General features: G+C 32.2%; 2 long non-coding RNA genes across 2 annotated transcripts in view; one reads left to right on the top strand and one right to left on the bottom strand.

The window, feature by feature from the left end:
• Positions 1 to 50,639: 50,639 nt before the first annotated feature.
• Positions 50,640 to 59,550, top strand: LOC138361305 (uncharacterized). Its single transcript, XR_011226906.1, has 3 exons — positions 50,640 to 50,748; positions 54,130 to 54,246; positions 59,245 to 59,550. It is a non-coding gene; the product is annotated as an uncharacterized lncRNA (long non-coding RNA).
• Positions 59,551 to 66,224: 6,674 nt separating this feature from the next.
• LOC138361306 (uncharacterized) overlaps positions 66,225 to 72,089 on the bottom strand; it is a 14,806-nt gene continuing 8,941 nt past the window's right edge. Inside the window, exons 2-3 of the long non-coding RNA XR_011226907.1 lie at positions 70,540 to 70,656; positions 66,225 to 66,531 (exon numbers count right to left, since the gene is read on the bottom strand). This is a non-coding gene — a long non-coding RNA (uncharacterized lncRNA). The remainder of the gene's footprint in view (positions 66,532 to 70,539; positions 70,657 to 72,089) is intronic.

The raw sequence follows: 72,089 nt of genomic DNA, 5'->3' as shown, positions 1-72,089 counted from the left end.
AATATCATCGAATTAGGCAATATTTTGCCGTTTTCTACGTTTTTGTGAATTTACAGTCTATGCGTTTTTTATTCATATATATACGATAAAAATGATGGAAACACATAATTGATTATATAATAACTTAAATACTTCATTTTCAATCATCTATTTGTTTCTCGTTAAAATACTGAGTAAGATATTGAAAAGGGAAGAAGTTCGGTTTTTATTGCATATAACGACGTTTCAGCCGGATTAGAGCGGTTTTACGTGTACATCTTCCCTCGGTAATATAAACGGAAAATCAGGAACATTTTAGTTAATTCTAATGAAAACACATTGATTTTTATAATTTGTATTGGAAACAACATTGTCATATGTCTTTTCTTGGATCTAAATAATACGAAACCTCGCTCTATGATTTGAAGTTAAAATTCTCAAATATGGTTAAATAGTGACTTTTTTCACGTTTTTCATGTAGTTTGATACTACGTAAATATATTCATTTTTACCAATATTTCGATTTTATTTCATGTAAAATCACGATATGTGATTTAGCCTTCAAATCTCAGAATTTTGCATAATATTGCATTTTAAGCAAGTTTTCTTGCATTTTGTTTCGTACGAAAAATCATCGAATTTAGCAATATTTTGACGTTTATCATCCCCTTTTCCTTTATTTGATTTAAACAAAATATCATCAAATTAGGCAATATTTTGCCGTTTTCCACGTTTTTGTGAATTTTCAGTCTATGGGTATTAATTCATTATATATACAATAAAAATGACGCAAACACATAATTGATTAGATAATAACCTTAAATACTTCATTTTCAATCAACTATTTGTTTCTCGTTAAAATACTGAGTAAGATATTGAAAAGGGGAGAAGTTCTGTTTTTAAAGCATATATCGACGTTTCAGCCGGAATAGAGCGATTTTCGTGTACATCTTCCATCGGTAATATAAACGGAAAATCAGGAACATTTTAGTTAATACTAATGAAATACATTGATTTTTATCATTTGTATTGGAAACAACATTGTCATATGTCTTTTCTTGGATCTAAATAATACGAAACCTCGCTCTATGATTTGAAGTTAAAATCCTCAAATATGGTTAAATATTGACTTTTTCATGTTTTTCATGTAGTTTGATATTTCGTAAATATATTCAATTTACCAATATTTCGATTCTATTTCATGTAGTATCACGATATGTGATTTGGCCTTCAAATTTCAGAATTTCGCATAATATTGCATTTTAAAGGAAGTTTTCTTGCATTTTGTTTCGTACGAAAAATCATCGAATTTAGCAATATTTTGACGTTTATCATCCCCTTTTCCTTTATGTGACTTAAACAAAATATCATCGAATTAGGCAATATTTTGCCGTTTTCTACGTTTTTGTGAATTTACAGTCTATGGGTATTAATTCATATATATACGATAAAAATGATGCAAACACATAATTGATTAGATAATAACTTAAATACTTCATTTTCAATCATCTATTTGTTTCTCGTTAAAATACTGAGTAAGATATTGAAAAGGGGAGAAGTTCGGTTTTTATTGCATATATCGACGTTTCAGCCGGATTAGAGCGGTTTTACGTGTACATCTTCCCTCGGTAATATAAACGGAAAATCAGGAACATTTTAGTTAATTCTAATGAAAACACATTGATTTTTATCATTTGTATTGGAAACAACATTGTCATATGTCTTTTCTTGGATCTAAATAATACGAAACCTCGCTTTATGATTTGAAGTTAAAATCCTCAAATATGGTTAAATATTGACTTTTTCACGTTTTTCATGTAGTTTGATATTACGTATATATATTCATTTTTACCAATATTTCGATTCTATTTCATGTAGTATCACGATATGTGATTTGGCCTTCAAATCTCAGAATTTCGCATAATATTGCATTTTAAGCAAGTTTTCTTGCATTTTGTTTCGTACGAAAAATCATCGAATTTAGCAATATTTTGACGTTTATCATCCCCTTTTCCTTTATGTGACTTAAACAAAATATCATCGAATTAGGCAATATTTTGCCGTTTTCTACGTTTTTGTGAATTTACAGTCTATGCGTTTTTTATTCATATATATACGATAAAAATGATGGAAACACATAATTGATTATATAATAACTTAAATACTTCATTTTCAATCATCTATTTGTTTCTCGTTAAAATACTGAGTAAGATATTGAAAAGGGGAGAAGTTCAGTTTTTATTGCATATATCGACGTATCAGCCGGATTAGAGCGGTTTTACGTGTACATCTTCCCTCGGTTATATAAACGTAAAATCAAGAACATTTTAGTTAATTCTAATGAAAACACATTGATTTTTATCATTTGTATTGGAAACAACATTGTCATATCTCTTTTCTTGGATCTAAATAATACGAAACCTCGCTCTATGATTTGAAGTTAAAATCCTCAAATATGGTTAAATAGTGACTTTTTTCACGTTTTTCATGTAGTTTGATACTACTTAAATATGTTCATTTTTTACCAATATTTCGATTCTATTTCATATAGTATCACGATATGTGATTTGGCCTTCAAATCTCAGAAATTCGCATAATATTGCATTTTAAGCAAGTTTTCTTGCCTTTTGTTTCGTACGAAAAATCATCGAATTTAGCAATATTTTGACATTTATCATCCCCTTTTCCTTTATGTGACTTAAACAAAATATCATCGAATTAGGCAATATTTTGCCGTTTTCTACGTTTTTGTGAATTTACAGTCTATGGGTATTAATTCATATATATACGATAAAAATGATGCAAACACATAATTGATTAGATAATAACTTAAATACTTCATTTTCAATTATCTATTTGTTTCTCGTTAAAATACTGAGTAAGATATTGAAAAGGGAAGAAGTTCGGTTTTTATTGCATATATCGACGTTTCAGCCGGATTAGAGCGGTTTTACGTGTACATCTTCCCTCGGTAATATAAACGGAAAATCAGGAACATTTTAGTTAATTCTAATGAAAACACATTGATTTTTATAATTTGTATTGGAAACAACATTGTCATATGTCTTTTCTTGGATCTAAATAATACGAAACCTCGCTCTATGATTTGAAGTTAAAATTCTCAAATATGGTTAAATAGTGACTTTTTTCACGTTTTTCATGTAGTTTGATACTACGTAAATATATTCATTTTTACCAATATTTCGATTTTATTTCATGTAAAATCACGATATGTGATTTGGCCTTCAAATCTCAGAATTTCGCATAATATTGCATTTTAAGCAAGTTTTCTTGCATTTTGTTTCGTACGAAAAATCATCGAATTTAGCAATATTTTGACGTTTATCATCCCCTTTTCCTTTATTTGGTTTAAACAAAATATCATCAAATTAGGCAATATTTTGCCGTTTTCCACGTTTTTGTGAATTTTCAGTCTATGGGTATTAATTCATTATATATACAATAAAAATGACGCAAACACATAATTGATTAGATAATAACCTTAAATACTTCATTTTCAATCAACTATTTGTTTCTCGTTAAAATACTGAGTAAGATATTGAAAAGGGGAGAAGTTCTGTTTTTAAAGCATATATCGACGTTTCAGCCGGAATAGAGCGATTTTCGTGTACATCTTCCATCGGTAATATAAACGGAAAATCAGGAACATTTTAGTTAATACTAATGAAATACATTGATTTTTATCATTTGTATTGGAAACAACATTGTCATATGTCTTTTCTTGGATCTAAATAATACGAAACCTCGCTCTATGATTTGAAGTTAAAATCCTCAAATATGGTTAAATATTGACTTTTTCATGTTTTTCATGTAGTTTGATATTTCGTAAATATATTCAATTTACCAATATTTCGATTCTATTTCATGTAGTATCACGATATGTGATTTGGCCTTCAAATTTCAGAATTTCGCATAATATTGCATTTTAAAGGAAGTTTTCTTGCATTTTGTTTCGTACGAAAAATCATCGAATTTAGCAATATTTTGACGTTTATCATCCCCTTTTCCTTTATGTGACTTAAACAAAATATCATCGAATTAGGCAATATTTTGCCGTTTTCTACGTTTTTGTGAATTTACAGTCTATGGGTAATAATTCATATATATACGATAAAAATGATGCAAACACATAATTGATTAGATAATAACTTAAATACTTCATTTTCAATCATCTATTTGTTTCTCGTTAAAATACTGAGTAAGATATTGAAAAGGGGAGAAGTTCGGTTTTTATTGCATATATCGACGTTTCAGCCGGATTAGAGCGGTTTTACGTGTACATCTTCCCTCGGTAATATAAACGGAAAATCAGGAACATTTTAGTTAATTCTAATGAAAACACATTGATTTTTATCATTTGTATTGGAAACAACATTGTCATATGTCTATTCTTGGATCTAAATAATACGAAACCTCGCTCTATGATTTGAAGTTAAAATCCTCAAATATGGTTAAATATTGACTTTTTTCACTTTTTTCATGTAGTTTGATATTACGTAAATATATTCATTTTTACCAATATTTCGATACTCTTTCATGTCGTATCACGATATGTGTTTTGTCCTTCAAATCTCAGAATTTCGCATAATATTGCATTTTAAGCAAGTTTTCTTGCATTTTGTTTCGTACGAAAAATCATCGAATTTAGCAATATTTGGCGTGTACCATCCCCTTTTCCTTTATTTGATTTAAACAAAATATCATCGAATTAAGCAATATTTTGCCGTTTTTCCACGTTTTTGTGAATTTTCAGTCTATGGGTATTCATTCATTATATATACGATAAAAATGACGCAAACACATAATACATTAGATAATAACCTTAAATACTTCATTTTCAATCAACTATTTGTTTCTCGTTAAAATACTGAGTAAGATATTGAAAAGGGGAGAAGTTCTGTTTTTATTGCATATATCGACGTTTCAGCCGGAATAGAGCGATTTTCGTGTTCATCTTCCATCGTTAATATAAACGGAAAATCAGGAACATTTTAGTTAATACTAATGAAAATACATTGATTTTTATCATTTGTATTGGAAACAACATTGTCATATGTCTTTTCTTGGATCTAAATAATACGAAACCTCGCTCTATGATTTGAAGTTAAAATCCTCAATTATGGTTAAATAGTGACTTTTTTTCAAGTTTTTCATGTAGTTTGATACTACGTAAATACATTCATTTTTACCAATATTTCGATTCTATTTCATGTAGTATCACAATATGTGATTTGGCCTTCAAATCTCAGAATTTCGCATAATATTGCATTTTAAGCAAGTTTTCTTGCCTTTTGTTTCGTACGAAAAATCATCGAATTTAGCAATATTTTGACGTTTATCATCCCCTTTTCCTTTATGTGACTTAAACAAAATATCATCGAATTAGGCAATATTTTGCCGTTTTCTACGTTTTTGTGAATTTACAGTCTATGGGTATTAATTCATATATATACGATAAAAATGATGCAAACACATAATTGATTAGATAATAACTTAAATACTTCATTTTCAATCATCTATTTGTTTCTCGTTAAAATACTGAGTAAGATATTGAAAAGGGGAGAAGTTCGGTTTTTATTGCATATATCGACGTTTCAGCCGGATTAGAGCGGTTTTACGTGTACATCTTCCCTCGGTAATATAAACGGAAAATCAGGAACATTTTAGTTAATTCTAATGAAAATACATTGATTTTTATCATTTGTATTGGAAACAACATTGTCATATGTCTATTCTTGGATCTAAATAATACGAAACCTCGCTCTATGATTTGAAGTTAAAATCCTCAAATATAATTAAATATTGACTTTTTTCACTTTTTTCATGTAGTTTGATATTACGTAAATATATTCATTTTTACCAATATTTCGATACTATTTCATGTCGTATCACGATATGTGATTTGGCCTTCAAATCTCAGAATTTCGCATAATATTGCATTTTAAGCAAGTTTTCTTGCATTTTGTTTCGTACGAAAAATCATCGAATTTAGCAATATTTGGCGTTTATCATCCCCTTTTCCTTTATTTGATTTAAACAAAATATCATCGAATTAGGCAATATTTTGCCGTTTTTCCACGTTTTTGTGAATTTTCAGTCTATGGGTATTAATTCATTATATATACGATAAAAATGACGCAAACACATAATACATTAGATAATAACCTTTAATACTTCATTTTCAATCAACTATTTGTTTCTCATTAAAATACTGAGTAAGATATTGAAAAGGGGAGAAGTTCTGTTTTTATTGCATATATCGACGTTTCAGCCGAATAGAGCGATTTTCGTGTACATCTTCAATCGGTAATATAAACGGAAAATCAGGAACATTTTAGTTAATACTGATGAAAATACATTGATTTTTATCATTTGTATTGGAAATAACATTGTCATATGTCTTTTCTTGGATCTAAATAATACGAAACCTCGCTCTATGATTTGAAGTTAAAATCCTCAAATATGGTTAAATATTGACTTTTTCACGTTTTTCATGTAGTTTGATATTACGTAAATATATTCATTTTTACCAATATTTCGATTCTATTTCATGTAGTATCACGATATGTGATTTGGCCTTCAAATCTCAGAATTTCGCATAATATTGCATTTTAAGCAAGTTTTCTTGCATTTTGTTTCGTACGAAAAATCATCGAATTTAGCAATATTTTGACGTTTATCATCCCCCTTTTCCTTTATGTGACTTAAACAAAATATCATCGAATTAGGCAATATTTTGCCGTTTTCTACGTTTTTGTGAATTTACAGTCTATGGGTATTAATTCATATATATACGATAAAAATGATGGAAACACATAATTGATTTGATAATAACTTAAATACTTCATTTTCAATCATCTATTTGTTTCTCGTTAAAATACTGAGTAAGATAATGAAAAGGGGAGAAGTTCGGTTTTTATTGCATATATCGACGTTTCAGCCGGATTAGAGCGGTTTTACGTGTACATCTTCCCTCGGTAATATAAACGGAAAATCAGGAACATTTTAGTTAATTCTAATGAAAACACATTGATTTTTATCATTTGTATTGGAAACAACATTGTCATATGTCTATTCTTGGATCTAAATAATACGAAACCTCGCTCTATGATTTGAAGTTAAAATCCTCAAATATGGTTAAATATTGACTTTTTTCACTTTTTTCATGTAGTTTGATATTACGTAAATATATTCATTTTTACCAATATTTATATACTCTTTCATGTCGTATCACGATATGTGATTTGTCCTTCAAATCTCAGAATTTCGCATAATATTGCATTTTAAGCAAGTTTTCTTGCATTTTGTTTCGTACGAAAAATCATCGAATTTAGCAATATTTGGCGTTTATCATCCCCTTTTCCTTTATTTGATTTAAACAAAATATCATCGAATTAGGCAATATTTTGCCGTTTTTCCACGTTTTTGTGAATTTTCAGTCTATGGGTATTCATTCATTATATATACGATAAAAATGACGCAAACACATAATACATTAGATAATAACCTTAAATACTTCATTTTCAATCAACTATTTGTTTCTCGTTAAAATACTGAGTAAGATATTGAAAAGGGGAGAAGTTCTGTTTTTATTGCATATATCGACGTTTCAGCCGGAATAGAGCGATTTTCGTGTACATCTTCCATCGTTAATATAAACGGAAAATCAGGAACATTTTAGTTAATACTAATGAAAATACATTGATTTTTATTATTTGTATTGGAAACAACATTGTCATATGTCTTTTCTTGGATCTAAATAATACGAAACCTCGCTCTATGATTTGAAGTTAAAATCCTCAAATATGGTTAAATAGTGACTTTTTTTCAAGTTTTTCATGTAGTTTGATACTACGTAAATACATTCATTTTTACCAATATTTCGATTCTATTTCATGTAGTATCACAATATGTGATTTGGCCTTCAAATCTCAGAATTTCGCATAATATTGCATTTTAAGCAAGTTTTCTTGCCTTTTGTTTCGTACGAAAAATCATCGAATTTAGCAATATTTTGACGTTTATCATCCCCTTTTCCTTTATGTGACTTAAACAAAATATCATCGAATTAGGCAATATTTGGCCGTTTTCCACGTTTTTGTGAATTTTCAGTCTATGGGTATTAATTCATATATATACGATAAAAATGATGCAAACACATAATTGATTAGATAATAACGTTAAATACTTCATTTTCAATCATCTATTTGTTTCTCGTTAAAATACTGAGTAAGATAATGAAAAGGGGAGAAGTTCGGTTTTTATTGCATATATCGACGTTCCAGCCGGATTAGAGCGGTTTTACGTGTACATCTTCCCTCGGTAATATAAACGGAAAATCAGGAACATTTTAGTTAATTCTAATGAAAACACATTGATTTTTATAATTTGTATTGGAAACAACATTGTCATATGTCTTTTCTTGGATCGAAATAATACAAAACCTCGCTCTATGATTTGAAGTTAAAATCCTCAAATATGGTTAAATAGTGACTTTTTTCACTTTTTTCATGTAGTTTGATACTACTTAAATATATTCATTTTTACCAATATTTCGATTCTATTTCATGTAGTATCACGATATGTGATTTGGGCTTCAAATCTCAGAAATTCGCATAATATTGCATTTTAAGCAAGTTTTCTTGCCTTTTGTTTCGTACGAAAAATCATCGAATTTAGCAATATTTTGACGTTTATCATCCCCTTTTCCTTTATGTGACTTAAACAAAATATCATCGAATTAGGCAATATTTTGCCGTTTTCTACGTTTTTGTGAATTTACAGTCTATGGGTATTAATTCATATATATACGATAAAAATGATGCAAACACATAATTGATTAGATAATAACTTAAATACTTCATTTCAATCATCTATTTGTTTCTCGTTAAAATACTGAGTAATATATTAAAAAGGGGAGAAGTTCGGTTTTTATTGCATATATCGACGTTTCAGCCGGATTAGAGCGGTTTTACGTGTACATCTTCCCTCGGTAATATAAACGGAAAATCAGGAACATTTTAGTTAATTCTAATGAAAACACATTGATTTTTATAATTTGTATTGGAAACAACATTGTCATATGTCTTTTCTTGGATCTAAATAATACGAAACCTCGCTCTATGATTTGAAGTTAAAATCCTCAAATATGGTTAAATAGTGACTTTTTTTCAAGTTTTTCATGTAGTTTGATACTACGTAAATACATTCATTTTTACCAATATTTCGATTCTATTTCATGTAGTATCACAATATGTGATTTGGCCTTCAAATCTCAGAATTTCGCATAATATTGCATTTTAAGCAAGTTTTCTTGCCTTTTGTTTCGTACGAAAAATCATCGAATTTAGCAATATTTTGACGTTTATCATCCCCTTTTCCTTTATGTGACTTAAACAAAATATCATCGAATTAGGCAATATTTGGCCGTTTTCCACGTTTTTGTGAATTTTCAGTCTATGGGTATTAATTCATATATATACGATAAAAATGATGCAAACACATAATTGATTAGATAATAACGTTAAATACTTCATTTTCAATCATCTATTTGTTTCTCGTTAAAATACTGAGTAAGATAATGAAAAGGGGAGAAGTTCGGTTTTTATTGCATATATCGACGTTCCAGCCGGATTAGAGCGGTTTTACGTGTACATCTTCCCTCGGTAATATAAACGGAAAATCAGGAACATTTTAGTTAATTCTAATGAAAACACATTGATTTTTATAATTTGTATTGGAAACAACATTGTCATATGTCTTTTCTTGGATCGAAATAATACAAAACCTCGCTCTATGATTTGAAGTTAAAATCCTCAAATATGGTTAAATAGTGACTTTTTTCACTTTTTTCATGTAGTTTGATACTACTTAAATATATTCATTTTTACCAATATTTCGATTCTATTTCATGTAGTATCACGATATGTGATTTGGGCTTCAAATCTCAGAAATTCGCATAATATTGCATTTTAAGCAAGTTTTCTTGCCTTTTGTTTCGTACGAAAAATCATCGAATTTAGCAATATTTTGACGTTTATCATCCCCTTTTCCTTTATGTGACTTAAACAAAATATCATCGAATTAGGCAATATTTTGCCGTTTTCTACGTTTTTGTGAATTTACAGTCTATGGGTATTAATTCATATATATACGATAAAAATGATAAAAACACATAATTGATTAGATAATAACTTAAATACTTCATTTTCAATCATCTATTTGTTTCTCGTTAAAATACTGAGTAATATATTAAAAAGGGGAGAAGTTCGGTTTTTATTGCATATATCGACGTTTCAGCCGGATTAGAGCGGTTTTACGTGTACATCTTCCCTCGGTAATATAAACGGAAAATCAGGAACATTTTAGTTAATTCTAATGAAAACACATTGATTTTTATAATTTGTATTGGAAACAACATTGTCATATGTCTTTTCTTGGATCTAAATAATACGAAACCCCGCTCTATGATTTGAAGTTAAAATCCTCAAATATGGATAAATAGTGACTTTTTCACGTTTTTCATTAGTTTGATACTACGTATATATATTCACTTTTACCAATATTTCGACTCTATTTCATGTAGTATCACGATATGTGATTTTGCCTTCAAATCTCAGAATTTCGCATAATATTGCATTTTAAGCAAGTTTTCTTGCATTTTGTTTCGTACGAAAAATCATCGAATTTAGCAATATTTTGACGTTAATCATCCCCTTTTCCTTTATTTGATTTAAACAAAATATCATCGAATTAGGCAATATTTGCGCCGTTTTCTACGTTTTTGTGAATTTACAGTCTATGGGTATTAATTCAAATATATACGATAAAAATGATGCAAACACATAATTGATTAGATAATAACTTAAATACTTCATTTTCAATCATCTATTTGTTTCTCGTTAAAATACTGAGTAAGATATTGAAAAGGGGAGAAGTTCTGTTTTTATTGCATATATCGACGTTTCAGCCGGATTAGAGCGGTTTAACGTGTACATCTTCCCTCGGTAATATAAACGGAAAATCAGGAACATTTTAGTTAATTCTAATGAAAACACATTGATTTTTATCATTTGTATTGGAAACAACATTGTCATATGTCTATTCTTGGATCTAAATAATACGAAACCTCGCTCTATGATTTGAAGTTAAAATCCTCAAATATGGTTAAATATTGACTTTTTTCACTTTTTTCATGTAGTTTGATATTACGTAAATATATTCATTTTTACCAATATTTCGATACTATTTCATGTCGTATCACGATATGTGATTTGGCCTTCAAATCTCAGAATTTCGCATAATATTGCATTTTAAGCAAGTTTTCTTGCATTTTGTTTCGTACGAAAAATCATCGAATTTAGCAATATTTTGACGTTTATCATCCCCTTTTCCTTTATTTGATTTAAACAAAATATCATCGAATTAGGCAATATTTTGCCGTTTTTCCACGTTTTTGTGAATTTTCAGTCTATGGGTATTAATTCATTATATATACGATAAAAATGACGCAAACACATAATACATTAGATAATAACCTTAAATACTTCATTTTCAATCAACTATTTGTATCTCGTTAAAATACTGAGTAAGATATTGAAAAGGGGAGAAGTTCTGTTTTTATTGCATATATCGACGTTTCAGCCGGAATAGAGCGATTTTCGTGTACATCTTCCATGGGTAATATAAACGGAAAATCAGGAACATTTTAATTAATACTAATGAAAATACATTGATTTTTATCATTTGTATTGGAAACAACATTGTCATGTGTCTTTTCTTGGATCTAAATAATACGAAACCTCGCTCTATGATTTGAAGTTAAAATCCTCAAATATGGTTAAATATTGACTTTTTCACGTTTTTCATGTAGTTTGATATTACGTAAATATATTCATTTTTACCAATATTTCGATTCTATTTCATGTAGTATCACGATATGTGATTTTGCCTTCAAATCTCAGAATTTCGCATAATATTGCATTTTAAGCAAGTTTTCTTGCATTTTGTTTCGTACGAAAAATCATCGAATTTAGCAATATTTTGACGATTACCATCCCCTTTTCCTTTGTTTGATTTAAACAAAATATCATTGAATTAGGCAATATTTTGCCGCTTTCTACGTTTTTGTGAATTTACAGTCTATGGGTATTAATTCATATATATACGATAAAAATGATGCAAACACATAATTGATTAGATAATAACCTTAAATACTTCATTTTCAATCATCTATTTGTTTCTCGTTAAAATACTGAGTAAGATATTGAAAAGAGGAGAAGTTCGGTTTTTATTGCATATATCTACGTTTCAGCCGGATTACAGCGGTTTTACGTGTACATCTTCACTCGGTAATATAAACGGAAAATCAAGAACATTTTAGTTAATTCTAATGAAAACACATTGATTTTTATCATTTGTATTTGAAACAACATTGTCATATGTCTTTTCTTTGATATAAATAATAGGAAACCTCGCTCTATGTTTTGAAGTTAAAATCCTCAAATATGGTTAAATAGTGACTTTTTTCACGTTTTTCATATAGTTTGATACTACGTATATATATTAATTTTTACCAATATTTCGATTCTATTTCATGTAGTATCACGATATGTGATTTGGCCTTCAAATTTCAGAATTTCGCACAATATTTCATTTTAAACAATTTGTCTTGCATTTTGTTTCGTACGAAAAATCATCGAATTTAGCAATATTTTGACGTTTATCATCCCCTTTTCCTTTATGTGACTTAAACAAAATATCATCGAATTAGGCAATATTTTGCCGTTTTCTACGTTTTTGTGAATTTACAGTCTATGGGTATTAATTCATATATATACGATAAAAATGATGCAAACACATAATTGATTAGATAATAACTTAAATACTTCATTTTCAATCATCTATTTGTTTCTCGTTAAAATACTGAGTAATATATTGAAAAGGGGAGAAGTTCGGTTTTTATTGCATATATCGACGTTTCAGCCGGATTAGAGCGGTTTTACGTGTACATCTTCCCTCGGTAATATAAACGGAAAATCAGGAACATTTTAGTTAATTCTAATGAAAACACATTGATTTTTATAATTTGTATTGGAAACAACATTGTCATATGTCTTTTCTTGGATCTAAATAATACGAAACCTCGCTCTATGATTTGAAGTTAAAATCCTCAAATATGGTTAAATATTGACTTTTTTCACTTTTTTCATGTAGTTTGATATTACGTAAATATATTCATTTTTACCAATATTTCGATACTATTTCATGTCGTATCACGATATGTGATTTGGCCTTCAAATCTCAGAATTTCGCATAATATTGCATTTTAAGCAAGTTTTCTTGCATTTTGTTTCGTACGAAAAATCATCGAATTTAGCAATATTTTGACGTTTATCATACCCTTTTCCTTTATTTGATTTAAACAAAATATCATCGAATTAGGCAATATTTTGCCGTTTTTCCACGTTTTTGTGAATTTTCAGTCTATGGGTATTAATTCATTATATATACGATAAAAATGACGCAAACACATAATACATTAGATAATAACCTTAAATACTTCATTTTCAATCAACTATTTGTATCTCGTTAAAATACTGAGTAAGATATTGAAAAGGGGAGAAGTTCTGTTTTTATTGCATATATCGACGTTTCAGCCGGAATAGAGCGATTTTCGTGTACATCTTCCATGGGTAATATAAACGGAAAATCAGGAACATTTTAATTAATACTAATGAAAATACATTGATTTTTATCATTTGTATTGGAAACAACATTGTCATGTGTCTTTTCTTGGATCTAAATAATACGAAACCTCGCTCTATGATTTGAAGTTAAAATCCTCAAATATGGTTAAATATTGACTTTTTCACGTTTTTCATGTAGTTTGATATTACGTAAATATATTCATTTTTACCAATATTTCGATTCTATTTCATGTAGTATCACGATATGTGATTTTGCCTTCAAATCTCAGAATTTCGCATAATATTGCATTTTAAGCAAGTTTTCTTGCATTTTGTTTCGTACGAAAAATCATCGAATTTAGCAATATTTTGACGATTACCATCCCCTTTTCCTTTGTTTGATTTAAACAAAATATCATTGAATTAGGCAATATTTTGCCGCTTTCTACGTTTTTGTGAATTTACAGTCTATGGGTATTAATTCATATATATACGATAAAAATGATGCAAACACATAATTGATTAGATAATAACCTTAAATACTTCATTTTCAATCATCTATTTGTTTCTCGTTAAAATACTGAGTAAGATATTGAAAAGAGGAGAAGTTCGGTTTTTATTGCATATATCTACGTTTCAGCCGGATTACAGCGGTTTTACGTGTACATCTTCACTCGGTAATATAAACGGAAAATCAAGAACATTTTAGTTAATTCTAATGAAAACACATTGATTTTTATCATTTGTATTTGAAACAACATTGTCATATGTCTTTTCTTTGATATAAATAATAGGAAACCTCGCTCTATGTTTTGAAGTTAAAATCCTCAAATATGGTTAAATAGTGACTTTTTTCACGTTTTTCATATAGTTTGATACTACGTATATATATTAATTTTTACCAATATTTCGATTCTATTTCATGTAGTATCACGATATGTGATTTGGCCTTCAAATTTCAGAATTTCGCACAATATTTCATTTTAAACAATTTGTCTTGCATTTTGTTTCGTACGAAAAATCATCGAATTTAGCAATATTTTGACGTTTATCATCCCCTTTTCCTTTATGTGACTTAAACAAAATATCATCGAATTAGGCAATATTTTGCCGTTTTCTACGTTTTTGTGAATTTACAGTCTATGGGTATTAATTCATATATATACGATAAAAATGATGCAAACACATAATTGATTAGATAATAACTTAAATACTTCATTTTCAATCATCTATTTGTTTCTCGTTAAAATACTGAGTAATATATTGAAAAGGGGAGAAGTTCGGTTTTTATTGCATATATCGACGTTTCAGCCGGATTAGAGCGGTTTTACGTGTACATCTTCCCTCGGTAATATAAACGGAAAATCAGGAACATTTTAGTTAATTCTAATGAAAACACATTGATTTTTATAATTTGTATTGGAAACAACATTGTCATATGTCTTTTCTTGGATCTAAATAATACGAAACCTCGCTCTATTATTTGAAGTTAAAATCCTCAAATATGGATAAATAGTGACTTTTTTCATGTTTTTCATTAGTTTGATACTACGTATATATATTCACATTTACCAATATTTCGACTCTATTTCATGTAGTATCACGATATGTGATTTTGCCTTCAAATCTCAGAATTTCGCATAATATTGCATTTTAAGCAAGTTTTCTTGCATTTTGTTTCGTACGAAAAATCATCGAATTTAGCAATATTTTGACGTTAATCATCCCCTTTTCCTTTATTTGATTTAAACAAAATATCATCGAATTAGGCAATATTTTGCCGTTTTCTACGTTTTTGTGAATTTACAGTCTATGGGTATTAATTCAAATATATACGATAAAAATGATGCAAACACATAATAGATTAGATAATAACTTAAATACTTCATTTTCAATCATCTATTTGTTTCTCGTTAAAATACTGAGTAAGATATTGAAAAGGGGAGAAGTTCGGTTTTTATTGCATATATCGACGTTTCAGCCAGATTAGAGCGGTTTAACGTGTACATCTTCCCTCGGTAATATAAACGGAAAATCAGGAACATTTTAGTTAATTCTAATGAAAACACATTGATTTTTATCATTTGTATTGGAAACAACATTGTCATATGTCTATTCTTGGATCTAAATAATACGAAACCTCGCTCTATGATTTGAAGTTAAAATCCTCAAATATGGTTAAATATTGACTTTTTTCACTTTTTTCATGTAGTTTGATATTACGTAAATATATTCATTTTTACCAATATTTCGATACTATTTCATGTCGTATCACGATATGTGATTTGGCCTTCAAATCTCAGAATTTCGCATAATATTGCATTTTAAGCAAGTTTTCTTGCATTTTGTTTCGTACGAAAAATCATCGAATTTAGCAATATTTTCCACGTTTTTGTGAATTTTCAGTCTATGGGTATTAATTCATTATATATACGATAAAAATGACGCAAACACATAATACATTAGATAATAACCTTAAATACTTCATTTTCAATCAACTATTTGTTTCTCGTTAAAATACTGAGTAAGATATTGAAAAGGGGAGAAGTTCTGTTTTTATTGCATATATCGACGTTTCAGCCGGAATAGAGCGATTTTCGTGTACATCTTCCATCGGTAATATAAACGGAAAATCAGGAACATTTTAATTAATACTAATGAAAATACATTGATTTTTATCATTTGTATTGGAAACAACATTGTCATATGTCTTTTCTTGGATCTAAATAATACGAAACCTCGCTCTATGATTTGAAGTTAAAATCCTCAAATATGGTTAAATATTGACTTTTTCACGTTTTTCATGTAGTTTGATATTACGTAAATATATTCATTTTTACCAATATTTCGATTCTATTTCATGTAGTATCACGATATGTGATTTTGCCTTCAAATCTCAGAATTTCGCATAATATTGCATTTTAAGCAAGTTTTCTTGCCTTTTGTTTCGTACGAAAAATCATCGAATTTAGCAATATTTTGACTTTTATCATCCCCTTTTCCTTTATGTGACTTAAACAAAATATCATCGAATTAGGCAATATTTTGCCGTTTTCTACGTTTTTGTGAATTTACAGTCTATGGGTATTAATTCATATATATACGATAAAAATGATGCAAACACATAATTGATTAGATAATAACTTAAATACTTCATTTTCAATCATCTATTTGTTTCTCGTTAAAATACTGAGTAAGATATTGAAAAGGGGAGAAGTTCGGTTTTTATTGCATATATCGACGTTTCAGCCGGATTAGAGCGGTTTTACGTGTACATCTTCCCTCGGTAATATAAACGGAAAATCAGGAACATTTTAGTTAATTCTAATGAAAACACATTGATTTTTATCATTTGTATTGGAAACAACATTGTCATATGTCTATTCTTGGATCTAAATAATACGAAACCTCGCTCTATGATTTGAAGTTAAAATCCTCAAATATGGTTAAATATTGACTTTTTTCACTTTTTTCATGTAGTTTGATATTACGTAAATATATGCATTTTTACCAATATTTCGATACTATTTCATGTCGTATCACGATATGTGATTTGGCCTTCAAATCTCAGAATTTCGCATAATATTGCATTTTAAGCAAGTTTTCTTGCATTTTGTTTCGTACGAAAAATCATCGAATTTAGCAATATTTGGCGTTTATCATCCCCTTTTCCTTTATTTGATTTAAACAAAATATCATCGAATTAGGCAATATTTTGCCGTTTTTCCACGTGTTTGTGAATTTTCAGTCTATGGGTATTAATTCATTATATATACGATAAAAATGACGCAAACACATAATACATTAGATAATAACCTTAAATACTTCATTTTCAATCAACTATTTATTTCTCGTTAAAATACTGAGTATTATATTGAAAAGGGGAGAAGTTCTGTTTTTATTGCATATATCGACGTTTCAGCCGGAATAGAGCGATTTTCGTGTACATCTTCCATCGGTAATATAACGGAAAATCAGGAACATTTTAGTTAATACTAATGAAAATACATTGATTTTTATCATTTGTATTGGAAACAACATTGTCATATGTCTTTTCTTGGATCTAAATAATACGAAACCTCGCTCTATGATTTGAAGTTAAAATCATCAAATATGGTTAAATATTGACTTTTTCACGTTTTTCATGTAGTTTGATATTACGTATATATATTCATTTTTACCAATATTTCGATTCTATTTCATGTAGTATCACGATATGTGATTTTGCCTTCAAATCTCAGAATTTCGCATAATATTGCATTTTAAGCAAGTTTTCTTGCATTTTGTTTCGTACGAAAAATCATCGATTTTAGCAATATTTTGACGTTTATCATCCCTTTTTCCTTTATGTGACTTAATCAAAATATCATCGAATTAGGCAATATTTTGCCGTTTTCTACGTTTTTGAGAATTTACAGTCTATGGGTATTATTTCATATATATACGATAAAAATGATGCAAACACATAATTGATTAGATAATAACTAAAAAACTTCATTTCCAATCATCTATTTGTTTCTCGTTAAAATACTGAGTAAGATATTGAAAAGGTGAGAAGTTCGGTTTTTATTGCATATATCGACGTTTCAGCCGGATTAGAGCGGTTTTACGTGTACATCTTCCCTAGGTAATATAAACGGAAAATCAGGAACATTTTAGTTAATTCTAATGAAAACACATTGATTTTTATCATTTGTATTGGAAACAACATTGTCATATGTCTATTCTTGGATCTAAATAATACGAAACCTCGCTCTATGATTTGAAGTTAAAATCCTCAAATATGGTTAAATATTGACTTTTTTCACTTTTTTCATGTAGTTTGATATTACGTAAATATATTCATTTTTACCAATATTTCGATACTATTTCATGTCGTATCACGATATGTGATTTGGCCTTCAAATCTCAGAATTTCGCATAATATTGCATTTTAAGCAAGTTTTCTTGCATTTTGTTTCGTACGAAAAATCATCGAATTTAGCATTATTTGGCGTTTATCATCCCCTTTTCCTTTATTTGATTTAAACAAAATATCATCGAATTAGGCAATATTTTGCCGTTTTTCCACGTTTTTGTGAGTTTTCAGTCTATGGGTATTAATTCATTATATATACGATAAAAATGACGCAAACACATAATACATTAGATAATAACCTTAAATACTTCATTTTCAATCAACTATTTCTTTCTCATTAAAATACTGAGTAAGATATTGAAAAGGGGAGAAGTTCTGTTTTTATTGCATATATCGACGTTTCAGCCGGAATAGAGCGATTTTCGTGTACATCTTCCATCGGTAATATAAACGGAAAATCAGGAACATTTTAGTTAATACTAATGAAAATACATTGATTTTTATCATTTGTATTGGAAACAACATTGTCATATGTCTTTTCTTGGATCTAAATAATACGAAACCTCGCTCTATGATTTGAAGTTAAAATCCTCAAATATGGTTAAATATTGACTTTTTCACGTTTTTCATGTAGTTTGATATTACGTAAATATATTCATTTTTACCAATATTTCGATTCTATTTCATGTAGTATCACGATATGTGATTTGGTCTTCAAATCTCAGAATTTCGCATAATATTGCATTTTAAGCAAGTTTTCTTGCATTTTGTTTCGTACGAAAAATCATCGAATTTAGCAATATTTTGACGTTTATCATCCCCTTTTCCTTTATGTGACTTAAACAAAATATCATCGAATTAGGCAATATTTTGCCGTTTTCTACGTTTTTGTGAATTTACAGTCTATGGGTATTAATTCATATATATACGATAAAAATGATGGAAACACATAATTGATTTGATAATAACTTAAATACTTCATTTTCAATCATCTATTTGTTTCTCGTTAAAATACTGAGTAAGATAATGAAAAGGGGAGAAGTTCGGTTTTTATTGCATATATCGACGTTTCAGCCGGATTAGAGCGGTTTTACGTGTACATCTTCCCTCGGTAATATAAACGGAAAATCAGGAACATTTTAGTTAATTCTAATGAAAACACATTGATTTTTTTCATTTGTATTGGAAACAACATTGTCATATGTCTATTCTTGGATCTAAATAATACGAAACCTCGCTCTATGATTTGAAGTTAAAATCCTCAAATATGGTAAATATTGATTTTTTTCACTTTTTTCATGTAGTTTGATATTACGTAAATATATTCATTTTTACCAATATTTCGATACTCTTTCATGTCGTATCACGATATGTGATTTGGCCTTCAAATCTCAGAATTTCGCATAATATTGCATTTTAATCAAGTTTTCTTGCATTTTGTTTCGTACGGAAAATCATCGAATTTAGCAATATTTGGCGTTTATCATCCCCTTTTCCTTTATTTGATTTAAACAAAATATCATCGAATTAGGCAATATTTTGCCGTTTTTCCACGTTTTTGTGAATTTTCAGTCTATGCGTATTCATTCATTATATATACGATAAAAATGACGCAAACACATAATACATTAGATAATAACCTTAAATACTTCATTTTCAATCAACTATTTGTTTCTCGTTAAAATACTGAGTATTATATTGAAAAGGGGAGAAGTTCTGTTTTTATTGCATATATCGACGTTTCAGCCGGAATAGAGCGATTTTCGTGTACATCTTCCATCGGTAATATAAACGGAAAATCAGGAACATTTTAGTTAATACTAATGAAAATACATTGATTTTTATCATTTGTATTGGAAACAACATTGTCATATGTCTTTTCTTGGATCTAAATAATACGAAACCTCGCTCTATGATTTGAAGTTAAAATCCTCAAATATGGTTAAATAGTGACTTTTTTCACGTTTTTCATGTAGTTTGATACTACGTAAATATATTTATTTTTACCAATATTTCGATTTTATTTCATGTAAAATCACGATATGTGATTTGGCCTTCAAATCTCAGAATTTCACATAATATTGCATTTTAAGCAAGTTTTCTTGCCTTTTGTTTCGTACGAAAAATCATCGAATTTAGCAATATTTTGACATTTATCATCCCCTTTTCCTTTATGTGACTTAAACAAAATATCATCGAATTAGGCAATATTTTGCCGTTTTCTACGTTTTTGTGAATTTACAGTCTATGGGTATTAATTCATATATATACGATAAAAATGATGCAAACACATAATTGATTAGATAATAACTTAAATACTTCATTTTCAATCATCTATTTGTTTCTCGTTAAAATACTGAGTAAGATATTGAAAAGGGGAGAAGTTCGGTTTTTATTGCATATATCGACGTTTCAGCCGGATTAGAGCGGTTTTACGTGTACATCTTCCCTCGGTAATATAAACGGAAAATCAGGAACATTTTAGTTAATTCTAATGAAAACACATTGATTTTTATCATTTGTATTGGAAACAACATTGTCATATGTCTATTCTTGGATCTAAATAATACGAAACCTCGCTCTATGATTTGAAGTTAAAATCCTCAAATATGGTTAAATATTGACTTTTTTCACTTTTTTCATGTAGTTTGATATTACGTAAATATATGCATTTTTACCAATATTTCGATACTATTTCATGTCGTATCACGATATGTGATTTGGCCTTCAAATCTCAGAATTTCGCATAATATTGCATTTTAAGCAAGTTTTCTTGCATTTTGTTTCGTACGAAAAATCATCGAATTTAGCAATATTTGGCGTTTATCATCCCCTTTTCCTTTATTTGATTTAAACAAAATATCATCGAATTAGGCAATATTTTGCCGTTTTTCCACGTGTTTGTGAATTTTCAGTCTATGGGTATTAATTCATTATATATACGATAAAAATGACGCAAACACATAATACATTAGATAATAACCTTAAATACTTCATTTTCAACCAACTATTTGTTTCTCGTTAAAATACAGAGTAAGATATCGAAAAGGGGAGAAGTTCTGTTTTTATTGCATATATCGACGTTTCAGCCGGAATAGAGCGATTTTCGTGTACATCTTCCATCGTTAATATAAACGGAAAATCAGGAACATTTTAGTTAATACTAATGAAAATACATTGATTTTTATCATTTGTATTGGAAACAACATTGTCATATGTCTTTTCTTGGATCTAAATAATACGAAACCTCGCTCTATGATTTGAAGTTAAAATCCTCAAATATGGTTAAATAGTGACTTTTTTTCAAGTTTTTCATGTAGTTTGATACTACGTAAATACATTCATTTTACCAATATTTCGATTCTATTTCATGTAGTATCACGATATGTGATTTTGCCTTCAAATCTCAGAATTTCGCATAATATTGCATTTTAAGCAAGTTTTCTTGCATTTTGTTTCGTACGAAAAATCATCGAATTTAGCAATATTTTGACGTTTATCATCCCCTTTTCCTTTATGTGACTTAAACAAAATATCATCGAATTAGGCAATATTTTGCCGTTTTCTACGTTTTTGTGAATTTACAGTCTATGCGTTTTTTATTCATATATATACGATAAAAATGATGGAAACACATAATTGATTAGATAATAACTTAAATACTTCATTTTCAATCATCTATTTGTTTCTCGTTAAAATACTGAGTAAGAAATTGAAAAGGGAAGAAGTTCGGTTTTTATTGCATATATCGACGTTTCAGCCGGATTAGAGCGGTTTTACGTGTACATCTTCCCTCGGTAATATAAACGGAAAATCAGGAACATTTTAGTTAATTCTAATGAAAACACATTGATTTTTATAATTTGTATTGGAAACAACATTGTCATATGTCTTTTCTTGGATCTAAATAATACGAAACCTCGCTCTATGATTTGAAGTTAAAATCCTCAAATATGGTTAAATAGTGACTTTTTTCACGTTTTTCATGTAGTTTGATACTACGTAAATATATTCATTTTTACCAATATTTCGATTTTATTTCATGTAAAATCACGATATGTGATTTGGCCTTCAAATCTCAGAATTTCGCATAATATTACATTTTAAGCAAGTTTTCTTGCATTTTGTTTCGTACGAAAAATCATCGAATTTAGCAATATTTTGACGATTACCATCCCCTTTTCCTTTGTTTGATTTAAACAAAATATCATTGAATTAGGCAATATTTTGCCGCTTTCTACGTTTTTGTGAATTTACAGTCTATGGGTATTAATTCATATATATACGATAAAAATGATGCAAACACATAATTGATTAGATAATAACCTTAAATACTTCATTTTCAATCATCTATTTGTTTCTCGTTAAAATACTGAGTAAGATATTGAAAAGAGGAGAAGTTCGGTTTTTATTGCATATATCTACGTTTCAGCCGGATTACAGCGGTTTTACGTGTACATCTTCACTCGGTAATATAAACGGAAAATCAAGAACATTTTAGTTAATTCTAATGAAAACACATTGATTTTTATCATTTGTATTTGAAACAACATTGTCATATGTCTTTTCTTTGATATAAATAATAGGAAACCTCGCTCTATGTTTTGAAGTTAAAATCCTCAAATATGGTTAAATAGTGACTTTTTTCACGTTTTTCATATAGTTTGATACTACGTATATATATTAATTTTTACCAATATTTCGATTCTATTTCATGTAGTATCACGATATGTGATTTGGCCTTCAAATTTCAGAATTTCGCACAATATTTCATTTTAAACAATTTGTCTTGCATTTTGTTTCGTACGAAAAATCATCGAATTTAGCAATATTTTGACGTTTATCATCCCCTTTTCCTTTATGTGACTTAAACAAAATATCATCGAATTAGGCAATATTTTGCCGTTTTCTACGTTTTTGTGAATTTACAGTCTATGGGTATTAATTCATATATATACGATAAAAATGATGCAAACACATAATTGATTAGATAATAACTTAAATACTTCATTTTCAATCATCTATTTGTTTCTCGTTAAAATACTGAGTAATATATTGAAAAGGGGAGAAGTTCGGTTTTTATTGCATATATCGACGTTTCAGCCGGATTAGAGCGGTTTTACGTGTACATCTTCCCTCGGTAATATAAACGGAAAATCAGGAACATTTTAGTTAATTCTAATGAAAACACATTGATTTTTATAATTTGTATTGGAAACAACATTGTCATATGTCTTTTCTTGGATCTAAATAATACGAAACCTCGCTCTATGATTTGAAGTTAAAATCCTCAAATATGGTTAAATATTGACTTTTTTCACTTTTTTCATGTAGTTTGATATTACGTAAATATATTCATTTTTACCAATATTTCGATACTATTTCATGTCGTATCACGATATGTGATTTGGCCTTCAAATCTCAGAATTTCGCATAATATTGCATTTTAAGCAAGTTTTCTTGCATTTTGTTTCGTACGAAAAATCATCGAATTTAGCAATATTTTGACGTTTATCATACCCTTTTCCTTTATTTGATTTAAACAAAATATCATCGAATTAGGCAATATTTTGCCGTTTTTCCACGTTTTTGTGAATTTTCAGTCTATGGGTATTAATTCATTATATATACGATAAAAATGACGCAAACACATAATACATTAGATAATAACCTTAAATACTTCATTTTCAATCAACTATTTGTATCTCGTTAAAATACTGAGTAAGATATTGAAAAGGGGAGAAGTTCTGTTTTTATTGCATATATCGACGTTTCAGCCGGAATAGAGCGATTTTCGTGTACATCTTCCATGGGTAATATAAACGGAAAATCAGGAACATTTTAATTAATACTAATGAAAATACATTGATTTTTATCATTTGTATTGGAAACAACATTGTCATGTGTCTTTTCTTGGATCTAAATAATACGAAACCTCGCTCTATGATTTGAAGTTAAAATCCTCAAATATGGTTAAATATTGACTTTTTCACGTTTTTCATGTAGTTTGATATTACGTAAATATATTCATTTTTACCAATATTTCGATTCTATTTCATGTAGTATCACGATATGTGATTTTGCCTTCAAATCTCAGAATTTCGCATAATATTGCATTTTAAGCAAGTTTTCTTGCATTTTGTTTCGTACGAAAAATCATCGAATTTAGCAATATTTTGACGATTACCATCCCCTTTTCCTTTGTTTGATTTAAACAAAATATCATTGAATTAGGCAATATTTTGCCGCTTTCTACGTTTTTGTGAATTTACAGTCTATGGGTATTAATTCATATATATACGATAAAAATGATGCAAACACATAATTGATTAGATAATAACCTTAAATACTTCATTTTCAATCATCTATTTGTTTCTCGTTAAAATACTGAGTAAGATATTGAAAAGAGGAGAAGTTCGGTTTTTATTGCATATATCTACGTTTCAGCCGGATTACAGCGGTTTTACGTGTACATCTTCACTCGGTAATATAAACGGAAAATCAAGAACATTTTAGTTAATTCTAATGAAAACACATTGATTTTTATCATTTGTATTTGAAACAACATTGTCATATGTCTTTTCTTTGATATAAATAATAGGAAACCTCGCTCTATGTTTTGAAGTTAAAATCCTCAAATATGGTTAAATAGTGACTTTTTTCACGTTTTTCATATAGTTTGATACTACGTATATATATTAATTTTTACCAATATTTCGATTCTATTTCATGTAGTATCACGATATGTGATTTGGCCTTCAAATTTCAGAATTTCGCACAATATTTCATTTTAAACAATTTGTCTTGCATTTTGTTTCGTACGAAAAATCATCGAATTTAGCAATATTTTGACGTTTATCATCCCCTTTTCCTTTATGTGACTTAAACAAAATATCATCGAATTAGGCAATATTTTGCCGTTTTCTACGTTTTTGTGAATTTACAGTCTATGGGTATTAATTCATATATATACGATAAAAATGATGCAAACACATAATTGATTAGATAATAACTTAAATACTTCATTTTCAATCATCTATTTGTTTCTCGTTAAAATACTGAGTAATATATTGAAAAGGGGAGAAGTTCGGTTTTTATTGCATATATCGACGTTTCAGCCGGATTAGAGCGGTTTTACGTGTACATCTTCCCTCGGTAATATAAACGGAAAATCAGGAACATTTTAGTTAATTCTAATGAAAACACATTGATTTTTATAATTTGTATTGGAAACAACATTGTCATATGTCTTTTCTTGGATCTAAATAATACGAAACCTCGCTCTATTATTTGAAGTTAAAATCCTCAAATATGGATAAATAGTGACTTTTTTCATGTTTTTCATTAGTTTGATACTACGTATATATATTCACATTTACCAATATTTCGACTCTATTTCATGTAGTATCACGATATGTGATTTTGCCTTCAAATCTCAGAATTTCGCATAATATTGCATTTTAAGCAAGTTTTCTTGCATTTTGTTTCGTACGAAAAATCATCGAATTTAGCAATATTTTGACGTTAATCATCCCCTTTTCCTTTATTTGATTTAAACAAAATATCATCGAATTAGGCAATATTTTGCCGTTTTCTACGTTTTTGTGAATTTACAGTCTATGGGTATTAATTCAAATATATACGATAAAAATGATGCAAACACATAATAGATTAGATAATAACTTAAATACTTCATTTTCAATCATCTATTTGTTTCTCGTTAAAATACTGAGTAAGATATTGAAAAGGGGAGAAGTTCGGTTTTTATTGCATATATCGACGTTTCAGCCGGATTAGAGCGGTTTAACGTGTACATCTTCCCTCGGTAATATAAACGGAAAATCAGGAACATTTTAGTTAATTCTAATGAAAACACATTGATTTTTATCATTTGTATTGGAAACAACATTGTCATATGTCTATTCTTGGATCTAAATAATACGAAACCTCGCTCTATGATTTGAAGTTAAAATCCTCAAATATGGTTAAATATTGACTTTTTTCACTTTTTTCATGTAGTTTGATATTACGTAAATATATTCATTTTTACCAATATTTCGATACTATTTCATGTCGTATCACGATATGTGATTTGGCCTTCAAATCTCAGAATTTCGCATAATATTGCATTTTAAGCAAGTTTTCTTGCATTTTGTTTCGTACGAAAAATCATCGAATTTAGCAATATTTTCCACGTTTTTGTGAATTTTCAGTCTATGGGTATTAATTCATTATATATACGATAAAAATGACGCAAACACATAATACATTAGATAATAACCTTAAATACTTCATTTTCAATCAACTATTTGTTTCTCGTTAAAATACTGAGTAAGATATTGAAAAGGGGAGAAGTTCTGTTTTTATTGCATATATCGACGTTTCAGCCGGAATAGAGCGATTTTCGTGTACATCTTCCATCGGTAATATAAACGGAAAATCAGGAACATTTTAATTAATACTAATGAAAATACATTGATTTTTATCATTTGTATTGGAAACAACATTGTCATATGTCTTTTCTTGGATCTAAATAATACGAAACCTCGCTCTATGATTTGAAGTTAAAATCCTCAAATATGGTTAAATATTGACTTTTTCACGTTTTTCATGTAGTTTGATATTACGTAAATATATTCATTTTTACCAATATTTCGATTCTATTTCATGTAGTATCACGATATGTGATTTTGCCTTCAAATCTCAGAATTTCGCATAATATTGCATTTTAAGCAAGTTTTCTTGCCTTTTGTTTCGTACGAAAAATCATCGAATTTAGCAATATTTTGACTTTTATCATCCCCTTTTCCTTTATGTGACTTAAACAAAATATCATCGAATTAGGCAATATTTTGCCGTTTTCTACGTTTTTGTGAATTTACAGTCTATGGGTATTAATTCATATATATACGATAAAAATGATGCAAACACATAATTGATTAGATAATAACTTAAATACTTCATTTTCAATCATCTATTTGTTTCTCGTTAAAATACTGAGTAAGATATTGAAAAGGGGAGAAGTTCGGTTTTTATTGCATATATCGACGTTTCAGCCGGATTAGAGCGGTTTTACGTGTACATCTTCCCTCGGTAATATAAACGGAAAATCAGGAACATTTTAGTTAATTCTAATGAAAACACATTGATTTTTATCATTTGTATTGGAAACAACATTGTCATATGTCTATTCTTGGATCTAAATAATACGAAACCTCGCTCTATGATTTGAAGTTAAAATCCTCAAATATGGTTAAATATTGACTTTTTTCACTTTTTTCATGTAGTTTGATATTACGTAAATATATGCATTTTTACCAATATTTCGATACTATTTCATGTCGTATCACGATATGTGATTTGGCCTTCAAATCTCAGAATTTCGCATAATATTGCATTTTAAGCAAGTTTTCTTGCATTTTGTTTCGTACGAAAAATCATCGAATTTAGCAATATTTGGCGTTTATCATCCCCTTTTCCTTTATTTGATTTAAACAAAATATCATCGAATTAGGCAATATTTTGCCGTTTTTCCACGTGTTTGTGAATTTTCAGTCTATGGGTATTAATTCATTATATATACGATAAAAATGACGCAAACACATAATACATTAGATAATAACCTTAAATACTTCATTTTCAATCAACTATTTATTTCTCGTTAAAATACTGAGTATTATATTGAAAAGGGGAGAAGTTCTGTTTTTATTGCATATATCGACGTTTCAGCCGGAATAGAGCGATTTTCGTGTACATCTTCCATCGGTAATATAACGGAAAATCAGGAACATTTTAGTTAATACTAATGAAAATACATTGATTTTTATCATTTGTATTGGAAACAACATTGTCATATGTCTTTTCTTGGATCTAAATAATACGAAACCTCGCTCTATGATTTGAAGTTAAAATCATCAAATATGGTTAAATATTGACTTTTTCACGTTTTTCATGTAGTTTGATATTACGTATATATATTCATTTTTACCAATATTTCGATTCTATTTCATGTAGTATCACGATATGTGATTTTGCCTTCAAATCTCAGAATTTCGCATAATATTGCATTTTAAGCAAGTTTTCTTGCATTTTGTTTCGTACGAAAAATCATCGATTTTAGCAATATTTTGACGTTTATCATCCCTTTTTCCTTTATGTGACTTAATCAAAATATCATCGAATTAGGCAATATTTTGCCGTTTTCTACGTTTTTGAGAATTTACAGTCTATGGGTATTATTTCATATATATACGATAAAAATGATGCAAACACATAATTGATTAGATAATAACTAAAAAACTTCATTTCCAATCATCTATTTGTTTCTCGTTAAAATACTGAGTAAGATATTGAAAAGGTGAGAAGTTCGGTTTTTATTGCATATATCGACGTTTCAGCCGGATTAGAGCGGTTTTACGTGTACATCTTCCCTAGGTAATATAAACGGAAAATCAGGAACATTTTAGTTAATTCTAATGAAAACACATTGATTTTTATCATTTGTATTGGAAACAACATTGTCATATGTCTATTCTTGGATCTAAATAATACGAAACCTCGCTCTATGATTTGAAGTTAAAATCCTCAAATATGGTTAAATATTGACTTTTTTCACTTTTTTCATGTAGTTTGATATTACGTAAATATATTCATTTTTACCAATATTTCGATACTATTTCATGTCGTATCACGATATGTGATTTGGCCTTCAAATCTCAGAATTTCGCATAATATTGCATTTTAAGCAAGTTTTCTTGCATTTTGTTTCGTACGAAAAATCATCGAATTTAGCATTATTTGGCGTTTATCATCCCCTTTTCCTTTATTTGATTTAAACAAAATATCATCGAATTAGGCAATATTTTGCCGTTTTTCCACGTTTTTGTGAGTTTTCAGTCTATGGGTATTAATTCATTATATATACGATAAAAATGACGCAAACACATAATACATTAGATAATAACCTTAAATACTTCATTTTCAATCAACTATTTCTTTCTCATTAAAATACTGAGTAAGATATTGAAAAGGGGAGAAGTTCTGTTTTTATTGCATATATCGACGTTTCAGCCGGAATAGAGCGATTTTCGTGTACATCTTCCATCGGTAATATAAACGGAAAATCAGGAACATTTTAGTTAATACTAATGAAAATACATTGATTTTTATCATTTGTATTGGAAACAACATTGTCATATGTCTTTTCTTGGATCTAAATAATACGAAACCTCGCTCTATGATTTGAAGTTAAAATCCTCAAATATGGTTAAATATTGACTTTTTCACGTTTTTCATGTAGTTTGATATTACGTAAATATATTCATTTTTACCAATATTTCGATTCTATTTCATGTAGTATCACGATATGTGATTTGGTCTTCAAATCTCAGAATTTCGCATAATATTGCATTTTAAGCAAGTTTTCTTGCATTTTGTTTCGTACGAAAAATCATCGAATTTAGCAATATTTTGACGTTTATCATCCCCTTTTCCTTTATGTGACTTAAACAAAATATCATCGAATTAGGCAATATTTTGCCGTTTTCTACGTTTTTGTGAATTTACAGTCTATGGGTATTAATTCATATATATACGATAAAAATGATGGAAACACATAATTGATTTGATAATAACTTAAATACTTCATTTTCAATCATCTATTTGTTTCTCGTTAAAATACTGAGTAAGATAATGAAAAGGGGAGAAGTTCGGTTTTTATTGCATATATCGACGTTTCAGCCGGATTAGAGCGGTTTTACGTGTACATCTTCCCTCGGTAATATAAACGGAAAATCAGGAACATTTTAGTTAATTCTAATGAAAACACATTGATTTTTTTCATTTGTATTGGAAACAACATTGTCATATGTCTATTCTTGGATCTAAATAATACGAAACCTCGCTCTATGATTTGAAGTTAAAATCCTCAAATATGGTAAATATTGATTTTTTTCACTTTTTTCATGTAGTTTGATATTACGTAAATATATTCATTTTTACCAATATTTCGATACTCTTTCATGTCGTATCACGATATGTGATTTGGCCTTCAAATCTCAGAATTTCGCATAATATTGCATTTTAATCAAGTTTTCTTGCATTTTGTTTCGTACGGAAAATCATCGAATTTAGCAATATTTGGCGTTTATCATCCCCTTTTCCTTTATTTGATTTAAACAAAATATCATCGAATTAGGCAATATTTTGCCGTTTTTCCACGTTTTTGTGAATTTTCAGTCTATGCGTATTCATTCATTATATATACGATAAAAATGACGCAAACACATAATACATTAGATAATAACCTTAAATACTTCATTTTCAATCAACTATTTGTTTCTCGTTAAAATACTGAGTATTATATTGAAAAGGGGAGAAGTTCTGTTTTTATTGCATATATCGACGTTTCAGCCGGAATAGAGCGATTTTCGTGTACATCTTCCATCGGTAATATAAACGGAAAATCAGGAACATTTTAGTTAATACTAATGAAAATACATTGATTTTTATCATTTGTATTGGAAACAACATTGTCATATGTCTTTTCTTGGATCTAAATAATACGAAACCTCGCTCTATGATTTGAAGTTAAAATCCTCAAATATGGTTAAATAGTGACTTTTTTCACGTTTTTCATGTAGTTTGATACTACGTAAATATATTTATTTTTACCAATATTTCGATTTTATTTCATGTAAAATCACGATATGTGATTTGGCCTTCAAATCTCAGAATTTCACATAATATTGCATTTTAAGCAAGTTTTCTTGCCTTTTGTTTCGTACGAAAAATCATCGAATTTAGCAATATTTTGACATTTATCATCCCCTTTTCCTTTATGTGACTTAAACAAAATATCATCGAATTAGGCAATATTTTGCCGTTTTCTACGTTTTTGTGAATTTACAGTCTATGGGTATTAATTCATATATATACGATAAAAATGATGCAAACACATAATTGATTAGATAATAACTTAAATACTTCATTTTCAATCATCTATTTGTTTCTCGTTAAAATACTGAGTAAGATATTGAAAAGGGGAGAAGTTCGGTTTTTATTGCATATATCGACGTTTCAGCCGGATTAGAGCGGTTTTACGTGTACATCTTCCCTCGGTAATATAAACGGAAAATCAGGAACATTTTAGTTAATTCTAATGAAAACACATTGATTTTTATCATTTGTATTGGAAACAACATTGTCATATGTCTATTCTTGGATCTAAATAATACGAAACCTCGCTCTATGATTTGAAGTTAAAATCCTCAAATATGGTTAAATATTGACTTTTTTCACTTTTTTCATGTAGTTTGATATTACGTAAATATATGCATTTTTACCAATATTTCGATACTATTTCATGTCGTATCACGATATGTGATTTGGCCTTCAAATCTCAGAATTTCGCATAATATTGCATTTTAAGCAAGTTTTCTTGCATTTTGTTTCGTACGAAAAATCATCGAATTTAGCAATATTTGGCGTTTATCATCCCCTTTTCCTTTATTTGATTTAAACAAAATATCATCGAATTAGGCAATATTTTGCCGTTTTTCCACGTGTTTGTGAATTTTCAGTCTATGGGTATTAATTCATTATATATACGATAAAAATGACGCAAACACATAATACATTAGATAATAACCTTAAATACTTCATTTTCAACCAACTATTTGTTTCTCGTTAAAATACAGAGTAAGATATCGAAAAGGGGAGAAGTTCTGTTTTTATTGCATATATCGACGTTTCAGCCGGAATAGAGCGATTTTCGTGTACATCTTCCATCGTTAATATAAACGGAAAATCAGGAACATTTTAGTTAATACTAATGAAAATACATTGATTTTTATCATTTGTATTGGAAACAACATTGTCATATGTCTTTTCTTGGATCTAAATAATACGAAACCTCGCTCTATGATTTGAAGTTAAAATCCTCAAATATGGTTAAATAGTGACTTTTTTTCAAGTTTTTCATGTAGTTTGATACTACGTAAATACATTCATTTTACCAATATTTCGATTCTATTTCATGTAGTATCACGATATGTGATTTTGCCTTCAAATCTCAGAATTTCGCATAATATTGCATTTTAAGCAAGTTTTCTTGCATTTTGTTTCGTACGAAAAATCATCGAATTTAGCAATATTTTGACGTTTATCATCCCCTTTTCCTTTATGTGACTTAAACAAAATATCATCGAATTAGGCAATATTTTGCCGTTTTCTACGTTTTTGTGAATTTACAGTCTATGCGTTTTTTATTCATATATATACGATAAAAATGATGGAAACACATAATTGATTAGATAATAACTTAAATACTTCATTTTCAATCATCTATTTGTTTCTCGTTAAAATACTGAGTAAGAAATTGAAAAGGGAAGAAGTTCGGTTTTTATTGCATATATCGACGTTTCAGCCGGATTAGAGCGGTTTTACGTGTACATCTTCCCTCGGTAATATAAACGGAAAATCAGGAACATTTTAGTTAATTCTAATGAAAACACATTGATTTTTATAATTTGTATTGGAAACAACATTGTCATATGTCTTTTCTTGGATCTAAATAATACGAAACCTCGCTCTATGATTTGAAGTTAAAATCCTCAAATATGGTTAAATAGTGACTTTTTTCACGTTTTTCATGTAGTTTGATACTACGTAAATATATTCATTTTTACCAATATTTCGATTTTATTTCATGTAAAATCACGATATGTGATTTGGCCTTCAAATCTCAGAATTTCGCATAATATTGCATTTTAAGCAAGTTTTCTTGCATTTTGTTTCGTACGAAAAATCATCGAATTTAGCAATATTTTGACGTTTATCATCCCCTTTTCATTTATTTGATTTAAACAAAATATCATCAAATTAGGCAATATTTTGCCGTTTTCCACGTTTTTGTGAATTTTCAGTCTATGGGTATTAATTCATTATATATACGATAAAAATGACGCAAACACATAATTGATTTGATAATAACCTTAAATACTTCATTTTCAATCAACTATTTGTTTCTCGTTAAAATACTGAGTAAGATATTGAAAAGGGGAGAAGTTCTGTTTTTATAGCATATATCGACGTTTCAGCCGGAATAGAGCGATTTTCGTGTACATCTTCCATCGGTAATATAAACGGAAAATCAGGAACATTTTAGTTAATACTAATGAAAATACATTGATTTTTATCATTTGTATTGGAAACAACATTGTCATATGTCTTTTCTTGGATCTAAATAATACGAAACTCGCTCTATGATTTGAAGTTAAAATGCTCAAATATGGTTAAATATTGACTTTTTCATGTTTTTCATGTAGTTTGATATTTCGTAAATATATTCAATTTACCAATATTTCCATTCTATTTCATGTAGTATCACGATATGTGATTTGGCCTTCAAATTTCAGAATTTCGCATAATATTGCATTTAAAGGAAGTTTTCTTGCATTTTGTTTCGTACGAAAAATCATCGAATTTAGCAATATTTTTACGTTTATCATCCCCTTTTCCTTTATGTGACTTAAACAAAATACCATCGAATTAGGCAATATTTTGCCGTTTTCTACGTTTTTGTGAATTTACAGTCTATGGGTCATTAATTCATATATATACGATAAAAATGATGCAAACACATAATTGATTAGATAATAACTTAAATACTTCATTTTCAATCATCTATTTGTTTCTCGTTAAAATACTGAGTAAGATATTGAAAAGGGGAGAAGTTCGGTTTTTATTGCATATATCGACGTTTCAGCCGGATTAGAGCGGTTTTACGTGTACATCTTCCCTCGGTAATATAAACGGAAAATCAGGAACATTTTAGTTAATTCTAATGAAAACACATTGATTTTTATCATTTGTATTGGAAACAACATTGTCATATGTCTATTCTTGGATCTAAATAATACGAAACCTCGCTCTATGATTTGAAGTTAAAATCCTCAAATATGGTTAAATATTGACTTTTTTCACTTTTTTCATGTAGTTTGATATTACGTAAATATATGCATTTTAACCAATATTTCGATACTATTTCATGTCGTATCACGATATGTGATTTGGCCTTCAAATCTCAGAATTTCGCATAATATTGCATTTTAAGCAAGTTTTCTTGCATTTTGTTTCGTACGAAAAATCATCGAATTTAGCAATATTTGGCGTTTATCATCCCCTTTTCCTTTATTTGATTTAAACAAAATATCATCGAATTAGGCAATATTTTGCCGTTTTTCCACGTGTTTTTGAATTTTCAGTCAATGGGTATTAATTCATTATATATACGATAAAAATGACGCAAACACATAATACATTAGATAATAACCTTAAATACTTCATTTTCAATCAACTATTTATTTCTCGTTAAAATACTGAGTATTATATTGAAAAGGGGAGAAGTTCTGTTTTTATTGCATATATCGACGTTTCAGCCGGAATAGAGCGATTTTCGTGTACATCTTCCATCGGTAATATAAACGGAAAATCAGGAACATTTTAGTTAATACTAATGAAAATACATTGATTTTTATCATTTGTATTGGAAACAACATTGTCATATGTCTTTTCTTGGATCTAAATAATACGAAACCTCGCTCTATGATTTGAAGTTAAAATCATCAAATATGGTTAAATATTGACTTTTTCACGTTTTTCATGTAGTTTGATATTACGTAAATATATTCATTTTTACCAATATTTCGATTCTATTTCATGTGGTATCACGATATGTGATTTTGCCTTCAAATCTCAGAATTTCGCATAATATTGCATTTTAAGCAAGTTTTCTTGCATTTTGTTTCGTACGAAAAATCATCGATTTTAGCAATATTTTGACGTTTATCATCCCCTTTTCTTTTATGTGACTTAAACAAAATATCATCGAATTAGGCAATATTTTGCCGTTTTCTACGTTTTTGTGAATTTACAGTCTATGCGTTTTTTATTCATATATATACGATAAAAATGATGGAAATACAAATTGATTAGATAATAACTTAAATACTTCATTTTCAATCATCTATTTGTTTCTCGTTAAAATACTGAGTAAGATATTGAAAAGGGAAGAAGTTCGGTTTTTATTGCATATATCGACGTTTCAGCCGGATTAGAGCGGTTTTACGTGTACATCTTCCCTCGGTAATATAAACGGAAAATCAGGAACATTTTAGTTAATTCTAATGAAAACACATTGATTTTTATAATTTGTATTGAAAACAACATTGTCATATGTCTTTTCTTGGATCTAAATAATACGAAACCTCGCTCTATGATTTGAAGTTAAAATCCTCAAATATGGTTAAATAGTGACTCTTTCACGTTTTTCATGTAGTTTGATACTACGTAAATATATTCATTTTTACCAATATTTCGATTTTATTTCATGTAAAATAACGATATGTGATTTGGCCTTCAAATCTCAGAATTTCGCATAATATTGCATTTTAAGCAAGTTTTCTTGCATTTTGTTTCGTACGAAAAATCATCGAATTTAGCAATATTTTGACGTTTATCATCCCCTTTTCATTTATTTGATTTAAACAAAATATCATCAAATTAGGCAATATTTTGCCGTTTTCCACGTTTTTGTGAATTTTCAGTCTATGGGTATTAATTCATTATATATACGATAAAAATGACGCAAACACATAATTGATTTGATAATAACCTTAAATACTTCATTTTCAATCAACTATTTGTTTCTCGTTAAAATACTGAGTAAGATATTGAAAAGGGGAGAAGTTCTGTTTTTATAGCATATATCGACGTTTCAGCCGGAATAGAGCGATTTTCGTGTACATCTTCCATCGGTAATATAAACGGAAAATCAGGAACATTTTAGTTAATACTAATGAAAATACATTGATTTTTATCATTTGTATTGGAAACAATATTGTCATATGTCTTTTCTTGGATCTAAATAATACGAAACTCGCTCTATGATTTGAAGTTAAAATCCTCAAATATGGTTAAATATTGACTTTTTCATGTTTTTCATGTAGTTTGATATTTCGTAAATATATTCAATTTACCAATATTTCGATTCTATTTCATGTAGTATCACGATATGTGATTTGGCCTTCAAATTTCAGAATTTCGCATAATATTGCATTTAAAGGAAGTTTTCTTGCATTTTGTTTCGTACGAAAAATCATCGAATTTAGCAATATTTTGACGTTTATCATCCCCTTTTCCTTTATGTGACTTAAACAAAATATCATCGAATTAGGCAATATTTTGCCGTTTTCTACGTTTTTGTGAATTTACAGTCTATGGGTATTAATTCATATATATACGATAAAAATGATGCAAACACATAATTGATTAGATAATAACTTAAATACTTCATTTTCAATCATCTATTTGTTTCTCGTTAAAATACTGAGTAAGATATTGAAAAGGGGAGAAGTTCGGTTTTTATTGCATATATCGACGTTTCAGCCGGATTAGAGCGGTTTTACGTGTACATCTTCCCTCGGTAATATAAACGGAAAATCAGGAACATTTTAGTTAATTCTAATGAAAACACATTGATTTTTATCATGTGTATTGGAAACAACATTGTCATATGTCTATTCTTGGATCTAAATAATACGAAACCTCGCTCTATGATTTGAAGTTAAAATCCTCAAATATGGTTAAATATTGACTTTTTTCACTTTTTTCATGTAGTTTGATATTACGTAAATATATTAATTTTTACAAATATTTCGATACTATTTCATGTCGTATCACGATATGTGATTTGGCCTTCAAATCTCAGAATTTCGCATAATATTGCATTTTAAGCAAGTTTTCTTGCATTTTGTTTCGTACGAAAAATCATCGAATTTAGCAATATTTGGCGTTCATCATCCCCTTTTCCTTTATTTGATTTAAGCAAAATATCATCGAATTAGGCAATATTTTGCCGTTTTTCCACATTTTTGTGAATTTTTAGTCTATGGGTATTAATTCATTATATATACGATAAAAATGACGCAAACACATAATACATTAGATAATAACCTTAAATACTTCATTTTCAATCAACTATTTGTTTCTCATTAAAATACTGAGTAAGATATTGAAAAGGGGAGAAGTTCTGTTTTTATTGCATATATCGACGTTTCAGCCGGAATAGAGCGATTTTCGTGTACATCTTCCATCGGTAATATAAACGGAAAATCAGGAACATTTTAGTTAATACTAATGAAAATACATTGATTTTTATCATTTGTATTGGAAACAACATTGTCATATGTCTTTTATTGGATCTAAATAATACGAAACCTCGCTCTATGATTTGAAGTTAAAATCCTCAAATATGGTTAAATATTGACTTTTTCACGTTTTTCATGTAGTTTGATATTACGTAAATATATTCATTTTTACCAATATTTCGATTCTATTTCATGTAGTATCACGATATGTGATTTGGCCTTCAAATCTCAGAATTTCGCATAATATTGCATTTTAAGCAAGTTTTTTTGCATTTTGTTTCGTACGAAAAATCATCGAATTTAGCAATATTATGACGTTTATCATCCCCTTTTCCTTTATGTGACTTAAACAAAATATCATCGAATTAGGCAATATTTTGCCGTTTTCTACGTTTTTGTGAATTTACAGTCTATGGGTATTAATTCATATATATACGATAAAAATGATGGAAACACATAATTGATTTGATAATAACTTAAATACTTCATTTTCAATCATCTATTTGTTTCTCGTTAAAATACTAAGTAAGATAATGAAAAGGGGAGAAGTTCGGTTTTTATTGCATATATCGACGTTTCAGCCGGATTAGAGCGGTTTATTTGTACATCTTCCCTCGGTAATATAAACGGAAAATCAGGAACATTTTAGTTAATTCTAATGAAAACACATTGATTTTTATCATTTGTATTGGAAACAACATTGTCATATGTCTATTCCTGGATCTAAATAATACGAAACCTCGCTCTATGATTTGAAGTTAAAATCCTCAAATATGGTTAAATATTGACTTTTTTCACTTTTTTCATGTAGTTTGATATTACGTAAATATATTCATTTTTACCAATATTTCGATCCTCTTTCATGTCGTATCACGATATGTGATTTGGCCTTCAAATCTCAGAATTTCGCATAATATTGCATTTTAAGCAAGTTTTCTTGCATTTTGTTTCGTACGAAAAATCATCGAATTTAGCAATATTTGGCGTTTATCATCCCCTTTTCCTTTATTTGATTTAAACAAAATATCATCGAATTAGGCAATATTTTGCCGTTTTTCCACGTTTTTGTGAATTTTCAGTCTATGGGTATTCATTCATTATATATACGATAAAAATGACGCAAACACATAATACATTAGATAATAACCTTAAATACTTCATTTTCAATCAACTATTTGTTTCTCGTTAAAATACTGAGTATTATATTGAAAAGGGGAGAAGTTCTGTTTTTATTGCATATATCGACGTTTCAGTCGGAATAGAGCGATTTTCGTGTACATCTTCCATCGGTAATATAAACGGAAAATCAGGAACATTTTAGTTAATAGTAATGAAAATATATTGATTTTTATCATTTGTATTGGAAACAACATTGTCATATGTCTTTTCTTGGATCTAAATAATACGAAACCTCGCTCTATGATTTGAAGTTAAAATCCTCAAATATGGTTAAATATTGACTTTTTCACGTTTTTCATGTAGTTTGATATTACGTAAATATATTCATTTTTACCAATATTTCGATTCTATTTCATGTAGTATCACGATATGTGATTTGGCCTTCAAATCTCAGAATTTCGCATAATATTGCATTTTAAGCAAGTTTTTTTGCATTTTGTTTCGTACGAAAAATCATCGAATTTAGCAATATTATGACGTTAATCATCCCCTTTTCCTTTATGTGACTTAAACAAAATATCATCGAATTAGGCAATATTTTGCCGTTTTCTACGTTTTTGTGAATTTACAGTCTATGGGTATTAATTCATATATATACGATAAAAATGATGGAAACACATAATTGATTTGATAATAACTTAAATACTTCATTTTCAATCATCTATTTGTTTCTCGTTAAAATACTAAGTAAGATAATGAAAAGGGGAGAAGTTCGGTTTTTATTGCATATATCGACGTTTCAGCCGGATTAGAGCGGTTTTACGTGTACATCTTCCCTCGGTAATATAAACGGAAAATCAGGAACATTTTAGTTAATTCTAATGAAAACACATTCATTTTTATCATTTGTATTGGAAACAACATTGTCATATGTCTATTCCTGGATCTAAATAATACGAAACCTCGCTCTATGATTTGAAGTTAAAATCCTCAAATATGGTTAAATATTGACTTTTTTCACTTTTTTCATGTAGTTTGATATTACGTAAATATATTCATTTTTACCAATATTTCGATACTCTTTCATGTCGTATCACGATATGTGATTTGGCCTTCAAATCTCAGAATTTCGCATAATATTGCATTTTAAGCAAGTTTTCTTGCATTTTGTTTCGTACGATATATCATCGAATTTAGCAATATTTTGACGTTTATCATCCCCTTTTCCTTTATTTGATTTAAACAAAATATCATCGAATTAGGCAATATTTTGCCGTTTTTCCACGTTTTTGTGAATTTTCAGTCTATGGGTATTAATTCATTATATATACGATAAAAATGACGCAAACACATAATACATTAGATATTAACCTTAAATACTTCATTTTCAATCAACTATTTGTTTCTCGTTAAAATACTGAGTAAGATATTGAAAAGAGGAGAAGTTCTGTTTTTATTGCATATATCGACGTTTCAGCCGGAATAGAGCGATTTTCGTGTACATCTTCCATCGGTAATATAAACGGAAAATCAGGAACATTTTAGTTAATACTAATGAAAATACATTGATTTTTATCATTTGTATTGGAAACAACATTGTCATATGTCTATTCTTGGATCTAAATAATACGAAACCTCGCTCTATGATTTGAAGTTAAAATCCTCAATTATGGTTAAATATTGACTTTTTTCACTTTTTTCATGTAGTTTGGTATTACGTAAATATATTCATTTTTACCAATATTTCGATACTATTTCATGTCGTATCACGATATGTGATTTGGCCTTCAAATCTCAGAATTTCGCATAATATTGCATTTTAAGCAAGTTTTCTTGCATTTTGTTTCGTACGATATATCATCGAATTTAGCAATATTTTGACGTTTATCATCCCCTTTTCCTTTATTTGATTTAAACAAAATATCATCGAATTAGGCAATATTTTGCCGTTTTTCCACGTTTTTGTGAATTTTCAGTCTATGGGTATTAATTCATTATATATACGATAAAAATGACGCAAACACATAATACATTAGATATTAACCTTAAATACTTCATTTTCAATCAACTATTTGTTTCTCGTTAAAATACTGAGTAAGATATTGAAAAGAGGAGAAGTTCTGTTTTTATTGCATATATCGACGTTTCAGCCGGAATAGAGCGATTTTCGTGTACATCTTCCATCGGTAATATAAACGGAAAATCAGGAACATTTTAGTTAATAGTAATGAAAGTATATTGATTTTTATCATTTGTATTGGAAACAACATTGTCATATGTCTTTTCTTGGATCTAAATAATACGAAACCTCGCTCTATGATTTGAAGTTAAAATCCTCAAATATGGTTAAATATTGACTTTTTCACGTTTTTCATGTAGTTTGATATTACGTAAATATATTCATTTTTACCAATATTTCGATTCTATTTCATGTAGTATCACGATATGTGATTTGGCCTTCAAATCTCAGAATTTCGCATAATATTGCATTTTAAGCAAGTTTTTTTGCATTTTGTTTCGTACGAAAAATCATCGAATTTAGCAATATTATGACGTTTATCATCCCCTTTTCCTTTATGTGACTTAAACAAAATATCATCGAATTAGGCAATATTTTGCCGTTTTCTACGTTTTTGTGAATTTACAGTCTATGGGTATTAATTCATATATATACGATAAAAATGATGGAAACACATAATTGATTTGATAATAACTTAAATACTTCATTTTCAATCATCTATTTGTTTCTCGTTAAAATACTAAGTAAGATAATGAAAAGGGGAGAAGTTCGGTTTTTATTGCATATATCGACGTTTCAGCCGGATTAGAGCGGTTTTACGTGTACATCTTCCCTCGGTAATATAAACGGAAAATCAGGAACATTTTAGTTAATTCTAATGAAAACACATTGATTTTTATCATTTGTATTGGAAACAACATTGTCATATGTCTATTCCTGGATCTAAATAATACGAAACCTCGCTCTATGATTTGAAGTTAAAATCCTCAAATATGGTTAAATATTGACTTTTTTCACTTTTTTCATGTAGTTTGATATTACGTAAATATATTCATTTTTACCAATATTTCGATACTCTTTTATGTCGTATCACGATATGTGATTTGGCCTTCAAATCTCAGAATTTCGCATAATATTGCATTTTAAGCAAGTTTTCTTGCATTTTGTTTCGTACGAAAAATCATCGAATTTAGCAATATTTGGCGTTTATCATCCCCTTTTCCTTTATTTGATTTAAACAAAATATCATCGAATTAGGCAATATTTTGCCGTTTTTCCACGTTTTTGTGAATTTTCAGTCTATGGGTATTCATTCATTATATATACGATAAAAATGACGCAAACACATAATACATTAGATAATAACCTTAAATACTTCATTTTCAATCAACTATTTGTTTCTCGTTAAAATACTGAGTATTATATTGAAAAGGGGAGAAGTTCTGTTTTTATTGCATATATCGACGTTTCAGTCGGAATAGAGCGATTTTCGTGTACATCTTCCATCGGTAATATAAACGGAAAATCAGGAACATTTTAGTTAATACTAATGAAAATACATTGATTTTTATCATTTGTATTGGAAACAACATTGTCATATGTCTATTCTTGGATCTAAATAATACGAAACCTCGCTCTATGATTTGAAGTTAAAATCCTGAAATATGGTTAAATATTGACTTTTTTCACTTTTTTCATGTAGTTTGGTATTACGTAAATATATTCATTTTTACCAATATTTCGATACTATTTCATGTCGTATCACGATATGTGATTTGGCCTTCAAATCTCAGAATTTCGCATAATATTGCATTTTAAGCAAGTTTTCTTGCATTTTGTTTCGTACGATATATCATCGAATTTAGCAATATTTTGACGTTTATCATCCCCTTTTCCTTTATTTGATTTAAACAAAATATCATCGAATTAGGCAATATTTTGCCGTTTTTCCACGTTTTTGTGAATTTTCAGTCTATGGGTATTAATTCATTATATATACGATAAAAATGACGCAAACACATAATACATTAGATATTAACCTTAAATACTTCATTTTCAATCAACTATTTGTTTCTCGTTAAAATACTGAGTAAGATATTGAAAAGAGGAGAAGTTCTGTTTTTATTGCATATATCGACGTTTCAGCCGGAATAGAGCGATTTTCGTGTACATCTTCCATCGGTAATATAAACGGAAAATCAGGAACATTTTAGTTAATAGTAATGAAAATATATTGATTTTTATCATTTGTATTGGAAACAACATTGTCATATGTCTTTTCTTGGATCTAAATAATACGAAACCTCGCTCTATGATTTGAAGTTAAAATCCTCAAATATGGTTAAATATTGACTTTTTCACGTTTTTCATGTAGTTTGATATTACGTAAATATATTCATTTTTACCAATATTTCGATTCTATTTCATGTAGTATCACGATATGTGATTTTGCCTTCAAATCTCAGAATTTCGCATAATATTGCATTTTAAGCAAGTTTTCTTGCATTTTGTTTCGTACGAAAAATCATCGATTTTAGCAATATTTTGACGTTTATCATCCCCTTTTCCTTTATGTGACTTAAACAAAATATCATCGAATTAGGCAATATTTTGCCGTTTTCTACGTTTTTGTGAATTTACAGTCTATGGGTATTAATTCATATATATACGATAAAAATGATGGAAACACATAATTGATTTGATAATAACTTAAATACTTCATTTTCAATCATCTATTTGTTTCTCGTTAAAATACTGAGTTAGATAATGAAAAGAGGAGAAGTTCGGTTTTTATTGCATATATCGACGTTTCAGACGGATTAGAGCGGTTTTACGTGTACATCTTCCCTCGGTAATATAAACGGAAAATCAGGAACATTTGTGGGATATTTGGGTTTGATTCTGATTAATTAATAATTAAAGTAGTAAATTAAATTACGAAGGACCACCCGCTTTTAAAGTAAAGAGGGAAACTGAGAATTTCAGATCATTAGATAAAATTCTAGAAGAAACCAGTGACTATGGATATGACTAGAAAGTATGATCATAAGAATAATTAATGGGCTGTATTATTAAAACCAAACCTCAAACACCTACATTGGGGGTTATTACTGGAGGTCAGTACGTCCAGGAATCAGTGTGGTTCGTTCACTAATTCTATTAATAATAATCTAATCCTATAATTAATGTAGAATATAATATTATTCATACAAAGAAGAACATGAATATGAGCATAATAATGAATTACAGTAAATCACACATTATGTTGAAAACATTCTGAATGTATCAAATTGCAATGTTATGAATAAAAGAAATAAGCCTTAGCTGGTAATAGATTCCTTTAGATAACCCTGGCAGTCCTCTTAATCTCCAAGTCTGGTACACCGACGTCTGACACGGTTAACATGGAGAAGACAGCATGAGGAATTCGTCTCTCGAGCTGCAAAATAAATAACTACCAGTAGCAATTGATTTAACTGCTCAATACATATTCAAGATTATTGATATCTACAGAGAAATTTCTAATCACCTGTTATTAGGTGTTGTCGTGCCGCGTGACGCGCAATCACCCCGCTATTATTAAACCTGTAAATGATGCATCAAATAAAAGGTACTTAGCTGTGGGCACTGTGTAAGTATTAAGATTGCCGTAATTTCGCATCCCAGGCTCCGGTGAACCTATCCTGGATTGATGCGTTTCAAGCTAGCTGATCACGTGTCGTCAGGAACCAAGTCTAGGGGTCCCTTATTTAACACCAGCACTAGTTGAAGATATTATCTGCAAGGTCGTTCACGCCTCACAGTGGCGGCTTTCATCTGTGGATAGACACACGTGTCCTATTTGCTGGACAATGGCGTCTTTTGTGAGTACGGTAAGCGTGGTTTTGCCTCCTTCTGGCTTTGCACGTGTCCGCTTCCCGACACCGTCACCGACTGAGCATGGCGTCGCGTCCCTCCCCCCACGCCGAGTCGACGTTCATTACCCAAATTATTGGCATGAACATTAATATTTCTCGCATTCGCGCATGAAACTCTAAAGACTGGACGGGTTTATTATTTAGAGGAACGAAATATTATTATTTAACTATTTAAGAATAGTAAAGATACAAGGGAGAGGAATTAATGTCTCCCCATAGCATTCATTGATGACGTTAACACTATCGTGAGGTAGACGGTATAATTCTAACGCTCTATTCGGCTTTTAGTTAGAAAACAATTCGTCTGCAATCAGTTGTCATACAGAATGCTTTAATTATGGAGAATCGTATTTAATTCTCACACAAATTGAATATAATGTGTTTTACTGTAAAGAAATCTGACGCAATACTGGCGTCAGATGACGTGAGAATTCTAGCCTAATGCACAGATGAATTATTAGTACAGGAGAATTCTACGAGTTGTTAATTTTACTTACTACAATATTAATATGATTAGTAATAAGTAATGAGAATACAACAATGCTGTATTCGATGTTGGAAATATCCAACATAACTCCGGGGGGGGATTCCCAGGGTCGCAGTGTACTGTGTTGTACTGACCTATCCCGAAGTGATATTAAGATTAATACATTAGTATGTTAGTAGGTTAGTATGTTAGTACACACATAACGAACGTCCCGGATTTATCAAGGACTTACAAGAATTTAAGTCTTGCTATTTACATGTCGAATGAAACATGTTGTTTGTAGCCTACACAATATTTATAGAATTTAACTCTCCCAATTTAAACTAACAGAATCTACGGTGATGCGATATCCTGGGTCATAGTGACGTGTAAGGTTTCGTTACGTGATATCACATCGTAGTTTCATCACGGTTGTCTCAGTGGGAAGTGAAAGAAATTACTCTTGTTCAGAGTTGTAATAGGCTTGCAGTTTCCCTTAGTGGAAACGTGCATGAAATATTGAAACATTAAATGATTAAGTTATCGGTAATCAGGAACGCTCTAAAGCTCACAATAAACTCAACAACTAGGGTCGCAGTGACATGTAATGGTGTATTACGTAGCTGCTGAATCGTAGGTAAACTCAGAATAAGTTCCTAAGAACTGATAACACTATTGTATGATTATACAGTAAAGTATTATTAGTCATTCAAGATCAAGGAGACTATGACACTACAATGAGGTCACTGTCTAGGGTCGCTGTGACTTGTAACTATTGAGTTATTAGACAATAACATCACGCAGCATCACGATCACCTCAAATTCAAATGAGGAAATTGAATTAAATGTGCACTGCCGTGCAGTAGTCATGCTGACTGATGGTACAACTAATTTGCTAACTAGCTAAATAATAGAAAGTAGAGAACTGAAAAGTTTATTCATTAAAATCAAGGAAAATTCTGAGTCGACAGTGAGATTAGTAGCCTAGTCATTCTGACTTATGAGCTAATTAAATGGTAGCTCATAGGCTTGACACTGTAAACTGGTTAGTACGAAATCACCTTTACATGAAATTGAGTTTATTAAATCAGTCTCTATAAGTATAGTCAACTGTAATTAATGGTGAGTACAGATTAGGCTAGTACTCAGTTGACACTACTAAAGTCCCTAAGTCTACCTAAATAAATGGTTTGAATTTCTAACCTACCTAAGTAAGGGACTAAGCTAAACGTGAGCAAAAATGTACACAAATTAACATGGTGAGCAGTATTGAGCTCATTAACAGGTCGAGTTATATTAAACTCTTGAACATGGTGAGCTACAGTGAGCTCGTCAGCAGTGCTGACAGGGTGAGTTACAGGGAACTCGTCAACAGTGTTGACAGGGTGAGCTGCAGTGAGCTCGTCAGCAGTGCTGACAGGGTGAGCTACAGTGAGCTCGTTAGCAGTGCTAACAGGGTGAGTTACATGGAACTCGTCAACAGTGTTGACAGGGTGAGCTGCAGTGAGCTCGTCAGTAGTGCTGACAGGGTGAGCTACAGTGAGCTCGTTAGCAGTGCTAACAGGGTGAGTTACATGGAACTCGTCAACAGTGTTGACAGGGTGAGCTGCAGTGAGCTCGTCAGCAGTGCTGACAGGGTGAGCTACAGTGAGCTCGTTAGCAGTGCTAACAGGGTGAGTTGCAGTGAACTCGTCAACAGTGTTGACAGGGTGAGCTGCAGTGAGCTCGTTAGCTAGTGCTAACAGGGTGAGTTGCATTGAACTCGTCAACAGTGTTGACAGGTTGAGCTACATTGAGCTCGTTAACAGTTAACAGGGTGAGTTCAGTGAACTCGTCAACAGTGTTGACAGGGTGAGATACAGTGATCTCGTCAGCAGTGCTGACAGGGTGAGCTACATGGAGCTCGTTAACAGTTAACAGGGTGAGTTCAGTGAACTCGAATTAACGAGGTGGAGCTTTGTCATTCAGTTATCATGGCGAGCAATATTAAGCTCGTGCGCATGGTGAACGAGCACTCATATTATTACGTTAATTCTAAGGTGAGCTATGTTAAGCTCATGAAGCATGTTAATTAACAATGCTAATGTTTAACGGTAATGCATTAAACATATTAGTTCTCTGAAAATTCACTTACCTATTAGTAAGTGTGCAAGTTTGTTCGTGTTGCGCTCCTACACTAAATAAGCAGAAACGAAAGAAAAACAACTCAAACAATTAATGCAAGTATTTATCACTAACTCTTAGTGCAGAAAACATGGTATTAAGAAGGGTTTCTTGGCAAACCTTTAAGCGCAAGTATAGTGGACCAGTGGTCCTAGTGAATTTATAATTAAATTCAGGAAATGCCAGTGGCATTGAGTGCTAGATTCTCTAGCCTAACATGATTAATTCCTAGGGAGTACTAGTTTCTCTAGCCTAACATTACAATTTAACTAGGAAGACTGAGTGTGGTCAACTACTACTTGTCGAGAATAATTCTAGCTCTGCAGTGAATTCAATAGTTTGGTCGCTGTGACTTGTACTTGTTTGAGTACGGACCATTGATTTTCACTGAGAGCTATGAAACATCTCAGCGAGTATCAATTGCACTACATTCAATCTGAGTTTATTACTCAGCTGTGTTTCTCCTTTTAGCTTGCTGCTGGAGAATCGATTTACTGCTGACTAATTTATTATTGGCAGGCTTAGGCTTGTTCACATTCAGAACTTTACCAGTAAGTAAGTAGCCTCCTGCAGATTGGAGCATATTCATTCCCAATCTTTTAACATGTCCAGTTATGAACTGGTAATAGTAGTCGGCTCCTACTAGTACATCTACATTATTAAGGCGGTCAGACATTAATTTGTTGTCAGCCAATTTAATTTCACGTTCCTGCAGGAAGTGGGCTGTGTACCCCAGACCCTTAACATTTAAGTCTAAAGGTATTTGATCTACAACAATGGCTTGGACAGCCTTGGCTTGACTACCTAGTCGTACAAGCGGTTGAACTACTGTGTATTCATGGGTTCCTCGATTTATCATGGACCCTGACAAGTTTAATTTTACCTGTCCTATTGGTTGTAAATTAAGTGCCTCTGCTGCCCTTTGAGTAATGAAAGTTCTCTGGGAACCTTGATCAAATAATCCACGTATGGTGATCTTGGTTCCTCTGTTCTTCACTTGAAGTTGGGCAGTAGGCAGAGCAGCATCCACTTGAGATGCTTGGGAAGTTACGCTGTACACATCTCGCACCTTGCAGCACTGTACTGGTGTAGATTCTCTACGTCCTATTCTAGGATTGACATAATTAGTCCTAACTAATTTGCACAGTGCAGCATGATGCTTGCCCCTTCTACACCTATTGCAGGTGTTCAGTGGGGTGTCACAGCTGTTAACATTATGTGGTTTGAGACACCTAGTACATTTGTGTAAATGTTTGAGTCGTCTGACTCTTGTGTCTCTATTAGGATAATTAGTACATTTGTACAGAGAATGTTTTTGATTGCAAAACAAGCATATTCCCCATCCTACAGATCGTTTAGGGGTTACCGGTTTAGGTAAAACAGTATTTGCAGGTGGTGATGGTTTTGCTGCTTGCATTTGCTTGTTATTTATTCTCTTGTGAGTACTTGGTGTACTCTGGGGAACCATTAACAGGCTCTTGGGAGTGCTCTTTGGACTATTAGGTCTCTTAGGAGCACCTGTGGGACTCTTAGGTCTCACTGATGAATCAGTGTTTGACTGATTGTTGTTACATTGAGTATTCAACCTGTCCTCTTAACAAGAACGTCAACATTTGCCGTTTGACTCTACGGCTGTTTTTGGACGTTATTTTGTGTAAAACTACGTCTATTTTCGCTTCCATGGACTATCTCCTGTTATACAATGAAATACCACACTCTTATTATTCTATAACTCACTGACTATGCTCTGATATTTGTTCTTCAAGTAAAAATATATATATTTTTGCCTTAATTAGGCCATAATCCAGAAAATTCCAGCCTATCGATCTTTATATTTAGGAAAACATCTAATAAATTTGGAAATGAATTTTTCGTTCGCCGACAGTTGCCTGTTACTATTTAACCCTCTATGCTTTAATGTCGCTGGTCATTGTGACTTTCCCAGGATTTATATATGTTTTGTAGTAGCATTTAGTCAGACTACAGTAATTTAACTAATGGGAAACCTCTATAGTTGTCGTAAATTAATAATAATCATTTATCAAATAATAAATTAGCAAACATATGCAACATTTTATGTTACGACTTTTCGGGTAGGCCGTTCTGTTTGTTTACCACCCCAATGGTTCAAAATACACAATACTTTTAATATATAAGTGACTAAGTATGCTCTAATATATGGTCCTCAATGAAAATTATCGTTTTTTTTTGTTAATTTGTCCATAATGAATAAGATTCCTTACTGTTGATCTTTATATTAAGAAAAACATCTAAACAAATTGGTATTGTGTTTTCGTTCAGATAAAGTTTCCAGATACTATTTCCTAGTTATCAATTAATGTAGGTGGTTATTTTAATTCGCGGCTCCCAGGGGCTTTCTCCCATTATACAATATAAATGTACTCACTAACTATTCTCTGGTATCTGTTCTTCAAGTAAAATTACCTATTTTTTTGTTTAATTAGTCCATAATTCATAAAATTCCTTCAGGTCGATCTTTATATTTAGAAAAACTTCTAATCAATTTGGAATTTAATTTTTCGTTCACCTACAGTTACCTGCTATTACTTCATTGTTATATTTTATGTCGCTGGTCATTACAATTTTCCAAGAATTTAAACAGCAAGTAGCATCTTGTTAGAGTACAGGAATTTACCTATGGAGAACCTCGATAGCTGCCGAATATTATTAATGATTATATATGTAATTTAAAATAATGAATTATATACCATTTCTTATGTTACGTCTTTGGCGGGTAGGCGGTTCTGCGGGTTTACAACCGAATTGTTTAAAAATCACACTATTTTAAATGTATCAGTCACTAGTATGCTCTGATATATGTTCTGCAATGAAAATAAAGATTGTTTTGTTGTTAATTACTCCATAAATGTGTAATGTGTTAATTCAGTCTAAAATCTTTTTGCAACGTTTATATGCGATATACGTAGCTGGAAACTACCTAATATTTAAAAATAATAGTTTCAACATTCTATTAATATATAATGTTGAAATAAATATCACACAAAGTCTGTATATCTGTTTTTAGATGTCTTATAAATTTTTTTTTTAAATAGTATTAATGATGTTTGTGAATCTTGAGTAAAAATTATGTTAATTATTATTAATCTAATTGTTATTATTTTAAGTAAAAGAATTGCAAGTATTCGCATAACCACGGGGTCTCTGTTTGTGTATGAATGCACGGATTTGTTTTTGTTATGAGAGGGACGCCTTAGAAAGCATGGTGTAGGCCACCTGTGGCTCGCATCCGATCCCACGATCGTCGTCGCCCCTAAATCAACACAACAGGTATTTAGTATTTACGATTATAATAAGTAATATTTCTTTTATAATAATATTACAGCAGGTGGTGTAGTGGTAGGACACTCGCCTGGCGTTCCGCGAGCGCTATGTCATGGGTTCGTATCCTGGCCTGGGAGGATTTACTGGGCGCAAATCCTAAACTGTAGCCTCTGTTTAACGCAACAGTAAAATGTGTACTTGGATGAAAAAACGATTCTTCGCGGCGGGGATCGTATTCCAGGGACCTGCCCGAAACGCTACTCGTACTAGTGGCTGTACAAGAATGTAACAACTCTTGTATATATCTCAGGTTAGGGGCTAGGCATTTACACTCTTAGGTCAGCAAACTAGCTAGAAGGTTAGACTATTAGACTCCACTGGTCAATCGGGGCCCTGCATGACTCAGCTTATCCTAACCTAGCCCAGCTTAAACCATCTTAGCATAGTTCATTCTAGCTGTGCATAGTGCTTGCACAGCCTTGCTTATCCTAGTTTACCTCTTCCTAGCCTACCGTAGCCAAGCCTATCCCAGTATACCCTTACCTAGTCTTGCCTAGCCTAACCCTACCTTGCTTTTAAACATGACCAGTCCTTCCTACCCTAGCCAAGCCCTGACCAGCTTAGCCAAGCCAATCCCTGCCAAGATTTAGCATAGCCTTGCCTTTTTATTAATATATAGAGGGTACCACCACTGGTTGAGTATGTAGGAACCCTCCACTTATAGGGTTGAGGGTTCATATATATATATATATATATATATATATATATATATATATATATATATATATATATATATATATATATATATATATATATATATATATATATATATATATTTTGGTAGCAGTCTTTCCTGTAGACATATATTATTAAATATGACCGAAAAAGTAAGATTAATAATTCTAACACGAATTTTCTCAATCTTTCGTACATTACGCTTCACTGTTGGAGGTAAATCAAAAATCACTTCTCCAAAATTCATTATTATTTCTAGTCTGACGCGACACGGGCGCGTTTCGTAAAACTTATTACATTTTCAAAGACTTCACAAATACACAACTGATTAGAACTTACGTATCTCTGCTATTATATCTAAGCTATATTAGATATAATAGCAGAGATACGTAAGTTCTAATCAGTTGTGTATTTGTGAAGTCTTTGAAAATGTAATAAGTTTTACGAAACGCGCCCGTGTCGCGTCAGACTAGAAATAAAAATGAATTTTGGAGAAGTGATTTTTGATTTACCTCCAACAGTGAAGCGTAATGTACGAAAGATTGAGAAAATTCGTGTTAGAATTATTAATCTTACTTTTTCGGTCATATTTAATAATATATATATATATATATATATATATATATATATATATATATATATATATATATGCGGAAAATCCACAGAGAAATATGCAATGAGGTGAACGTTTCGGCTTTGTTAAAGCCTTTGTCAACACCAGACTGACCACGGGATCAGTTAGATCAGTTGCGTTAGGTCAGTCTGGTGTTGACAAAGGCTTTAACAAAGCCGAAACGTTCACCTCATTTCATATTTCTCTGTGGATTTTCCGCATAAAATGATCAGTGTTTTGTGATCGTCAATTGCATATATATATATATATATATATATATATATATATATATATATATATATATATATATATATATATATATATATATATATATATATATATATATATATATATATATATATGTATATATCTTGAGGTTATCTTGAGATGATTTCGGGGCTTTTTAGTGTCCCCACGGCCCGGTCCTCGACCAGGCCTCCACCCCCAGGAAGCAGCCCGTGACAGCTGACTAACACCCAGGTACCTATTTTACTGCTAGGTAACAGGGGCATAGGGTGAAAGAAACTCTGCCCATTGTTTCTCGCCGGCGCCTGGGATCGAACCCAGGACCACAGGCTCACAAGTCCCGCGTGCTGTCCGCTCGGCCGACCGGCTCCCTTAATATATATATATATAATATATATATATATATATATATATATATATAATATAAATAATGTGTGTGTAAACATGCCACGTGTGTGTAAATCACAAAAATTAACACTTGATGAAAAATGTGACAGTGTCAGACCACGGAGGAAGAATTGAAACAGGAATTTCCTTAAGTACTTTCATATATTAATACATCTTCAGAAGGAATAATTTTTTATATAAATTAAATTAAAAAAAATCATTCCTCCATGGTCTGACACTCATATATATATATATATATATATATATATATATATATATATATATATATATATATATATATATATATATATATATATATATAAATATATATATATATATATATATATATATATATATATATATATATATATATATATAATAACTTCAGTTGAGTTTTCAGTTGCATATGTCCTGGGGACCATTCAGGCTTGTTCGCATATATATATAATGTGTGTGTGTGTGTGTGTGTACTCACCTAGTTGTGCTTGCGGTGGTTGAGCTCTGGCTCTTTGTCCCGTATGTATGTATTCATATATATATATATATATATATATATATATATATATATATATATATATATATATATATATATATATATATATATATATATATTTATATATATATATATATATATATATATATATATATATATATATATATATATATATATATATATATATATATATGTATAATATTTTATATATCCTGCCTGAAATGCTGCGTGTACTAGTGGCTTTACAAGATAGTTCTTATAAAGATAGCATTTTGTGGTTATTCTCTATATCTGGTTCACCTAACAGTAAATAAGTACCTGGGAGTTAGACAGCTGCTATGGGCTGCTTCCTAGGGATGTGTGTGTGTGTTTTTATTCATGTTGAATTTTACAAAGTAGGAAGAGATGTTTGTAAAAAAAAAATCAAATATTTTTGAAAGTATAAGTAGATTTGATATTTTTCTTTAATTGTTTATGTCTGCTGTCTCGCCTCCTTTATAAAATGGCATCATTCTTGCTTTTTTAAGGATATCAGGAAAAGTAAGGCACTCCAGAGATTTGTTGACTCCTTCCTAGTGTTGCCTAGCCCAGCCCAGCCTAGACAATGCAGGCTGGGCATCCTAGCCTCACGCAGCTTAGCCCCCACCTACATGTAGCATCCCAGTCCATCCTAAGTGATCATTACCTTACTGGCTGTGTTTTCTCTTCAGCCCTGAATGTAATGTGGTGGAACATAAGCAGATACATATCAGGTCTTAGAGAATCTGTACTTCATACATTTCTTAATAATGTCTCACAAATATTTAAATAATTAAAAAAAAATTGTATTATAACTTCATATTATTCTTGCAATTTATTTTTGCATTTTTTTTTATACAAAATTTACATTTTAAAAGATTACCTCTATTTTTAGATTGATGACTTGAAGACTACAGTGCCATCCACAGCAAATCATGGTCTTAAAATATCTCCTAGCAATGACGAGACCAATTTTCACAGAGATCAAATTTTTGCTAAGCAGTAGTCACAGGTAAATATATATTATATATATAATGTTATATATATAAAATTAACTACTTCATTGCTCAAAGCACCTTTAGACATTCTGAGAGTTGTGCTATTTTATTAATTAATTAATTAGGCTTTATTTTAATGTTTTGTAATGTTTTCATTACTTTTTTTGTTTTGAAATATAAATTGTTGAGTTTTGAAACATTTTGACATTAACTATACCTGAATATTTATAAACAAAAAAATACCAGAACTATGTCCTTGACAATTGCACTAAGAAGTCTTTGCCAAAATCAGGTGTTCAGTGCAGTAGTTAAAAACTTAAAAGTTGTACCACCTCTGGTGCAAGATTAGGGACCCATAGCCTCAGAGAAGAAAATAGAGAGTACTCAGAGAAGGCCTTGAATAATAGGCAGGCTGTTTGTGTGTGTTTCGACGGTAAGCTTGCTGACACCAAATGTAGTTACCTAAGTGTAGTTACAGGATTAGAGCTACGCTCGTGGTGTCCCGTCTACCCGGCACTCTTTGTCACATAATGCTTTGAAACTACTGACGGTCTTGGCCGCCACCACCTTCTCACTTAACTTGTTCCAACCGTGTACCACTCTGTATGCGAAAGGAAATTTTTTTATATTTCTTTGGCATCTTTGTTTAGTTAGTTTAAATCTATGACCTTTTGTTCTTGAAGTTCCAGGTCTCGGGAAATCTTCCCTGTCGATTTTATCAATTCCTGTTACTATTTTGTACATAGTGATTTTATCACCTCTTTTTGTTGTCTTCTAGTTTTGGCATATATAATGCCTCTGACCTCTCCACATAGCTCTTGCCGTTTAGTTCTGGGAGCCACTTAGTAGCATGTCTTTGCACCTTTTCCAGTTTGTTGATGTGCTTCTTAAGATATGGGCACCAAACAACCGCTGCATATTCTAGCCTTGGCCGAACAAAACTCGTGAACAATTTCTTTAGTATTTCGCCATCCATGTATTTAAACAAAATTCTGAAGTTAGAAAGCGTGGCATAGGCTCCTCACACAACGTTCTTTATGTGGGCCTCAAGTGATAGTTTTCTATCTAGAATCAACCCTAGACCTCTTTCTTTTATCAGAATTATATAAAGATTTCTCACATAATTTGTAGGTTGTGTGGGATCTATGTTCTATTCCACATTCCATAACATGGCATTTATTCACATTAAATTTCATTTGCCAAGTGGTGCTCCATATACTTATTTTGTCCAGGTCTTCTTGAAGGGCATGACAATCATCTAAATTTCTTATCCATCCCATTATCTTAGCATCATCAGCAAACATGTTTATATAATTCTGTATTCCAACTGGTAGATCATTTATGTAGACAATGAACATTTCTGGTGCATGTACTGTGGTACTCCACTTGTGACACTTCTCCAGTCCGATTGCCTCTGATTACTGCCCTCATTTTTCTATCAGTCAGAAAATTTTTCATCCATGTTAGAAGCTTACCTGTCACCCATCCAAAATTTTCTAGTTTCCAGAACAACCTCTTATGTGGAACTCTGTCGAAAGCCTTTTTTATGTCTAGATAGATGCAGTCGACCCAACTACCTTTTTCCTTTAAAATCTCTGTGGCTCAATCATAGAAACTGAGTAAATTCGATACACAGGATCTTCCAGATCGAAAACAATACTGTCTGTGTGATATTATATAATTTCTCTCCAGGTGTTCTACCCATTTAGTTTTTATTATTTTTTTTGTTCAATCTTTTCACTGTTACACTTGTCAATGATTCAGGTCTATAACTGAGAGGGGTGGGGTCTTCCCTGTTGCCACTTTTGTAGATTGGAACTATGTTAGCCTTTTTCCACATGTTTGCTATGACTCCTATACACAGGGATGCCTGAAAGATCAGGTGAAGTGGAAGGCTGAGCTCAGATGCACATTCTCTCAGAACCCATGGTGAAACTTCATCTGGACCAACTGCTTTGTTCTTACTTAGCTACTTTAGCATATTTTCCACTTCATCTCTAGACACCTCTATACGCTCTATGATGTTCTCAGAAATTCTTATTGTGTCTGGTTCTCTTAAGATTTCATTTTGTATAAACACACTTTGGAACTTTTGGTTTAATGTTTCACACATTGCATTATCATTTTCTGTGAATCTGTTTCCTATTTTCAACCTCTGGATATTATCCTTTACCTGCAATTTGTTGTTTATGAATTTGTAGAATAGGCCCAGTTCTGTTTTACATTTATCCATTATCCCTTTTTAAACATTTCTTTCTGCCTCTCCCCTTACTGCTGTATAGTTGTTTCTCGCATCTTTGTATCGCTGGTATGATTGGGGGTTTGGCTTCTTTCTATGTTGATGCCTGCTTGATGGGGTTCTGCTCTTCTACTCCCCAAGCCCGGCCCGAGGCCAGGCTCGACTTGTGAGAGTTTGGTCCACCAGGCTGTTGCTTGGAGCGGCCCGCAGGGCCACATACCCACCACAGCCTGGCTGATCAGGAACTTCTCTTAGAAAACAGTCCAGTTTTCTCCTGAAGATGTCCACAGTTGTTCCGGCAATATTTCTTATAGTCGCTGGGAGGACGTTGAACAACCGCGGACCTCTGATGTTTATACAGTGCTCTCTGATTGTGCCTGTGGCACCTCTGCTCTTCACTGGTTCAATCTTGCATTTTTTTCCATATCGTTCACTCCAGTACGTTGTTATAATGCTGTGTAGATTTGGGACCTGGCCCTCCAGTATCTTCCATGTGTATATTATTTGGTATCTCTCTCGTCTCCTTTCTAGAGAGTACATTTGGAGAGCTTTGAGACGATCCCAATAATTTAGGTGTTTTATCTCGTCTATGCGTGCCGTATATGTTCTCTGTATTCCCTCTATTTCAGCAATCTCTCCTGCTCTGAAGGGGGAAGTGAATACTGAGCAGTACTCGAGACGGGACAACATAAGTGACTTGAAGAGTACAACCATTGTGATGGGATCCCTGGATTTGAAAGTTCTCATAATCCATCCGATCATTTTTCTGGCTGACGCAATATTTGCTTGGTTATGCTCCCTAAACATTAGATCGTCGGACATCATTATTCCCAAATCCTTGACATGCTGTTTTTCTACTGTGGGAAGATTCGATTGTGTTTTGTACCCTGTATTATGTTTCAGATCCTCATTTTTGCCATACCTGAAATTTATCACTGTTAAACATCATGTTATTTTCTGCTGCCCAATCGAAAACTTTGTTGACATCTGCTTGTAGTTTTTCAATGTCTTTCATTCCATTTTTGTGTCTTTTGGTCTGTGGCCCTCTCTCAATTTCTGTTGAACCAATCCTGTTTTCTGGCCCTGCATCTCTGTTTTGGTATGAATGTTTGTGTGCCTTCATTGTATATTTTGCAAAATTTGGCATACATTTAATTTACTTCCCTGTCTAGCAACAAGTCTGCCTAATTACTTATTAAAAAAAATTTGAAGTTCCCCATAGTGACCTCTCTCTCTTGAAATCAAGTTTATCAACTGTTTCAATGTCCCCATTTTCTGTGTGTGTGTGTTTGGAGGCTAAGCTTGCTGATACCATGTGTGTGTGTTTGGAGGCTAAGCTTGCTGATACCATGTGTGTGTGTGTGTGTGTTTGGAGGCTAAGCTTGCTGATACCGTGTGTGTCTGTGTTTGGGGGCTAAGCTTGCTGATACCATGTATGTGTGTGTGTTTGGAGGCTAAGCTTGCTGATACCATGTGTGTGTGTGTGTGTGTTTGGAGGCTAAGCTTGCTGATACCGTGTGTGTGTGTGTTTGGAGGCTAAGTTTGCTGATACCATGTGTGTGTGTGTGTTTGGAGGCTAAGCTTGCTGATACCATGTGTGTGTGTGTGTGTTTGGAGGCTAAGCTTGCTGATACCATGTGTGTGTGTGTGTGTGTTTGGAGGCTAAGCTTGCTGATACCATGTGTGTGTGTGTGTGTGTGTGTGTTTGGAGGCTAAGCTTGCTGATACCATGTGTGTGTGTGTGTGTTTGGAGGCTAAGCATGCTGATACCATTTGTGTGTGTGTGTGTGTGTTTAGAGGCTAAGCTTGATGATACCATGTGTGTATTTGGAGGCTAAGCTTGCTGATACCATGTGTGTGTGTGTGTTTGGAGGCTAAGCTTGCTGATACCATGTGTGTGTGTGTGTTTGGAGGCTAAGTTTGCTGGTACCATGTGTGTGTGTGTGTGTGTGTGTGTTTGGAGGCTAAGCTTGCTGATACCATGTGAGTGTGTGTGTTTGGAGGCTAAGTTTGCTGATACCATGTGTGTGTGTGTGTTTGGAGGCTAAGCTTGCTCATACCATGTGTGTGTGTGTGTGTTTGGAGGCTAAGCTTGCTGATACCATGTGTGTGTGTGTGTTTGGAGGCTAAGCTTGCTGACACCATGTGTGTGTGTGTGTTTGGAGGCTAAGCTTGCTGATACCATGTGTGTATTTGTAGGCTAAGCTTGCTGATACCATGTGTGTGTGTGTTTGGAGGCTAAGCTTGCTGATACCATGTGTGTATGTGTGTGTGTGTTTAGAGGCTAAGCTTGCTGATACCATGTGTGTATTTGGAGGCTAAGCTTGCTGGTACCATGTGTGTGTGTGTTTGGAGGCTAAGCTTGCTGATACCATGTGTGTGTGTGTGTTTGGAGGCTAAGTTTGCTGATACCATGTGTGTGTGTGTGTTTGGAGGCTAAGTTTGCTAACACCGTGTGTGTACTCACCTGTTTAAATAATAATAGGGGTGTGTACCACCTCTGGTGCAATTGTAGGGACCCACAGCCTTGAAGAAAATAGAGTATTCAGAGAAGACCTTGTGGATTCTCACTGAACACTAATCTTTTCTTCTCCTACCACCCCTCTTATTTTGTTTTATGCTGTATTCTATTATATATCATATAAATACATAGCCAAATGGCAATATTTATTATGTCTATACAAAAAGAAGACATCCACTTTATTTTTTTTCTCTCCTTTGTTTCTATGTGGATTTTGTTGTGACTAATAATTCTCCTCCTTCCCATCAACAGGTCTTCCTCACTGGGCTTGCTCGGCTTTTGTGTTACTGTGAGGGTGCCATCATCGTTTACCCTTCAAGACTGACTCATGCTGGCATTGCATTTGTGGACTTCCCTTCACAGTAAACAGTCCTTCTCCATATGGTGATTGTCCAGGACAAGCAGGGTGTGACTGCCATCTTGGATAAGCAAGGTCTTTTAATATGAAGAATCTTCCGTCTTCTCTACTTACGCCAGCTTGTGCCGGCCTTGCATTCTTGTTACTTCATGGCCCTTGGGCCTTTTTTATTTATTTTACATAATAAAATTTTTTATTAATACCCGTGTTTCACAAGAGATCCTTAACATTTTAAGCACCAATTGTATTGACTAATGTACGTCTTCTAACCTTTAAGACATAAATAGACAAGACATAGATAAATGAGTGAATAATACTGAGTGACTAGGTTAGGGCGAGGAACATAGTTCAGTGTCTGGCTTTGGAAGAATGCCTACTGTTTTAGAAACCTTATTTCCATGATCATAATCGTATGGGTTAAAAAGCATTTGTTGTCACTCCTACACTGTGGCTTGTTGAGCTTGAAACCTTTGCTCCTTGTTCGTGTTACATCTGACCTTTTGAAGAAATTGTATGAATCAATATCCTCCAAATTGTTCAGTATTTTAAAGGTTTCGCTCTATTACTCTCTCATTTGCATATATCTAAGCATATAGATTAGATATAGATTTAGATTAGATTTTTTAGTCAGGTAAAGGTACATACATTGCAGATGAGTTACAAAGGGAAAGACATTGACTAGAGTTCACTAGCTCTATTGGAAGAGAAACGTCTGCAAGACAAGTGTGGGCAAAAATTAAGGTAGCAGCGGCTCACAACGACCCCCAACGGCTTCATTTTGTATCTTCTCCAACTTGCCCATCCTACCTTTACCAAAACAAGAAATGACAGGTGCAGCATAATCAATAAGAAATCTTACAGTACTCAAGTACATCATTCGTAGCACTTGGACTCCCACTCCTTTCCACAGCATGCCAAGGCCTTCAGAGGTTGTAATCTCTTCCGACATTGACTCAACAGTCTGTTCATCTCAGTTTCCAAACTCTCATAGGTATATCCAACATATATGCCTAAATATTTATATATATTAACTATATTTTTACCGTTTATTTCCAATATAATGGGCCTCCGACTTCTACATTCAAACTTTAGTTTTGTCTTCATTAACCACTAGTCCCATGTGGTGACACTGGTTTCCGAAATTGTCCAACACTGTTTGAATCTTTGAAATATCTTTGCCCTGAAACAAAATATCATCAGCATATATGATTGGAGTTACCCAATTTGAGTATTTCTCAGATGCTATCTTATTCATTAGTACATTAAACAGGGTGAGACTCAACACTCCTCCCTGAGGTGTGCAGAGTTCTTGACCTTGATACCTTGAACCATACAACCTTGATACCACACCTGAGCCTTCCTTTCCTGAAGATAATCCCCTATCCAGCGCAATAATCTCCCTTCAACACCAAGACCAGCTAATTCATATAAAATAACCTCTTTGTTGGCTTTATCAAAAGCTCCTTATAAATCAATAAAAATTCTATAATAATCATTACCATTAGCTAGACATTTAATAATACAGTCAGAGGTACTTTTTCCTCTGAGGAACCCGAAAAATTATTAGACAGCTGATCACCTATTATATACAAAAGTTTATTTAAAATGATCCTCTCCATCAATTTACAAAAACACGAGGTTAAAGACACAGGTCTGTACTCTCCATTGGCTTTAGGGATAAGGATGATCATAGTTCTTTTTCATTTACTGGGAATTCTGCCCTCTTTATAACTAATATTAAAGAGGTCTAACAGCGGGCTTTTCGTCATAATGGCAGGTTCATTAAGTATTTCATAAGTTACTCCATCCTCCCCAGGGGCGGTAGATTTCCCAACTTTAATCGCCGTTATTAGTTCTTCTCTGGTAATACCTGTGCAAGTGACATCACCACTGTTACCTGCTGTAAGTATAAAATCCTTTCTTAGATCTTTCCAAGAATCAAACGACTCTCTCGTTACAGCGGGTAATTAAATGAACTAAGTTTGGCAGCTTCCGCCCATTTATTTACGAGACCTTTTGCAATTCCTTACGGGTCAGGATGTGCAACAAAATTCTGCTTTTTACCCCTTATTTCATTTATGTCTTGCCAGATTTCCTTCAAGCTTGTTACTCCTAACTTTCTCTGCAAACTCCTGCCAATACTTGCTCCAAATTTCCTTTCTCTTCTCCGCACACTTTTATGGGGGGATGCTTTTAAGAACATAAGAACATAAGAACAAAGGTAACTGCAGAAGGCCTATTGGCCCATACGAGGCAGCTCCTATTCTATAACCACCCAATCCCACTCATATACTTGTCCAACCCGCTAATATACTTGTCCGGGCTATTCTATACCAGATGTTTTCCGGTTCAATGTTGCATTAAATACATCTACCTCCTTAATTAAATCTTAATAAAATGCTTCTGCCGAAACTGGCTTATAAGTATCATACCAAGACTTAATATGACCAACAAGACCCCTTAATTCTCCCTTATTAAACTTTAAGCTTTTCCTCTGAAGGCAGGCATGCTTTTTATCTAGTTTAAGCTGTATTTGTAATGCAAAATCTCTTAGCATTTCATCCACAGTAAGACAATTCTCCTCTATGCCCTCAGCATTTATCAAACAAGCATAATCTAATCTCCCTCCCCTCAGATGAGTAGGAGAGGGCTCGCCCAGCAGTTGAACATCTTCATGTTCAACATGTTCATCTTCATGTTCAGATTGTTACCATCCCTATCCCCAGTTTCCTGGAGTGCTGCTATGTTAATATTCTCTCTAAGAGTATAATAGTGTATATCCACCGCTCTAGTTTTTAATCCATTAACGTTCCAAGATAATATTATCAATCTACTTTCATCCATGAACTCCGTAATATTTTTTCTTTCTCCTCACTTGCACAACTACTACTAACATCGAAGGTAATAGTATTCATATCTATTTTCTTTGTTATTTCTGTATACCTTTTTACTTTAACGAAGGTACCCCCCAGGTGTAGGGAGGAATGATCTTTTCCAGGTATATTTTGAAAATCAGCATCGTTTTGCCACGTACCGCTTCGGTGGGTAGGCGGTTCCATGAGTTAATAACTCTGTGGGTGAAAAAGTATCTCCTGTAACTGGTAACTGGCTATTCAGACGAAGGACTTCGGGTAGATGTAGTTTACATGGACCTGAACAACGGTCGTAGTCTGCTGTCTGCTCTGTGTCGAGGCTGTAGCGTCTTGGGTCGATTAGAACTGTACACGCCGAGTGCTACATTCTTGACTGGAGATTGTACTGTGTGCTATTCGATTGATTGATGAAGATTAAGCCACCCAAGAGGTGACACGGGCATGAATACCCCGTAAGTGGTGGCCCTTTTGAGCCATTACCAATATCAAGAGCTGATACTGGAGATCTGTGGAGGTGCGACTGCACCCTGCGTGACGGGAGATGTCTCCCGTGTGGTGTGTGCTATTCTGATTTATTTATAAAGATTAAGCCACCCAAGAGGTGGCACGGGCATGAATAGCCCGTAATGTGCTATTCTCAAGTCGCTTGCTTATGTACGGTGACGACACCTCACAGTAAGATATAGAAGGGTGGAAAACCGTTACCTGTAAATAGGGATAGGATTAATGCTTGTGTAATTAGTTATGCCATTAAGATGATGAGATAATGGAGTATAAGGATTACTCGATCACTACATCACCTTCAATTATTACTAGGGGAACTATTCCATGGTCCAGCGATTTTCTGAAAAGGAGTTTCACTGGCAAGCATAGTGAATTAAGAGCATAAGAATAAAGGTAACTGCAGAAGGCCTATTGGCCCATACGAGGCAGCTCCTATCTATAACCACCCAAACCCACTCATATACATGTCCAACCCACGCTTGAAACAATCGAGGGACCCCACCTCCACCACGTTACGCGGTAATTGGTTCCACAAATCAACAACCCTGTTGCCAAACCAGTATTTACCCAAGTCTTTCCTAAATCTAAACTTATCCAATTTATACCCATTGTTTTGTGTTCTGTCATGTGTTGATACTTTTAATACCCTACTAATATCCCCTTTGTTATGTCCATTCATCCACTTGTAAACCTCTATCATATCACCCCTAACTCTTCGCTTTTCCAGTGAATGCAATTTAAGCTTTGTTAATCTTTCTTCATATAAAAGATTTCTATTTTGGGGAATTAACTTAGTCACCCTACTCTAGACACGTTCAAGTGAATTTATATTCATTATATAATATGGCGACCAAAACTGAACTGCATAATGTAAATGGGGCCTAACCAGAGCAAGATATAGCTGAAGAACCACACCAGGTGTCTTGTTACTAACACTTCGATTAATAAATCCCAGTGTCCTATTTGCCTTATTACGAGCATTCATGCATTGATTCTTTTGTTTTAAATTCTTACTAATCATAACTCCCAGATCCCTTTCACAATCCGACTTCGCAATCTCAACACCATCTAGCTCGTATCTTGTAACTATCATCATTACCTAGTCTCAAAACTTTACATTTATCAGCATTAAACTGCATCTGTCAATCTTTTGACCATTTCAAAACCCTATTTAGATCAACTTGAAGTGATAGTGAGTCTTCTTCCGTGTTAATTTCCCTACCTATTTTTGTATCATCTGCAAATTTGCAAATGTTGCTACTCAACATAAGAACACAAGAACACAAGAACAAAGACAACTGCAGAAGGCCCACCGGCCCATACGAGGCAGCTCCTACCTACATAAGAACATAAGAACCAAGGTAACTGCAGAAGGCCTATTGGCCCATACGAGGCAGCTCCTATTCTATAACCACCCAATCCCACTCATATACTTGTCCAACCCGTGCTTGAAACAATCGAGGGACCCCACCTCCACAATGTTACGCGGCACATTACGCTTAATTCCACAAATCAACAACCCTGTTACTGAACCAGTATTTACCCAAGTCTTTCCTAAATCTAAACTTATCCAATTTATACCCATTGTTTCGTGTTCTGTCCTGTGTTGATACTTTTAATACCCTATTAATATCCCCCCGGTTATGTCCATTAGAACATAAGAACATAAGAACAAAGGTAACTGCAGAAGGCCTATTGGCCCATACGAGGCAGCTCCTATTCTATAACCACCCAATCCCACTCATATACTTGTCCAACCCGTGCTTGAAACAATCGAGGGACCCCACCTCCACAATGTTACGCGGCAATTGGTTCCACAAATCAACAACCCTGTTACTGAACCAGTATTTACCCAAGTCTTTCCTAAATCTAAACTTATCCAATTTATATCCATTGTTTCGTGTTCTGTCCTGTGTTGATACTTTTAATACCCTATTAATATCCCCCCGGGGGATATTAACCACCCAACCTACAACCACCCAATTCATTTGCCAGTTCCTTTACGACTTGGGACTTAAATCCATTTACACTTTGGGCTTCTGAGTCTTTTAGTTTGTCAATGCTCTTCCTGATTGTGTCGCGTGTAATTGGTATTTCTCTTAATTCATTCTCCTTACCTCCGACAAACATTTGTGTTGGTGATGGGATGTCATTCAAGCTTTCTAGTGTGAACACTGATGTTAGGTATTCATTGAGAGTGTTTGCCGCCCTTTTATCATACAACTTAAAATTGTTAGTCTCATCTTTTATGGGTCCTACGGAGTCAGTTCTTTGTTTGGGTTTTACTTCGTATATACTTGCCCGAAACGCTATGCGTATTAGTGGCTTTAGGTATTGTATTTTAAATTTTAAAATTTTGCCCCGAGGTGCGAGTTTATTGGGAGTACTTAGCTGTATCATTAGCAAGGTAATTAACTATAGTTTGCTGTCCTCCGTCCTTTAACAAACCCATTGACCCCTCCCCTAACCTGCCTATTTTGTGCAATAGTCGGTTTAGGATGATCCTTTCAAGCATCTTCCAAGTGCATTACATGAGACTGATAGGTCTATAATTGCCAGGGTCATTGGGTTTCGGTATTGGGACCATTATTGCATGTTTCCATTGTGTGGGCAACACTCCACATAGGAATGACTTGTTAAACAGGTGGAGTAGTGGATTGCCAGACACTTCACACAGTGCATTGAGTATGTCGTAGGTGACGCCATCTTCACCAGGTGCTGTACTTTTACCCTTTTCATAGCCCCCTTTACTTCCTTGGCTGTAATTGGTTCCCCATACTCGTCATCACTAGATTGTGCTCTTGTTATCCTAATCCTTCTGTCATTATGTCGGAGGAGCTGTTCCCTGCTTACTTCTGCAGGGAGGGAGGAGGATGATGCTGCATCACTCCACTTGTGAATTAGTTCTTCAGCCTTACCCTGGGGGTCGTTGTGAGCCGCTCTGTCCCCTTAGCTACCTTAATTTTTGCCCACACTTGTCTTGCAGACGTTTCTCTTCCAATAGAGCTAGTGAACTCTAGTCATTATCTTTCCCTTTGTAACTCATCTGCAATGTATGTACCTTTACCTGACTAAAAAATCTAATCTAAATCTATATCTAATCTATATGCTTAGATATATGCAAATGAGAGAGTAATAGAGCGAAACCTTTAAAATACTGAACAATTTGGAGGATATTGATTCATACAATTTCTTCAAAAGGTCAGATGTAACACGAACAAGGAGCAAAGCTTTCAAGCTCAACAAGCCACAGTGTAGGAGTGACAACAAATGCTTTTTAACCCATACGATTATGATCATGGCAATAAGGTTTCTAAAACAGTAGGCATTCTTCCAAAGCCAGACACTGTACTATGTTCCTCGCCCTAACCTAGTCACTCAGTATTATTCACTCATTTATCTATGTCTTGTCTATTTATGTCTTAAAGGTTAGAAGACGTACATTAGTCAATACAATTGATGCTTAAAATGTTAAGGATCTCTTGTGAAACACGGGCATTAATAACAAAATTTATTATGTAAAATAAATAAAAAAGGCCCAAGGGCCATGAAGTAACAAGAATGCAAGGCCGGCACAAGCTAGCGTAAGTAGAGAAGACGGAAGATTCTTCATATTAAAAGACCCTGCTTCTCCAAGATGGCAGTCACACCCTGCTTGTCCTGGACAATCACCATATGGAGAAGGACTGTTTACTGTGAAGGGAAGTCCACAAATGCAATGCCAGCATGAGTCAGTCTTGAAGGGTAAACGATGATGGCACCCTCACAGTAACACAAAAGCCGAGCAAGCCCAGTGAGGAAGACCTGTTGATGGGAAGGAGGAGAATTATTAGTCACAACAAAATCCACATAGAAACAAAGGAGAGAAAAAAAATAAAGTGGATGTCTTCTTTTTGTATAGACATAATAAATATTGCCATTTGGCTATGTATTTATATGATATATAATAGAATACAGCATAAAACAAAATAAGAGGGGTGATAGGAGAAGAAAAGATTAGTGTTCAGTGAGAATCCACAAGGTCTTCTCTGAATACTCTATTTTCTTCAAGGCTGTGGGTCCCTACAATTGCACCTGAGGTGGTACACACCCCTATTATTATTTAAACAGGTGAGTACACACACGGTGTTAGCAAACTTAGCCTCCAAACACACACACACACATGGTATCAGCAAACTTAGCCTCCAAACACACACACACACACATGGTATCAGCAAGCTTAGCCTCCAAACACACACACACATGGTATCAGCAAGCTTAGCCTCCAAATACACACATGGTATCAGCAAACTTAGCCTCCAAACACACACACACACATGGTATCAGCAAGCTTAGCCTCCAAACACACACACACATGGTATCAGCAAGCTTAGCCTCCAAATACACACATGGTATCAGCAAGCTTAGCCTCTAAACACACACACACACAAACGGTATCAGCAAGCTTAGCCTCCAAACACACACACATACATGGTATCAGCAAGCTTAGCCTCCAAACACAGACACACACGGTATCAGCAAGCTTAGCCTCCAAACACACACACACACACACATGGTATCAGCAAGCTTAGCCTCCAAACACACACACACATGGTATCAGCAAGCTTAGCCTCCAAACACACACACACAGAAAATGGGGACATTGAAACAGTTGATAAACTTGATTTCAAGAGAGAGAGGTCACTATGGGGAACTTCAAATTTTTTTTAATAAGTAATTAGGCAGACTTGTTGCTAGACAGGGAAGTAAATTAAATGTATGCCAAATTTTGCAAAATATACAATGAAGGCACACAAACATTCATACCAAAACAGAGATGCAGGGCCAGAAAACAGGATTGGTTCAACAGAAATTGAGAGAGGGCCACAGACCAAAAGACACAAAAATGGAATGAAAGACATTGAAAAACTACAAACAGATGTCAACAAAGTTTTCGATTGGGCAGCAGAAAATAACATGATGTTTAACAGTGATAAATTTCAGGTATGGCAAAAATGAGGATCTGAAACATAATACAGGGTACAAAACACAATCGAATCTTCCCATAGTAGAAAAACAGCATGTCAAGGATTTGGGAATAATGATGTCCGACGATCTAATGTTTAGGGAGCATAACCAAGCAAATATTGCGTCGGCCAGAAAAATGATCGGATGGATTATGAGAACTTTCAAATCCAGGGATCCCATCACAATGGTTGTACTCTTCAAGTCACTTATGTTGTCCCGTCTCGAGTACTGCTCAGTATTCACTTTCCCCTTCAGAGCACGGTTGCACGGTTGTTCCTGCCGGAACAACTGTGGACATCTTCAGGAGAAAACTGGACTGTTTTCTAAGAGAAGTTCCGGATCAGCCGGGATGTTGTGGGTATGTGGCCCTGCGGGCCGCTCCAAGCAACAGCCTGGTGGACCAAACTCTCACAAGTCGAGCCTGGCCTCGGGCCGGGCTTGGGGAGTAGAAGAGCAGAACCCCATCAAGCAGGTATCAAAATAGAAAGAAGCCAAACCCCCAATCATACCAGCGATACAAAGATGCGAGAAACAACTATACAGCAGTAAGGGAAGAGGCAGAAAGAAATTTTTAAAAAGGGATAATGGATAAATGTAAAACAGAACTGGGTCTATTCTACAAATTCATAAACAACAAATTGCAGGTAAAGGATAATATCCAGAGGTTGAAAATAGGAAACAGATTCACAGAAAATTATAATGCAATGTGTGAAACATTAAACCAAAAGTTCCAAAGTGTGTTTATACAAAATGAAATCTTAAGAGAACCAGACACTATAAGAATTTCTGAGAACATCATAGAGCGTATAGAGGTGTCTAGAGATGAAGTGGAAAATATGCTAAAGTAGCTAAGTAAGAACAAAGCAGTTGGTCCAGATGGAGTTTCACCATGGGTTCTGAGAGAATGTGCATCTGAGCTCAGCCTTCCACTTCACCTGATCTTTCAGGCATCCCTGTGTACAGGAGTCATAGCAAACATGTGGAAAAAGGCTAACATAGTTCCAATCTACAAAAGTGGCAACAGGGAAGACCCCACCTCTCTCAGTTATAGACCTGAATCATTGACAAGTGTAACAGTGAAAGGATTGAAAAAAAAAAAAATAATAAAAACTAAATGGGTAGAACACCTTGAGAGAAATTATATAATATCACACAGACAGTATTGTTTTCGATCTGGAAGATCCTGTGTATCGAATTTACTCAGTTTCTATGATTGAGCCACAGAGATTTTAAAGGAAAAAGGTAGTTGGGTTGACTGCATCTATCTAGACATAAAAAAGGCTTTGGACAGAGTTCCACATAAGAGGTTGTTCTGGAAACTAGAAAATTTTGGATGGGTGACAGGTAAGCTTCTAACATGGATGAAAAATTTTCTGACTGATAGAAAAATGAGGGCAGTAATCAGAGGCAATCGGACTGGAGAAGTGTCACAAGTGGAGTACCACAGTACATGCACCAGAAATGTTCATTGTCTACATAAATGATCTACCAGTTGGAATACAGAATTATATAAACATGTTTGCTGATGATGCTAAGATAATGGGATGGATAAGAAATTTAGATGATTGTCATGCCCTTCAAGAAGACCTGGACAAAATAAGTATATGGAGCACCACTTGGCAAATGAAATTTAATGTGAATAAATGCCATGTTATGGAATGTGGAATAGAACATAGATCCCACACAACCTACAAATTATGTGAGAAATCTTTATATAATTCTGATAAAAGAAAGAGGTCTAGGGTTGATTCTAGATAGAAAACTATCACTTGAGGCCCACATAAAGAACGTTGTGTGAGGAGCCTATGCCACGCTTTCTAACTTCAGAATTTTGTTTAAATACATGGATGGCGAAATACTAAAGAAATTGTTCACGAGTTTTGTTCGGCCAAGGCTAGAATATGCAGCGGTTGTTTGGTGCCCATATCTTAAGAAGCACATCAACAAACTGGAAAAGGTGCAAAAACATGCTACTAAGTGGCTCCCAGAACTAAAGGGCAAGAGCTATGTGGAGAGGTCAGAGGCATTAAATATGCCAAAACTAGAAGACAACAAAAAGAGGTGATAAAATCACTATGTACAAAATAGTAACAGGAATTGATAAAATCAATAGGGAAGATTTCCCGAGACCTGGAACTTCAAGAACAAAAGGTCATAGATTTAAACTAACTAAACAAAGATGCCAAAGAAATATAAAAAAATTTCCTTTCGCATACAGAGTGGTACACGGTTGGAACAAGTTAAGTGAGAAGGTGGTGGCGGCCAAGACCGTCAGTAGTTTCAAAGCATTATGTGACAAAGAGTGCCGGGTAGACGGGACACCACGAGCGTAGCTCTAATCCTGTAACTACACTTAGGTAACTACATTTGGTGTCAGCAAGCTTACCGTCGAAACACACACAAACAGCCTGCCTATTATTCAAGGCCTTCTCTGAGTACTCTCTATTTTCTTCTCTGAGGCTATGGGTCCCTAATCTTGCACCAGAGGTGGTACAACTTTTAAGTTTTTAACTACTGCACTGAGCACCTGATTTTGGCAAAGACTTCTTAGTGCAATTGTCAAGGACATAGTTCTGGTATTTTTTTGTTTATAAATATTCAGGTATAGTTAATGTCAAAATGTTTCAAAACTCAACAATTTATATTTCAAAACAAAAAAAGTAATGAAAACATTACAAAACATTAAAATATAGCCTAATTAATTAATTAATAAAATTGCACAACTCTCAGAATGTCTAAAGGTGCTTTGAGCAATGAAGTAGTTAATTTTATATATATAATATTATATATATAATATATATTTACCTGTGACTACTGCTTAGCAAAAATTTGATCTCTGTGAAAATTGGTCTCGTCATTGCTAGGAGATATTTTAAGACCATGATTTGCTGTGGATGGCACTGTAGTCTTCAAGTCATCAATCTAAAAATAGAGGTAATCTTTTAAAATGTAAATTTTGTAAAAAAAAAATGCAAAAATAAATTGCAAGAATAATATGAAGTTATTATACAATTTTTGTTTAATTATTTAAATATTTGTGAGACATTATTAAGAAATGTATGAAGTACAGATTCTCTAAGACCTGATATGTATCTGCTTATGTTCCACCACATTACATTCAGGGCTGAAGAGAAAACACAGCCAGTAAGGTAATGATCACTTAGCATGGACTGGGATGCTACATGTAGGTGGGGGCTAAGCTGCATGAGGCTAGGATGCCCAGCCTGCCTTGTCTAGGCTGGGCTGGGCTAGGCAACACTAGGAAGGAGTCAACAAATCTCTGGAGTGCCTTACTTTTCCTGATATCCTTAAAAAAGCAAGAATGATGCCATTTTATAAAGGAGGCGAGACAGCAGAAATAAACAATTAGAGAAAAATATCAAATCTACTTATACTTTCAAAAATATTTGATTTTTTTTTTACAAACATCTCTTCCTACTTTGTAAAATTCAACATGAATACAAACACACACACACATCCCTAGGAAGCAGCCCATAGCAGCTGTCTAACTCCCAGGTACTTATTTACTGTTAGGTGAACCAGATATAGAGAATAACCACAAAATGCTATCTTTATAAGAACTATCTTGTAAAGCCACTAGTACACGCAGCATTTCAGGCAGGATATATAATATTAATATTATATATATACATATATATATATATATATATATATATATATATATATATATATATATATATATATATATATATATATATATATATATATACATATATATATATATACATATATATATATACATATATATATATACATATATATATATACATATATATATATACATATATATATATATACATATATATATACATATATATATATATACATATATATATATTAGTATATTTTGGTAGCAGTCTTTCCTGTAGACATATATTATTAAATATGACCGAAAAAGTAAGATTAATAATTCTAACACGAATTTTCTCAATCTTTCGTACATTACGCTTCACTGTTGGAGGTAAATCAAAAATCACTTCTCCAAAATTCATTTTTATTTCTAGTCTGACGCGACACGGGCGCGTTTCGTAAAACTTATTACATTTTCAAAGACTTCACAAATACACAACTGATTAGAACTTACGTCTCTCTGATATTATATCTACATTTGAGTGAGGTGGGAAGGGTGATGTGGCATTAACACAAGACAGAACAGGAGGGGATATTAATAGGGTATTAAAAGTATCAACACAAGACAGAACAGAAACAATGGGTATTGAATAGAAGTGTTTGTAGAAAGCCTATTGGTCCATATTTCTTGATGCTTCTATATTGGAGCGGAGTCTTGAGGTGGGTAGAATATAGTTGTGCAATAATTGGCTGTTGATTGCTGG

This window comes from Procambarus clarkii, unplaced genomic scaffold (assembly GCF_040958095.1).
Source record: "Procambarus clarkii isolate CNS0578487 unplaced genomic scaffold, FALCON_Pclarkii_2.0 HiC_scaffold_298, whole genome shotgun sequence".
NCBI lineage: Eukaryota > Metazoa > Arthropoda > Malacostraca > Decapoda > Cambaridae > Procambarus > Procambarus clarkii.
The sequence above is the reverse complement of the archived record's forward strand: the minus strand, read 5'-3'. Positions and strand labels throughout refer to the sequence as shown.